Consider the following 58,110-nt stretch of genomic DNA (forward strand, 5'->3'; position numbering starts at 1 on the left):
GTCAGTAGTAGTTAGTAGAGGACATTGACAGAAAGCGGCACAGGTGGAAATCCATCATGGTCCAAGTGACAGTCCCACCCATAGAGTCTTCACAAGCAACTCCCCTAGGGAACGGTCCCCAGTTGGGTTTTAATTCACTCAGGTACTGGTTCCCGCCGTCTCCCAGTGGAGCTGTTGGGCCAGAGGTGGCTAGTCCAGAGTTGTGGAGGGGATCACCTTAGACCCCTGACGAGGAAACCTCACTTGGGAGTCTTAGGCTTCGTGGCTTAGGTGGCTGTCCCGTGCCCTACGCAGACAACGTTGTCTAAGGACAGGAGTGAAGACAGGACATCAAGTTTCTGGATCTCATTACCATCCCGGCCAGGGCTGCCCTTGCAGCCAAAGGGCAGGCGCTCTCCTCCCCACAGAGTGGCCGGGGCTAGAGGGTGGCAGCCTGCTCAATCGACAGGAGAGTGTTCCAGTAAGACCACACTCCCCGAAAAGCCCCTGAAATGAGAGTGAAGGAGGAAAAGAGAAAAGTAGAAGCTTGCAGGATGATTGCCAGCTTCTATCTTGGGGGACTTGAGAGAAAGGAAGCAGACTTCCTCGAAGGAAGGATCCTCGAGGATCCTCGAGGTTGGGATCATGTGAAGCTAAGGTTCTCTTTTGTCCCCCACCAAAATGTCATCCTCGGGGCAGCTGAGCTCCCACAGGGAGGCCACTCTGCCTGTTTCAAGGACTTGTCAACAGGCTGTAGGCAGTAAGGGGATTTATTTTCCACTGGCCTTACTTTCCACACATCACCATGGCAAGCACTTAAACCCCTTTCCTTTCTTCTTGGGTAGCCAGGACTGTCTGGGGTTATCAAACATATTCCAACCAGGGGGGCGGGAGGGGTGCAGTACCGGCCTGTATTTTGCCCTCAGCCTACCTTATGCTCCCTCATCACAGGGCACACCATCATGGTAAGGCCCTCCCGTTTTGCCGACTCCCACAGCCACAGTCCTTCCCCAAACCAGGAGGTACAACAGGTCAGTGGCAGGACAAAAGACTGCCGGCGAGCCCGCTATACCTGCCGAACTCTTCAAAGAGAAGCCGAGGCCCGAAGGGCACCAGGAGACAGAGCACAAGGAAAAAATGCCAGACAGTCTCCCAGCCAGCCTAGAGTCCAGGATCCCCAAAGGGAGCCCAGCCCCCTAGCGGAGCCCTGGAGCCTTCTCCTCCAGCTCCAGTTCAGCCCCGCCCCGCCCCCCCCCCCCCCCCTCCACTGGAGCTCGGGCACATCATCCGGCAGCAACATCCCCAGCACTAAGCTGAGCCCCAGAGGGAACCGACGGGGCCCAGCCTCTGTCATGGGAACAAGGTCCACCGCCAGTAGTGAATACTGTGAGCCATGGACAATGACCCCAGGATCCCGATTTGGCAACACGAGCCAAAAGGGACCGGTACGAAGGTTATTCAGATTCTTAGTAACAGCGTTTTGCTATGTGACACCTAAAAAAGGGAATAAAATCATACCCCTTTGACCTTAATAAATATCATCAAATAACACCATTTGAAACCTACACTGAAGGAAGACAGGAAGCTGCACCGAAGGAAGCAGCTGAGCCACAGTCCGTGTCTTTATTTTGTTCTTTCACTTTACCTGGGTTTTATTGTATTTGATTATTCTTTTTATCTGTTTATATTGGTTTAATCCATGCCCATTGTAGTTTACAAAGTGAAAAGACAAGTACCTTTGTATACAATATACAGACACAGCGTCGCACAGTGGGGCCCAGGGGGGGCAGAGGAGACCACTTCCCTGGGAACAGAAGTTCTAATGCCAGGAATGGATCTGGGTAGAAGGTTGGGCAGCCAGCCATGCCAGCCCCTGCTTAGGTCAATTCCCATTTCCTGGGTCTCCCCTCTCCCCCCAACTCCTAAAAAGAGCCCCAGAGATAACACCAAGGATGGGATCCTGTCCCATTGGGCGAGTGCCCGCGTCAAGAGAAGAAATATACACCCCTGAACACATAGCACGTGGGAAGGGATACCGTTTCAAAAAACTTAAATGAATATGTACTTAGAGAGGGACAGTGTGAGTGGGGGAGGGACAGAGGGAGAATCCCAAGTCTACTCTGTGCTATCAGCTCGGAGCCCGACGCGGGGCTCCAGCTCACAAAACTGTGAGATGGCGACCTGAGCAAGACCAAGAGTGGGACGCTTGAGCCACTGAGGCCCACCCAGGAGCCCCGTCCCTCGTTTTAAGTGCAGGGAACGATGCTGAGCTCCAGGAGGCCCGGGGACATGGCACAGGAGATTGGCCAGGGCGACGGGTGGGACCAGATCCAGAACAGCTTCACAGGCTGGAGGAGTGTCGGTGGGATAGTGACCTGCTGGATTTGGAGTTGTAGGAAGCACAAGGTGGAGGGCCACACCATCATGGTGAGGCCCTTCCTTTTTGTTGACTCCAGGAGCCACAGCCCTTCCCCAATCCAAGTTCCAGCCATCTGGGGCGGGGGGGTCTTCTGGGAGGCGCCAGGACAAATACCGAGCGGGGAATGCAACTATGTTCTAGTATTTGCGACCCTCAAATGAGAAACCCTTTGGAGGAAATTGATGAGCGTCCACCCAAGCAAGAGAGCAGAGTTCAAAGCCGTTATGAAGGACCGATGGGAAAATATAGGGCAGGAGGAAGGACTCAGTCCTTATGTGGAGCCAGGCCATGACACCGAGGACCCCCCGGCTGCCTCAGGTAATGACAGAGCAGAAGGCAAAACGTCCAGGCAGTCTCCCACCAGCCTAGAGCCCAGCCCTCTCCTGGAGCCTCATTCCAGCCTTCTGCAGCTCCAGCATATTCTCAAAGCGGAGCCTTTTGACTTCTGTAGGAACCAGCATCATGAGAACCATTAGCCCGGCCAGGTGTGACCCATTCACCACAGACGCAGACACGCACGGCGAACGCTGGGAGCCAGGGAGCACGTCCCTAGAGCCAGAAAACCGCTGTGTAGAAACTGCATACGATTGAAAAAAAAGAGTTTTCAAAACAATAAAATAAAACCCAAATGAGAGAGCCAAGGCTTCGTGCCTCCATTTTATTTTGTTTTGTTTTGTTTCATTTTCGAAGTTTAAAGCAACTTCAATAAATACTTGTTTGAAAGAGAGGGACAGTGCGAGTGCTGGAGGGGCAGAGAGAGAACCCAAGCAGCCTCTGTGCTATCAGCTCAGAGCCCGATGTGGGGCTCCAACTCACAAAACTGTGAGATCACGACCTGAGCAAAACCACGTGTGGGATGCTGAGGGATGGAGGCCCACCCAGGTTCCCCGTCCCTGCATTTTAAGTGCAGCGAAAGATGCTGAGCTCCAGGAAGCCCCGGGACAGGTGCGGGACACTGGCCAGGAGTCGGACCCAAACCCACGCGGGTGTGTGTGATGCAACGTGGGTGCACCGTGTGGACACGGTGGCCCGGGCAAGCAGATACGGTCCCGCGGACAACGGGAATGTGCACACCCCTCAGAGTTCTCTGCAGTGGATTCCCATCAAGAGGGTATCTCGTGTCCGCGGCCTACAAGAGGAGAGGCCACCCGAGCTGCGGGTCTGTCCTGTCGCCAGCTGGGTGAAGCTTTAGAGACTGGCTGCTTTTCCTGAGGCATCTCTCTCCTCCCCTGCTCTTGTGTTTTTTGTATGGGGAGGAGGGAGGCCGTTATTCCAAATCTTGTAATGAAGTCGATGCCGCAGGAAGGTGTATCACAGATACTCTGTTTGCATCCTCACCGCACAGAATTGGGGCCCTGCATGTCCCGGTCGGAGGAGTGTGGAGTGATGTAGTCCTAGGGAATTCACCAGAACAACTAAATGGAAAACTCACCTAAGGGACTTGTCGTGGGAGTATTGCAGGGCAGAAATGCAGACTGTGGAGGCGCCTGGGTGGCTCAGTCGGTGAGTGGGCGACTTCGGCTCACGTCACGATCTTGCAGTTCCTGGGTCCGAGTTCCTCGTCGGGCCCTGCGCTGATGGCTCGGAGCCCGGAGCCTGCTTCAGATCCTGTGTCTCCCTCTCTCTCTGCCCCTCCCCAGCTCTCACTCTGTCTCTGTCTCTCTCAAAAATAAAGAAATGTTAAAACAAATTTTTTTTACAGAAATGTAGAGATTGTGGGGCGCCTGGGTGGCTCAGTTGTTTAAGTGTCCCAATTTAGCTCAGGTCGTGACCTTGCAGTTTGTGGGTTCGAGCCCCGCGTCGGGCTCTGTGCTGACAGCTCGGACCCTGGAGCCTGCTTCGGATTCTGTCTCTCCCCCTCTCTCTGCCCCTCCCATGCTCATGCTCTGTCTCTCTCTGTCTCTCAAAAATAAATAAACATTAAAAAAATTAAAAAAAAAAAAAAGAAAGCAATGTAGAGATTGTATCCTACCTTCCTACACTAACATTGCCCCACATTTTCAGAAGGGCCAAGGGGAACATTTAGGTCCCGTGGCCTATGTTGCTTATGACCAAGACTTCACAACAGGGTAACAAAGTCCTGAGAACCAGCCTGTGTGGGAGTGGAAATGGTGTGGGGGTGGGCCCCCAAAGTAGCTTAGGGGTCCCAAACGTTGCAGCTGAGTCTCCACTGTAATGCAGGAATCTAGCTTTTCCATATCCCGCATGGGGAGGGATCCCCCCCCCCCACAGGAACCTGGAGGGTTTTCACACCAAAGGAAGCTGTACACATACACGACAGAGGTGGGGGGAGGCAGGCAGGGGTGGGCGTTTGGAGCAGCACCCCTTATTTCCAGGACCACGCCCACTAGTGCATTTTGCTCTGCATCCCCAAACTTGAATGTCCCCTAGCTCAGGGCCTGGGAAGCAGTCTACTGGGAGCACGGGATGCTCCACCAATGAGACTTTCTCCTGTGAGCTCAGGGCCCCTGGCTGCCTCTGGTCTCCTTAGTCCAAGCGGGTTCTCGGGGACAGTCTTCATGTTCTAAAGAGTGGGGACCAACGTGACGACTTCCGCAACACAAGACACCTTTGGCTGCAGGTGCACAGTGGGCTCTGGGTGGGGAGCTTCAGAGACAGTCATCGCGTCCCTCAGCGATTTGACACCCCTGGTGGGTTCTCACCTGCTTCCTGAATTATGAAATTACTTCATGCAGCTTGTGTGATGAACAGTCTCTCGTAAAACATGAACTCAGGGTAGAGAGCGGTCAGTGCCGAGAGAGGACATTAAAGGGGATGTGGCAGACGTGTCCGTGTGGCTCCCGGTGGCATTATCTACTACTCGGAGTAACCAGACACCGGACTTTGGTCTGGCCGCCCAAGACCCTAGGGTTCCTGGCATCCTCTGCGGCAGGGCCGGTTGAGTGACCAGACTCTCCCCCCTGGATGGGACGGGAAGCGATTTGTCCTTCTGGGGTGTCTCCTAGCAGAGAACCAGGCCCTTTGTGCTTCTCTCCCTGTCCTGCTGCTGGGAACGCAAACTCCCACCCTGGCCCCAGGGCGGCTCCTCTGGGATGACAGGGCTTTGGGGAGAGGAGCTTCCTGGGGCAGCCCTGCCAGGCCAGCCCTGGACCATCTGCCTGTAGACCGAGCCGGAGAGAGATGCAAACTCATGCGGGGCACCTCCGTGACAGCAGCTGAACCTTGTCGTAACCAGGACAGCAGTCTTGGGGCAGACTTTTCCGTGTGCTTCCTTTGGGCCAGGCTGCTCCCAGAACCGCAGCGCTCCGAAATTCTCAGCCCTTCCTTCCGTGGGGTGAACAGCCAAGCTCGGCTCTAGCCCTCCCCTCTCCAGGGGCTTCCCTGGAAATGCAAGAGGCTCCACGCTCCCAACGTAAGGAGTCTACCTCGTATCTTCAGGGACTTCATCCTCTTCCCTCCCACACCGTGCATTCCCACCCTCCGCCAGAGAGGTAGCTGGCTTTGAAATAGGCTGTGCTGACTCTCGCCCCGCTAATAGCTGCGGATTCTAATTAAATAACTCCGGGAACGGGCCGTCTCGCGCACGGTGTAACTTGATTATTGCTCGAAAGATGAGTTTGGAGCTGACAAGTTCCCTGCGAAGCTGACAAGCTTAAAAGCTGAATTTGACAAACCGACCAAACAGCAAGCACGGTAGGAAGGTGGAGCCTGGGACTTGGGGACGACTGGGCCTGAGCTCTCAGTCTGGGGAGACAGATACCGAGGACTTCGCAGGTGCCTGGTCTGCTCAGGGTCATTTCCTATACACCCTCCGCTCTTACAGAACCTGCCATTTTATGGGGGGAAGGACTTCTAATAACATTAACTTTGCTGTAGATGTCATGACAACGTATACAGTCCATTTGTTTGTTACTCTTAATTGTCTGCAAAGGGTCTGGTAGTGCTGCTTTAAAATAAAGTGTATCTAGAGAAAATCTGAGGTTCAGTAAGGCCTACAGATCAGGAGACGATGCCTTTGAGAAGAGTTTGTTACTCACGGTTCCCAGGAGAAAGGGGCACGCCACACCGTGCAGGGCCACGTGAAGAAACCCCAGGAGGAGGGACAATTGTGACAGGCGCCTTACTTGTGGTTTCTGCAGGAGGGAACAAGCAAGGCAGGTGACACGCTTAGGATTGGCTAGTGTGGATAATTTCAGGACCCTGGGGCCTGGGTGGGGGCTGTCCCAAATGATCTGGTACCTGGCCCGGGGGTGATTACTCCAGGTAGACAGTGGCCCGGAGTCGGAGAGTCTGACAGCCTGAAAGGAGGTGGGGGGGTGTGGGCTCTGCGTTGGTCGTTTCTATTTGGCGAGTGGGCCCCTAGAAGGAGGATTCTTCCTGGGGGCGGGAGGGGGTGGTGACAAGCCAGAGAGGTCAAGTCAAAGTGACTCGGCACGCGACCTGTCAGGCAGACAGACGCATGCACACCGGCCTCATCTTACATGTCACCTTCTCAGAGGAACCATCCCCGCCTACCCAACCCCCAGTCACAGCGTCCCCCACCCCTAGTCTCCCTTGCCATTACCAACTTCATCCCTTCGGGGCATTCAGGGCTCCACCCCTGCTCAAGCACCCAGGCACGGCTCCCCCATCCGGAGGAAGAGTCCTCATGCACAAGGGCACCAGGTCCTGTGCAATCTCTCCTCCCATGATTGTTCCCCCACGCCCCAGCCGTGGCTGGCCCCCAGCCTCCTCCAGCCCCACCCTGGCACTTCTGAGCCTCCTGACTCCTGCCTTTCCTCTGCCGCGCATGCCCCTTCTAACACAGTGTGCTCACTGTCTGCCCTCCACAGTGTCTTTGCCTCAGGAGCAGGGCACAGAGGTATCTGGGGGTTGTTGTTTGTTTGTTTGTTTGTTTGTTTGTTTGTTTTGTCTCATTCATTGCTGGGTCTACGCCTAGGTCGGTGCCAGGCACACGTAGGGGGTCAATAAAGGGTGAATAAACAGCCCTCAGCACTACCCAGGACATTCTGGTTTGTGGTCTACAACATTCACTCACCCGGGGCACATTCACTGAGGCCCTCTTATGCCAGGCTGGTTCCAGACACCAGGGCACAGCGGTGGCTCAAGCCAGCAGGGGTCTCCATTCTCATGTAGCCAACGGTCTAGTGGGAGAGACGAAAAAAAAAAGAAGTGACGTGTACGCCAAGTCAGGTGGCTGCGTATAGAGTGGAGAAAAATAAAATCAGGAAGGATGTTGGACACAGTTCCTAAAGGTGTTTCGGGAGCAAGTGATGCACTGGGCAGAGTTCCAGGTTGCGAGAAGAGCAAGTGCAAAGGCCCTGAGGCGCAGCGGGACGCCCGTGTCTTAATTATTAGTGTGGAATCTTAGCTTTGTCTCGAGTCTGTATTTTGTGCCTTCGGTACTCCTTGGTTTCACCTTTCTAGCTAATTAGCCCGAGTCTGCGTTATCACTCTGTTGAACTCAGCCAGCCCCCAGGGGGCAGGTACAAGTACACGTGGGGATACTGAGGCCACCCTGGGGGATGTTGCTAGGAATGATGAGCAGTGTCCGGGAGCAGAGGACAGAGCAGGGCTCCCATGCAGCCGGCTCAGGCTAGGTGTGGCAGCGAGAGGGCCATAAGGACAGGTGTGTGGCAGTTATCACACTACAGCCCTCCCACTCAGGGTGCCTCGCGTTTCCACCCGGGCCTGGGCTGGCTGCTCCTCCTTGCTCTCTGTTGGATGGGCACCCATTTGTTCATTCGTTCATTCGTTCATTCACTTACTCATCATCATGTATTCCCATTGCTTCCCTGTGGCCAGATGATGGCTCATCCTGGGAGACCCTCCTCCTCGAAGCCCTTCTTGATTCCCACCGCCTTCCACAGCCCCCTCTGGCCTCACCGAGACCCCCTCCGGCACAGGGCTGTGATCACCCTGGTTCCTCTCCAGTCCGTGAGCTCTCTAAGGGCTCTGGGCCAGATGCAGAAACGGGCTGAGAAAAATGTGACGATAGATAGAATACTGAATAGACACAGGCCACCTGTGGGTCAAGCCCACCTCCTCCCTCTCTCTAGGACCAGAAGGGCTCCATCATTAATAGGAGCCGAGGGACCTTCTCTTACTTCCGTGCTCATTTACACCATTAACAGTCTGGATTTTTTTTTTCCAGACTGTTTAATTTATTTTGAACTTTGAGGACATGTCAGGATGGTACCTCTCGGTAATGAGAAACTAATTATCACTTCAAGGGCGGGAATCCATCTGTTGTGTCTGAGCCAAGACAGGACAGTGTGGAAGCTCAGGACGCTGAGGAGACGGCTAGGGGGCCGGGCCTCGGGGCAGGAGACAGATGGAGCCGTGGAGACAGGGCTGCCAGGATGTGGGTGGAGCCGGGAGGAGGGGGGAATCTGGGAGCTTCCACACATGGGGGCGAGTGCACCCAGCGTCACCTTCTGTCCCACCCCGCTGCTCCTGCCTTAGCATGCGAGCCCTGTCGCCCCCATTGCATCCCACCCCTGGGCCTTTGCACAAGCTGAATCCTCAGCACCTAGCAAAGCCCCTCCCCCTTCAGGACTCTGCTCTTCCGACCCTGCCTGCCCACTGCCCACCCCCCACCCTGACACACTCACCCAATCTATACTCAAATCACCTGATTGTAACTGCCTGATGACCAGTCTCCTGGGGACATGGTCTGCTCTTTGAGAGGCAGCTTTATAGACTGGCAGACTGAGGTTCTAACCCCTATTAATGTGCATGACCTCGGGCAAGCCCCTTGTCTCCCTGCAAGTGGGCCTGGCCACAGCCACCTCACAGGATGCTGTGCTATACATGAGCACATGTGCCATACATGAGCTATACATGCCAGAACTGGAGTGTTGGGCCGGGCGTCTGCTGCTGTGTGCCCTCAGTGTTGACCTTGGGACCACAGACACCCGCTGGCTGGGGTCTGCAAATGCCTGATGGAGGGCCATATGAGGGACTGTTAGGGTGGATCTTGGGAAGTCAGAAGCCGTGGCATACCTTGGGGACACTTCCCAGAGCCCTTGTTCCCAACTCCTGGCCCACCTCCTCCCCTTCTCAGCTGCCTCTGCAGGGCCGGCCTTGAGGGCTACCTTCTCAGCCCATTGACACCCCTGGCCAGGGACTGGGGCAGGCTGACATGGCTGTGGCTCATGCCCAGATGAGGAAGTGAAGCTCCATGAGGCAGCAGGGAGGAGAGCAAACTCAGATGACTCCAGGGGCCAAGTCTGGAGAGGCAGGGGGAGCTTAGGGAGCAGTGGGGACTGTGGAGGTCTGGGGACACAATCTCTGTCCACAGGATGGCTCCAGCTCAGCCCCAGAAGAGAGCGGCCCGGAGGGAATGTCCCCCAAGCGTCTGGATCTTCTTTTTTTGTTTATATTTATTTTCTTGACTTTATATGCAAGTTAGTTAGCATATAGTGCAACAATATCGATTCCTTAATGCCCCTTACACATTTAGCCCATCCCCCCTCCCACAACCCCTCCAGTAACCCTCTGTTTGTTCTCCAGGTGTAAGAGTCTCTTATGTTTTGTCTCTCTCCCTGTATTTATATTATTTTTGCTTCCCTTCCCTCTGTTTTGTATCTGAAAGTCCTCATAGGAGTGAAGTTAAAGGAATTTGGCTTTCTCTGACTAACTTCACTTAGCATAATACCCTCTAGTTCCATCCACGTAGTTGCAAAGGTCAAGATTGCATTCTTTTTGATTGCTGAGTAATACTCCATTGTATGTATATACCACATCTTTATCCATTCATCCAAAGATGGACATTTGGGCTCTTTCTGTACATTGGCTATTGTCGACGGTGCTGCTGTAAACATTGGCGTGCATGTGTCCCTTCAGAACAGCATACCTGTATCCCTTGGATAAATATCTAGTAGTGCAATGGCTGGGTCGTAGGGTAGTTCTATTTTTAATTTTTTGAGGAACCTCCATACTGTTTTCCAGAGTGGCTGCACCAACTTGCATTGCCACCAACAATGCAAAAGAGATCCTCTTTCTCCGCATCCTCGCCAACATCTGTCGTTGCCTGAGTTGTTAAGGTTAGCCGTTCTGACAGGTATGAGGTGTTCTCTCATTGTGGTTTTGATTTGTATTCCCCTGATGATGAGTGACGTTGAGCATTTTTTCATGTGTCGGTTGGCCATCTGGATGTCTTCTTTGGAGAAGTGTCTATTCATGTCTTTTGCCCATTTCTTCACTGGATTGTTTGATTTTTGGGTGTTGAGTTGGATAAGTTCTTTATAGGTTTTGGATACTAACCCTTTATCTGATATGTCATTTGTAAATATCTTCTCGCATTCTGTTGGTTACCTTTAAGTCTTGCCGATTGTTTCCTTCGCTGTGCAGAATTTTCCTTTTGATGAGGCCTCAGTAGTTCATTTTTGCTTTTTGTTTCCTTGCCTCCAGAGACGTGCTGAGTACGAAGCTGCTGTGGCCAAGATCAAAGAGATTTTTGCCTGGTTGCTCCTGGAGGATTTTGATGGCTTCCTGTCTTATGTTTAGGTCTTTCATCCATTTTGAGTTTAGTTTTGTGTATGGTGTAAGAAAGTGGTCCAGGTTCATTTTTCTGCATGTCACTGTCCAGTTTTCCCAGCACCACTTGCTGGAGAGACTGTTTTTGTTCCATTGAGTATTCTTTCCTGCTTTGTCAAAGATTAGTTGGCCATACATTTGTGGGTCCATTTCTGGGTTCTCTATTGTGTTCCATTGATCTGAGTGTCTGTTTTTGTGCCAGTTCCATACTGTCTTGATGATTACAGCTTTGTAATACAGTTTGAAGTCTGGGATTGTGATGCCTCCCGCTTTGGTTTTCTTTTTCAAGATTGCTTTGGCTCTTCAGGGTCTTTTGTGGTTCCATACAAATTTTAAGGTTCTTTGTTCTAGCTCTAGGAAGAATGCTGGTGTTATTTTGATAGAGATTGCATTGACTATGTAGATTGCTTTGGATAGCATTGACATTTTAGCAATATTTGTTCTTCCTATCCAGAACCATGGAATATTTTTCCATTTCTTTGTGCCTTCTTCAAATTCTTTCATAAGCTTTCTATAGTTTTCAGTGTATAGATTTTTCACCTCTTTGGTTAGATTTATCCCTAGGTGTTTCATGGTCTTTGGTGCAGTTGTAAATGGGATCGATTCCTTGATTTCTCTTTCTGTTGCTTCATTGTTGGTGTATAGGAATGCAACTGATTTCTGTGCATTCATTTTATACCCTGTGACTTTGCTGAACTCATGGGTCAGTTCTAGCAGTTTTTTGATGGAATCTTTTGGGTTTTCCATATAGAGTATCACGTCATCTGCAAAGAGTGAAAGTTTGACCTCCTCCTGGCTGATTTGGATACCTTTTATTTCTTTGTGTGGTCTGATTGCTGAGACTAAGACTCTCAATACTATGTGGAACAACAATGGTGAGAGTGCACATCCCTGCCGTGATCCTGACCTTAGGGGGAAAGCTCTCAGTGTTTCCCCATTGAGGATGATATTAGCATTGGGTCTTTCATATATGGCTTTTATGATCTCAAGGTGTGATCCTTCTATCCCTACCCTCTTGATGGTTTTTATCAAGAAAGGATGCTGTCAAATGCTTTCTCTGCATCTATTGAGAGGATCATGTGGTTCTTGCCCTTTCTTTTATTGATGTGATGAATCCTATCTATTGTTTGCAGATATTGAACCAGCCCTGCATCCCAGGTATAAATCCCACTTGGTCGTGGCAAATAATTTTTTTAATGTATTGTTGGGTCCTGTTGGCTAATACCTTGTTGAGGACTTTTGCATCCATGTTCAGCAGGGAAATTGGTCTATAGTTCTCCTTTTTAGTGGGGTCTCTGTCTGGTTTTGGAATCCAGGTAATGCTGGCTTCCTAGAAAGGGTTTGGAAGTTTTCCTTCCACTCCCCTATTTTTTTGTAACAGCTTCAAGAGAATAAGTGTTAACTCTTCCTTAATTGTTTGGTAGAATTCCTCTGGAAAGCCATCTGGCCCTGGACTCTTGTTTTGGGGGAGATTTTTGATTACTATTTAGATTTCTTTACTGGTTATGGGTCTGTTCAAATTTTCTATTTCTTCCTGTTTCAGATTTGGTATTTATATGTTTCTAGGAATTTGTCCATTTCTTCAAGAGTGCCCATTTTATTGGCGTATAATTGTTCATAATAATCTCTTATTGTTTTTATTTCTGTTGTGTTGGTTATGATCTCTCCTGCTTCATTCCTGATTTTATTTATTTGGGTCCTTTCCTTTTTATTTTTGGTCAAACTGGCTAGTGGTTTATCAATTGTGTTAATGCTTTCAAAGAACCAGCTTCTGGTTTCATTGATCTGTTCTACTGGGTTTTTGTTTTGTTTTGTTTTGTTTTGTTTTTTGGTTTCGATAGCATCGATTTCTGCTCTAATCTTTATTATTTCCTGTCTTCTGCTGGTGTTGGGTTTTCCTTGCTGTCCTTTTTCCAGCTCTTCAAGGTGTAAGGTTAGGTTGTGTATCTGAGACCTTTCCTCCTTCTGTCAGAGGCCTGGATTGCTATATCCTTCCCTCTTATGACCGCCTTTGCTGTGTCCCAGAGGTTTTGGGCTGTGGTGTTATTTTCATTGGCCTCCATGTACTTTTAAATTTCCTCTTCAACTTCTTGGTTAGCCCAATCATTCTTTAGTAGGATGTTCTTTAGTCTCCAAGTATTTGTTATCTTTCCACATTTTTTTCGTGTGGTTGATTTTGAGTTTCCCAGCATTGTGGTCTGAAACTATCCATGTTATGATCTCGATATTTTTGTGTTTGTTGAGGATTTATTTGTGTCCCGGTACATGATCTATTCTGGAGCAAATTCTGAGCGCACTGGAGAGGAATGTATATTCCGTTGCTTTAGGATTTAAATTTTTTTTAACGTTTCTTTATTTTTGAGACAGAGAGAGACAGAGCATGAATGGGGGAGGATTAGAGAGAGAGGGAGACACAGAATCTGAAGCAGGCTCCAGGCTCTGAGCTGTCAGCACAGAGCCCGACGTGGGGCTTGAACTCACGGACCACGAGATCATGACCTGAGCCGAAGTCGGACGCATAACTGACTGAGCCACCCAGGCACCCCGTGTTGCTTTAGGATTTAATTTTCTGAATATATCTGTGAAGTCCATCTGGTCCAGTGTGTCATTCAAAGCCATTGTTTACTTCTTGATTTTCTGTTTAGATGATCTGTCCATTGTTGTAAGTGGGGTGTTGAAGTCCCCTACTATGATGGTATTATTATCAATGAGTTTCTTTATGTTTGTGATTAATTGACTTATATATTTGGGTCCTCCTACATTTGGAGCATAAATCTTTACAATTGTTAGGTCTTCTTGGTGGATAGACCTTGTGGATAGGTCTTCCTTGCCTTGGAGGGCCCCAGGGCATAACGGATGGATGACACGTTTATGGGGTCACATGTGTGCCCCTCTGCATGGGTGAGCATGGCACAGAGCAGAGCCCTCCTCCCTCCCCTCCCCATGTCCTTTCCCTTCCCATCCTCTGCACCCCCCTGGTGGAGCGCTGGAGTGAGCAGGAGTTCTGAGCCCCCCTTTGGTTTGGTTAGCCAATAAGCAAACTTCCTGAAGTCCTGAAGTCATACATAGCACGGTGGATGGGGAAAGGCAGAGGCTCTGGGGTCACACCCTACCCCACACCTCACAGCAAGCCCCCACTCACTTCCAGCCTCTGCTGTCTTTTCTGGAGAGTGGGACACAGTCAGCCCCACCCTCGAGCTGGGGGCATCCCGTGTACATGACAACACCAGGCACCGAGTCATTTCAGGCCCGCTGGGGCCTCCGGCTGGAAGCCAGGCTGAGGGCGGGTGGGACTGGTGGGGGCCCCAGGGTTGCAGATGTGACACAGTAGCTGTCTAAAGGACCAGGCTGAGGGTGTGCGTTCTAATATCCAGAAACAGGTAGCTGCCACTACCAAATGCACGAGTTAAGGTTGTGTTTGCTCTCTCTTGTCAATTATAATCATCCGTTTGAATAGAGGCCACCAGAGTTTTATTAGCGACATTATTGGCTGTCACAGAATGGCTCTACTCTGTTCCTAAAGTGCCCGTACAAAACTGCAATTTCCCCTCTGCTCCCGCACTCACTCTCATGCTCAGCATCTCCTAGGAGCTCCCCATAGCCTAAGGCCTGCCCCACTCCAGGCCTAAACTGGAAAATGAGGGCCTGCCCACCTTTCCCACCTGTGCTGTGTTCCCATGGTAATGAACCAGCAGTAATCCTGAGCACCCAAGCTGTCCCCACAGCTCTGCACCTCTGTGCCATTCCTTCTGCTCTCCATCCCCTGTGCTTTGAGCCCTCAGCTCCCTTATCCACTTGTCCCTTAGAGCTGGATGGTGTCAGATGCTCACATAGTAACCTTTGTCCAGCCCGCCCTGCCTTCTTCCTGTGGATGCTCCACTTGGAGGAATCAGGGTTGGTCCAAGCCAGTCACGGCAACCACTTTTCCTGCAGCTGGTGACTGGCTGGGGAAGGGGCTTGGGACCCAGTTCTGGCCAATGAGGTATTAGAGGAAGTCTTTGGGGGCTTCTGTGAGAGATTCTCCTTCCTGAGAAGAGGTGGGCAGGGTTCATGAAGGTACCCCCTTGCTTCCCACTTGAGTGCTAACTGTGCAGATGTGATGGTCGGAGTGGAGACAGCCACACGGCAACCGTGAACCAGTGACACCAATATTCTGTTAACGGTAGAACGGAGAGGCAGGCGGCACCTGGGTCACTGATGACATTGTGAGCCACCAGACCACCTCTGGACCTCCCATCTCTCACATCGTCATTAAACATTCAATGTTAGATGCCTTCATAGTTTAAGCCACTCTTGGTAGGGTTTTCTGTCGCTTCAGCCAAACACATCCAACTGATACAGCCTTCTAGTGTCGGTTAAAATTTCTCTGTTCTTAACTAGTTCCCCAGCAGACTTGGATCTCTGCCCCTGTCCCTGTACTCTACACCCATGAGCTATGGTGCTCTGTCTGTCTGGTTGGCCCATTCATGTTTGGTCTGTGAACACCTCTGGGACAAGCCTCTGCCTTTTCCTCTCTGGCCAACCTGAGCCTGCATGCCGTGGGCCTTCGGGTCACCCCAAGGACCTCACCACACCCTCTCCTCCCCCATCATGGCCAGAGCCTCCAGCCATCATGAAGCCTTCCAGTTCACTTTGGCCCAAGCACTGCTTCCGGACCCCGAGGGCTTCGACAGCCTCTTCAGTGTAAAGCGTGAGGTCTTCTCTAAATAGAGCTTTCCAGCTGTCAGCTCTTGCCTCGTGTGTCCCTTCAAGTGCTAAGCTGTTGATTTCTTGTCAGCTTGGCCTCTCCTATGGCAGGCACGGGAGGCCACAGTGCACAGAAAGGAGTGCACGAGTGAGACATGGAAAGTGCAGTGATGGATACATCCCATTCCAAACCGAGTGAGACTCTTGGCATGTTCTGGAAAAGACCTCGGGTGTGCAAGTCGGGCGTCAGGTTCCCCAAGTCTCCAAGGAAAGAGATGTCCCAGGCATGGTGGAGAGGTGAAGGCTCTTGGCCTCCCTTGTAGTGTAGCAGCTCCCAATGCCGGCTGTGAATGAGGGACTGCCCTGTTGTCACATGAGCAGGACTCTGCCAAGGAAAGCAAGGGACAGAGAGGGATTCTAGTCCTCGGGGAACTGGGAAGGTGTGTTAGTGCTGGGGAAAGAAGGTCCCATTGCTTTTTTGAGTCTTGTAACAGGCACATGACAGTTACCAAGTCTCAGGCACCCACAGAATGCCAGGCGTGGGGCCGGGTGCCCTGACACACGGACAGGCCATACCATGAGGCTTCTCAGGCTGCACACAGCAGAATCCGGGTGTGCAATCTGGGCTCCACACTTCCAAGCTATAGCCCTGTCACCTCCTTTTCCTGAGCCTCCGCCATGTCCTCTAAAATGGGGTCATCAGTTGCTACCTTAACAGGGTCGGTCCTATGAGGATTAATTTGGGTAATGTGACTGGCCCAGCCTATGGCAGGCCGCCAACAGATACGGTTTGAATCCATTTGGATCTCCAGGTTAGACTGTGGAGTTTTGCACTGTTATGTCAAAGTCCCCCTTGAACCTAGCCTAAATCCATACTGTCACAATTCCAGGATGCTCCATTTAGACAACTTCAAGGAGCAATTGGAGTTGTTGTTGTTGTTGTTGTTGTTGTTGTTGTTGTTGTTGTTTTTTGATAGCCACTGAGTGACAGAAAAACCAAAGCGGCCTAAACAAGCAATCAAATGAGGCAGGAGAGAATGATTTATGTACCTAAGAAGGCTAAGGGCAGACAGTTCTAGGCAAGGCCGTACCTGGGTGCTTGATGACATCAGTAGCAATCATCTTTCCCGACCTCGTGGCCTTGCTTACTTTCCTCTGTGCTGGTGTCATTCTCAGCTGGGCTTTTCTGTTAGGAAAGCAAGATGGCCCCCAACAGTCACCTTCAGCCTCCCAACAGAAAAAGAACCCCTCATTCCCTATGATTCCAGCCCTAAGGTCAGGACCCACTGGGACCTAACTGGCACATACCCAGTGCTGAGCCAATCACTGTGGCCAGGGAGGATGGCCAGATTGAGGTCCTGTGACCACCCTCCCTAAGGAAACTCCTGAGCTGTTCAACCTGTTTTCCTGTGTGGGAGTGAACCTGAGAGAACAGAGGTTAGTGTCCAGTTGCTGCCCTCCTCTGTGCTTAATGTCCTGGGTTGCACCTGCTCTTATCCTCTTCCCGCCACCCCACTGTCTTCGTGGCAGCACTTCTTCCCTTCCCCCACTGCTTTCTTCCGTACCATTTCACCCATACCAAAAAGGAACACGACTTCCTGTTTGAATTCAGGATCCGGGGCCCACGCCCAGCTTCAAATTTGTTTTTTTGCATCCCAGTATACTCGTTTATTCAGTCAACCAGTGTCCACTGAGTACCTACTATGTCCTCCCGTGAGTTTTCAGGGTCTAATTATTTCTGGGTTTCTGGGGGCAAATCCCAGGAGCCTTCCAAGGAAATGAGTTTTGTCTGAGCAAGCATCTAGAGGCTAGCTTCCAGTCCCTCGGTGCCACCCACTGTGTGGCCCTGAGGGAAGTCTTTCCCCTCTCTGGACTTGTGCTTTCTTATCTGCAAAATGAGGCACTGGGAAAGTTGAAATCCTGGAGCCCTCTCAGCTCTGACATCCTGTGTGGCTGGGTCTTAGAACAAGCCTCTCCAGCTGAGTCAGCCTGTAAGCACCATGGACAGTGACCACAACACTCCCTCTGCTGCCACTGGGAGCATCGTGGTTGCTGTCCCTGTGGGTGCGCTGAACTGAGTCCAAACCATACAGTTCTGTGTCTGAACCTTCCACTTCTTGGCTAATGAGAACACCCAGGGCAGAGGAGACCTCGCGGCTTTCTGTGCCTGTGTGGACCCCAAGGCTCTATTTTCCTGTAAGGTGGCCTAATGCTGCTGCTACAGAAATTCTCTTTTGAGGTGTTTGTGAATCCCAAGCCCTCCCACCACTGAAAGTCAAGTCTGGAACTCTAAAAAGGAAGCATAGGGAGGGAGGCCACATGGAGGAGAGGAAGGGTTCTATACAGGTTGCTATATGTCCATGGAGCCCATCCTTCCTCTGCCTCCCTGTCCCTCCCTTCTTCTTCTCTCACCCACTCCCCTTTCTCTGTTATAGCTGAAATTGGTCATAGCCCCGTGGAAGAAGAAAGATGCCTGATGTGTCAGTAGGGAGGCGAGGGATCCTTTTGAGGCATGCCCAGTGGGAGGACTTTCTTTTTCTTCCGGTTGAGTCTAGTTTCTCTTCACTCTTTGAACACTTGGAGACAGGAATTAATTCCCCTGGTCACTGTGTCACTCATTTGTCAGCTCACTCGGCTGCTCACCACATCCATGTGTTCCCATCTTTATTTAGCTCAGCCTTTTTTTTTTCAAGCAAGAAGGGAGATTTCTTAGGAGAACATAGACAGCCCAAGGACAAGCAGAGAATAGAGTAGCTGGTCCTCCCCAAAGATGGGAGCCAGCAACTGTTTAAGACATGAGAAGCCAAGCCTGCTGTATCTTTTGGCCATTCTGGCGTCACACATTCACTCACCTCTGCTCCTCTTTGTACATCACTAGACCCTTCCATCTTTTAAATCTCTTGGCTTCTCTCCGTTTCCACTGCCATGACCCTAGTGTAAAGTACTTTTCTTTTTTTTTTTGCCTGGGAAACTGAGGCAGCCTCCTGAATTTTCTCCCGAATCCCACCCTTGCCCATTTCCAATCTGTGTCTCTCACTACAGCCAGAGGGATTTTTAGAAATGAACAGTTTATTCAACAGATTTCACTGATCCTAGGAAAGACGTCAAACTCATAAGCACGGTGTGGAACTGGATTACCACTCCCCCCCATTCGGTGCCCTGTATGGAAGTGCCCTGCTCGGTTGGAGGATTATACAGCACGGCCCATGTTGTCCTCAGGCATGGCAGAGGGGCTGCTGAACAGTGAAAACAGATGTGAGCACACGCGTTAAGAACCAGTGAGTAATTTACCACTTTTCTTTTCCTTTTTCCACCACAATGGCAATATTCCAGATAGAGACAGACTGCTCTGTCAACCTGAGTGCAGAGGGGAGAGGAGACGAAGGAGAGCCACATGTGCATGTAGTCTGAGACATAAAGAAACTTTATTGTAGGCCACTGAGATTTAGAGAATTGTGTGTCATGCAGCGTAACCCATCCTAACCTAACCGATACGCAGAATCCATGAACTCTTGCCCATCGCCCCATTGCTTTGCTGAGGCACCACTGGCCTTTCGGTCCTTACACAAGTTGCTCCCTCCCTCCTTACAACATTTGTCTGTGTCTCTCTCTCTCCTGGGAAAGTTCTTCACACCCACTGTTGGGCAGTTAACAGTTACTCACCAGTGAGGTCTTGGCTTCGCTGTGAAGTACTCAGGAAAGGATGGCCTGGTCCCTGTTCAGAATTCCTAGAATTTACCTTCTTTGTCATTAGAGCTCTTTGACTACACTCTAAGTTGGAGGAAAACAGAGCCCAGGGATTTAGATCATGCTTCTTTGAGGCCCTACTCCACCCCCACCAATGTGCCCGGGCCCATGCTGAGGGGCTGGAGGTAAGGGGGTACATCAGCCCTGCGCCCTGCTCCCACAACCTGCCCCGTGACGGGGGAGATGGGTGTGCAAGCAGCAGCATTTGAACCCATTATGATCGTTCTAGCAGGAAATTAGTGTAAAGGGGCCAGCGAGAAGGCAAGGAAGAGGGGGAGCCAGAGATGGCTTTGAGGAGGATTTGGAGGTGTCCAGGTGGGGGGAGCTTCCTGGGAGAGTGGGCGATGGGGGATCTGATGGAGGGATTGTAGGGCAAGAAGTGGTGCCCAGAGTTTCCAGGACTTGCAAGAGGATGAACCCAGGAGACGTTGGAACCAGAAGTAAATATCTGGCGTCTGTGTGTATTCCTGGGAACACAAGTGAGCATTCCTGTCGGAGTGCCTTTGCAAGCTCATGGTGTTTGCTTCCTGGGGTCGAGGGATGGTGATAACGATGACAGTGGGTTCCAAGCCCTTGCACACCGTGGATATCAGTGGCAGGCTCTGATCCGAGGGTGTGGTGGGCGTGTGTGGGCAGCTGTGTTCCCGGACACAGCAGCGGGAGAGACATCTTTGTCTCCACTCTGCTCATTGGACACGTCTGGATGCCTTAAATTCCTGACTTTGTCTTCTAAGAAAACCCGCCACGGTCCTTTCTAGTGAATCAAGGCTTCCTGTGTACACAGCCCAGTAGTCATTTAAAACGTGTATCAGGTGAACAAAATGAAAGAGAGACGAATCGCCGAAGCATCACGTCCCTGGGTATGATGTCTCTCCACGTGATCTTGTTGTTAAAAGAATCCGCAGGGACCAAGATGAAACCAGATGCTCCATGATTAGGGGCTGTGGTCACTCAGCAGGCCCCTGCTCTGGGGAAGTGAGGTGTTTCCTGGGGTTTGAGGGCCCTGATGGGACATGACAGAAAAGCTTCTCAGCCTCCCAAAGGTTGGGGGGGGGGCAGTGATGCTGGAAAAGTCACCCCCCTCTGTGGCCCTTGAGTTTCTCGCTGTTGGAATAGGGAGGGAGGTACCATTCCCCGACTGCCAACCTCCCTGGCTGTGCGGCTTAGGCAGTAGGTGGACAGTTCTCGGAGAAGCCCATTGATTCCAAGGAATTGTGGCTGTTTGATGGTATTATCTTCATGCGGGTGTGAGGTGGACCCTGCTGGGCTCCCCATACTGGAGGGGACAGACACCCACAGAAACTGGACCAGACCCAGCACACAAGCTCTCCTCGGGAAAGCTGACCTCTGTGTGGTGGTTGTCCAGAGGAAGGGACGTCAGCGCTCACTGGGGTGGTGGGGGGTGGGAGGTAGATGGAATAGCACAACCAAGGAGGAGTCTTGTGAGCTGGGACCATAAGGGGAGGAAGAGGGGATGGGTGGGGGCAGGGGGGCAGGTATGGAGGGGAGCAGAGGAGCAAAGGCCTGCAGGCCCAGGCAGGCCTAGGCGGTGGTGAAAGGAATGCCACCGTCCTGCCTCAGAGAGCTGGTTGAATCTGGCACAACGGGGCCGCTTCCATGGCTCTCTGGGCTAGAGGGTGAAGCTGAGCTCCTGCCTGGCCCTCCGCCCGTCTTGCCGTTTTCAGGTCCAGCAGAGCTCACCCGCAGAGCGTAGACATGAGCCTGCCCACCGGACGGATGGGAGCACGGGCCCTGGTCAGATGATGGGGGGGCCAGGGGCCTCCCCGCGGCGGACCGGAGGCCACAGGCGTGGGCAGTGTAGATGCTGAGGCTGCACGCTGCCAGGGTCCGGCTAGGGTCAGTTCCAAAGCCAGTCGGCTCCTCCCTAGGGCCCCTGCCTCTCAGACTAGCTAGTGCCTGCTGGTGAGGCTTCAGAACCTTCCAGGCCACAGCTGGAGGGATCTGGACCTCTCCAGATCAGCACGTAGGTATCACTTAGTGTGCCCTCTCAGACTGGCATCCCCGGCAGGCTGCAGGGCCCAGCTGCGGAGCCCAACGCTGCGTGTCTGTGCTCCATGTGAAACAGTGCTGCAATCCATGAGTAGTGTCCGCAGCGGGTGAGGAAGGGGAGACCTGGGTTACGCACGCCAGCCATTTGCCACTCCTGGTACACCCCCTCGTTTTGCATATGGAGAAACTGAGGCCCAGAGGGAAGAATGCCCTCGCCCAATGGCCTGTCCTTTCACTTCCCGCTCTGGCCTCTCGACGGAACTCTTGGTACCCCCCGTGACACCACGTGAAAACAGTCAACTATGTGTGTGACAAGGAAATCATACTGGATGTGTCTGGACCCACACCATGTTTCTCTTCTTGTTTTTCTCCCTTGCCTCTGTTCTGTTTTAATACTTAGTGTGTTTCGTGCATTATGAAGGATGGTGGGACAATGAACATCCGTGGGCCCGCAGCTCAACTCCAGAACTAGAACATTCCCAGTCACTTCCATCTTCTCCTTGCCTGGAGGTCACCCCTCTCTGCAATTTGGTGTTTGTTTGTTTGCCATTCTCTTGCTCACAGGCCGACTGAATAAGCCTAAACATTAGATTGCTTCTTTGTTCTCAAGCTCTAAACACTTGCTGTCTGTATGTAGATCTCTAAAATTTGCATTTTTGTACTCAACGTTTCCCTCTCTCTGAGCTTGAGCTGTGCTGCTGTGTAGCTGGAGTTTGCTGTCACCAGTGTGGAAAGAAATTGTGTGACTGTGCTACAATTTCTTTTTGCATTGCTCTGTCAATGAGTATCTGGGTCATTTCCTTTCTCCCCCTCCTCTTGCTAACAGTGCTGCGACGAACTCTTCTTGGGTGTGCCTTGTGTGACTCCTGGGAGTGGATTTGCAGGGTGCTAAAGTATGGGACTGGTCAACCTAACAAGAAAAGGCCAAAGCGGTTTTCAGTGTGGCCAGACCAGGTTTCACACTCATCAACCGTGGGTGCCAGCTGATCTACATCGTCTCAGACCCTCGGTGCTGTCAGATGTCACATGTCTTCCTCACTGTGAGCCTGATGGATGTGAAATCTCTCACGGGACCTTACCTTGCACTTCCCTGCATCCTCGTGACATCGGGCAGCTTTTCCCGTGTTCATCTGTGCACTCCGTCTCCTCCTCTACGACACACCTGCTGTGGTCTTTTTGCTCATTGCCTCTCTTCTTCCTGTGGATTTATAGGACTTCTTTATGTATTCTGGATACTGACCCTTTGCTAGTTGTACATATACTTTTAGTGATTTGTCTTTTCACCCGTCATTTGGTGAAAGGAAATTTACATTTTACTGCAGTCAAACCTATCGATTTTTTTTATGCTTACTGAGCTTTTAACACCTTGGTAAAGAAATTGTTCCCAACCCAAGTTTGGAAAGATATTCCCCCAGAGTATCCCTGTCTTCAACTTCTCTCTTTCAAATATAGATTTTTAATGTGTCTGGAATTGGTTCCGATGTCCCAGCACCGTTTACTAACTGGGCCGCCTTTCTCCAGTCACATGTCAAGAAGCCTTTTTAAAAGTCCGAAGTATTGAGCTCTTCAGATCTCTGATCATTTGTAGCACACCTGCAGTCATTCCTGCCTGCTGTCCGCGTGTTCTCCCCTCTCCCTCTTTTTACCATGCGATCCCTGGTACGTGCAGGTGCCCCAGGAGGCCCTGTGTAGCCATGTATGGGTTTTTTTTCTATGTTTCTTTATTTATCGTTTTTTGAGAAGGAGAGAGAGAGAGAGTGAGGAGGGGGCAGAGACAGAGAAAATCCTAAGCAGGCTCCATGCTGTCGGTGCAGAGCCCGATGTGGGGCTGGGTCCCCTGACTGTGAGATCGTGACCTGGGCTGACAGCAAGAGTCAGACGCTTAACCGACGGAGTCACCCAGGCGCCCCATCCATGGATGTTTTTGTGAGGATGAGGAAACAGGAGCACAGAGGAGGGTTGAGTTTGTAATGGCCACACAACGACCGTGTTGGGTGGCCCCAACGTGGAGTCTGTCTCCGATTCTCTGAAGGCGAGTTCTGTGTTCCTTCCTCTTGGTGTCTGGCTGTGCACAGTAGGGCTGGTGGGTTGGGACCCAGGACCCTGGGGCTGTCAGTGGAGGGATCGGACATGACAGCCTGCCTTTCCGTTTCCGTCCCATGGGCTCCCCTGAGCTGGTGTGAAAGCCATTTGGGCCCATTGTTCCTGGGGGCCTGAAAACCTCCTGCCACCTCTGCTTCTCACCCCTGCCTCATCCCTCCTGCTGTCCTTTTGATGATGAAACAGCTGAGGTTTCACTCCTTCCTCTCACTCCCAAACCAGCTCCTTGCCCGGTAAGGGGAGGGAGAGCCCTGGGAGCAGTACCCCAGCACCCTCAAACCTGGAACAGAGTCGAATCCTTGCCGGGAAGGCTCCACCCATGATGCAGAGTCATGGCCTCTGATGATGTGGATGACAACTCACTTCTGCAGCATTTGTGATGTTTCGGGGCCCGGTCTGAGCATTCCGTGGGGTCCTCGCCACCCCGTGAGGAGACACTGTTTTTACACTCATCTTATAGATGCGTAAGCTGAGGCTCAGAGCCGTTATGAGGCTCCAGACTCCACGCTCCTTACAACGAGACTGCATGGTCCCTTTGGACCCCGACCAGGCCCTAGCTCTCCCTCGTGGTGACTGGCCCAGGACCCGGGGATGGGTCTGCCATGGGGCCCCTCACGGAGTGCAGAAGAGCTTTGTCCCTGAACCCTGGATCCATGGTGGGTCTGGGCCTACCCTGGGCCTCCTTGGCCCTGGAGGATGCCCTCCCCGGCTTCTGAGGCTGAGCCAGGCCAGCCGGTGTTGCTCCTGTTTGCGGCCGGGGAGTCCCAGCTCCAGTTAGAGACTTCCCTCTTTTGTAGGCTCTAGAAACTCTGAGAAGGGCCCTTAATGGTGGGCCCTCGATTAAGGGGTTTCAGAAGGCAGGAGCCCCAGGGACGCCTTGCTTTGCGAAGCCTCTTGTGTTCCAGGGAACTGCTCTCTGTGGCCACCTCAAGACGAGGTGTTTTTGACAAACGTGTGTCACCTGCATGACACTGGTAAGCAGTTATGCCATGGCCATAAATCTGGGCTTGTGCTGCTGAGTGCGATACCGGCTCCTACATGTGGCTGAAGCACTGCCAACAGTGTCTCTGCTGGTTTGTCTGGCAGTGGGGGGTGCCAGGCTGCTTCAGGACACATCGGCTCCCAGTCAGTGGCTGTGTGCTATGAAGGTCCCAACGCCGACGTCTTTCTCAGCATCCCACCCCCCCTTCCTAACCTTCGCTGGCTCCCGCTGGATGTCTCACAATGTGGACACTTTTGCACCCAGTCATACTAATCGCTCTGAAAAGAAATAAAGCGGGAGGAGTGTGCAGGGAGTGACGCAGGCCATTTGTAAGAATGATCTGTGATCTACGGTTTGTTTACCAAACCTACTGGGTCAGAGCCTGAAGGAAATGGGGGGGAGCCGTGCGGGTATCCGGGAAGAGCACGCTAGTCAGGAGAGCTGCACATGCAAAGGCCCGGAGGTCAGGTTGGGTCTTATGGGTTGGAGGCAGGTGTGTCTGGAGTGCAGTGAGAGGCGCAAAGCTGGGAGTAGGGTGGGAGTAGGGAGCATCGTGTGGGATGGTGAGGCATTTGGGTTTCACCTGGAGTGTCATGGAAAGCGGCTGGAAGGCCCTGGGTAGGTCCAGGAAACCGTAGAGGAGGCCAGATGGCTTAGGCGCAGCCACTCCCGGGCCAACTATACCTTGGTCGTAACTGTGCTGACTGTAGATCCTAGCTGTAGAGCAGAACCCAGGTAACAGCAAACATGAGGGCCTGGTGACGGTCCCGAGGCCAGCCAGTCCATCTGTCTGCAGCCAGGCCTCTGCCTATAAATCCTGCCGCCTGTGCATCCTGCCCAGAATGCTGGGATGCCGGGATCAGTTAGTTTCTGCTGCCGAATTACCACCCCGAAATGTAGCGGCTTGCGCCAACTGTTGACTTAGCTGAGCAGCTAGCTGGTCGGGCAGGTCTTCTGGGCTCCCTCAAGCATGTGTGGTCAATGGCAGGGGTCGGCCGATTGCTGGCTGGCTGTTGGCCGGGGCGACTAGGGGCCGTGGTGAGTAGGCTACATGTGTCCCATTCTTCCAGGAGGCCGTCTGGGCTTCTGCACATGGTGGTGCCAGGGTCCCGAGAGGGTGGGCACGCAAGGCCACGAGGCTCTTTGAGGCCTATGCCTGAAATTGGCACGGCATCATTTCCACCACATTCTGTCGGCCAGAGCAAGTCACGGAGCCAGCGCAGATTCCAAGCGGGGGGATCTAGACCCCACCCCTGATGGGAAGAGCTGCCCCATCATAGTGCAAAGGGTACGGAGACAGGGGGGTGGAGGAACAGAGCTGTTAAGGGGTCAACCGCAGTGTCCCGTGTTCTGGAGAGAGGAGCCAGGCAGGAGCCAGGGCCCCGGAACAGTCAGCCATGGCTGTGTCTCTGTCGCCCTGAAGAAACCAGACCCCCAACAATCCAGGACTAGGCAGAGGAAGCTGGGACCATCTGTTCCTTTGTCACCAAATGCCACCTAGCCAGTAGCGATAGACTCAACAGTCCCCATGGAGGTGTCTTTCTGTGGGATGCTTACACCCAAGGACTGCGGAGATCATATGGAACATCGCACACCTTTGGCACCACCTCTTCCAGGAAGCCCTCCAGGCTTCTTCTGGGCTCTCCCAGGCTCACCCCCCTCCCCCCGTCACAGAAGACAGTGTACTTGTGTCCCTCATTGGTGCATGTGTGTGTCAGCCTCCTGAGTCAGAAAGGCCAAGGCCTGAGGCCGGGGCTGTGTCTCACTCACCCCGAATCCCTACCCCTAGCTGGGAGTGTGCACTGAGGATGAGGCTGGCAAGGTATGGGTGTACTGGGGACCTGCATTCAGTGCTGACTCACAGTTGATGTCTGCAAGGGAAGGGGAGGGTCACTGCACCTGGTAGCAGGCCCCAGATGAGCTCGGCCTCGAGCCGGGACGGGGGGTGCTGGGAACGGATGCTGGATGCAGGCGGCAGCCAGAGCTCAGCAGAGCAAGGGCAGAGACCACAGTCCTCTTGCAGACAGAAATGGGTCTCAAGCTCTGGGCGCCAGCACCAAGGCAGGAAGGCAGCCCACAGGAGAGCATGCAGAGAAGCCACTCTGGGTGTTCAAGGCCAGCACTGGACAGATGGAAAGGCAGGCAGGGCCTGCCAACCCCGAGGAAAAAAGAAACATCAGCCACGTTTGGCTATAGTCAGCTTTCGTTTACTGGAGTTTCCCTTGCCTGAGATCCACTGTACCCAAAATCAATATTATTAGCATTAAAAAAGAGAAACAAGCCAACTAGGATGTAGCACCCCCGAATGCACTGTGGTTTCGGTGCCATCACAGCGCAGGAGAAAAATCTTCATCACCTTCTCATGCATACCAGAGACAAGGGAGGGAAGAATGGCGGCGGGGGGGGGGGGGGGGGGGGGGGGGGCGGTCTTCACGAGGCCTGCAGGAGTGCCTCCCTGGGGCTCATAGTGAGTTAAGCCAGCCAGACCTGCGAGTGTGCCAGCTCGTCCTGCCCACCTGGCGTCAGCACCATTGCCCCGGGCTGCGCCGGGCTGTCTCCCTTGGGGAGAGAGCTTGAAGCTTTTGCAGTTTGTAGTGGTCTGTTGTATTTAAAAACCCGAGCATCCCAGAGTCATAAATTACCTTGAACTAGTTTGCTAACCCTGGCGACTCGGTACAGCGCCTTCTCAGAAGCGGCCAGTTATGGAACGGACTGAGTGAGGCATGGCCCGGTCCCCGCAGTGAGGCAGTGTGTGCCAGGCCTGGCGTGGATGGTAGCCACCCAGGACCACGGGGACAATGCAGGGAGGTGCCGCAGGCCTGTGCACGGCATTTCTGTGGAAACGCGCTCCAGAAGGGAGAAGGGTCTGTGAGTCCGTGAAGTGGGATTCTCACTCCAGCACGTGGTCGTGACATCTGTACCACATGGAAGAGGCAGAGCGCACCGTGTAGTTCAGCATCTCCTGTTACATCCCTGCTAGAGGATCAGCTCCTGCTTGCACCTTTCCAGGGATGGGGGCTCCTCACTGCCTGAGACTTTTCACACTGACAGGAAGTTAGCTTCCCGCAAATTCCAGCTCCATCATCTGGGTCCATGTTCTGAATCCATGCTTGCAACAGCCTGGACAGAGTGGGAGGCCGTTGCAAGGCTGCTGGCCAGCTAGGACGGCTCTCCCAGCCTTTCCTCCATTGCCACAGCCCTCTGGTCACCACAGGTGCTAAAGGGCCCATCTGGTTAGACATTCCGAGTGTTACCCCTGCACTGCAAGTTCATTGGCCACGGCAATGTTGACATCAAGAGAAACACGTGTCATTTCCTTATCTCTAAAAGAGCTCCAACCCCCTCCCCGTTTTTGTATTCAGAAAGCAGAGGGGTGACCCACACTTTCTGGGGTCATGGGGAGGAGATTCAGGTGTGAAGGGAGCATCTGCTTGTAATGTGGGATCCAGTTCCAGGATCCCCTGGCGTTCCTTGAAATTTTCTGGCGAAACAGAACCCATTTGATGTTCAAAACCAGGCTTCCAACAGAATGGGACAGCTGAAACACCCCAAAAATGGACAAACCACATGAAACAGGTTTTGAAGACACTAAATGAACATCAGGCAAGAATGGACACTGATCCCTGAGAGGAGGGAAGTGATCTCTGTGGTGCTCTGAGCATCTTCCTGGGGAAGAGGTCATGACCCAACTTGGCAGGTGGTGTGTGTGTCCGTGTGTGTGTGTGTGTGTGTGTGTGTGTGTGTGTGTGCGTGTGCATGTGTAGTAAGGGAGTGGAGGACAGAGCCTGGAGTCCTCCCTGAGTTAAAGAGGTGGAGCTGAGTGTCTGGAAAAACCAAAGCAGCTAGAGCTCACCACAAGTATCAAAGAGGACTGCACGGCATGAAGGGAGTACTCAGGACATCTGCAGAGTTTCCCTTGGGTATTCAGTGGAGTGCTGGCTAGAACATGTGTGAGAGAAACTGGGAAATCAACTATCCAAAAGAAGTCGGAGGTAGCAAGTGTCTGCTCTTACCAGCCAGACTAGAAAACCTCATGATGCCTGGGACATTGGCTAAAGTATTCTGAACAGACTTGCCCCAGTAGTAGGAAAGGATTAGCCCTAAGCCAAGCACTGCTGAATTTGACAACCTTAAAAACAAGACACTAAAGGATCAAGTTATTTCCACATAACTTACCATGTCCCAGAACAAAGCTCAAGGTGGTTTAGAGGAATACAAAAATATCCAGCAGGGCGAAATTCACAAAGTCTGACATCCAGTGAAAAGTTTTATGGCATGGAAACAGGCAAGAAAATATGACCCATATGAGAAGAAAAATTAATCAGACTGGCCCAAAATAAACACTGATGCTAGAATTAGCAGAAAAGGCCATTAAAATAGTTATTATAACTGCATTCCATATATTCAACAGGTTGTGTATAAACATGCAAGATTTTTTTTTAACTTGTAAAGATTAAACTCTAATGCAGTCACAAAAAATATTCAAATAATTTAAAAAAAAGTGTTAGGAAAAGAAGAAAAAGAGAACAAGGAACCAATGAGATAGAAAGAAAACAAACAGATATGTCTAATCATTTCAGTATTCATATTAAATGTAAATGGCCTAAATACACTAATTAAAAGGCAGTGATTGTCAGATATGGTGGGTTTTTTTTTTTTTAATGTTTATTTTTGAGAGAGAGAGAGAGAAAGCAAGCAGGAGAGGGGTAGAAAGAGGGAGACACAGAATCCAAAGCAGGCTCCAGGCTCTGAGCTGTCAGCACAGAGCCCAACACAGGGCTGGAACCCACAAACTGTGAGATCATGACTTGAGCTGAAGTCCGGCGCTTAATTGACCAAGCCACCCAGGCACCCCAGATTAGATGTTTTTAGAAAGCAAGAACTATGTACTACCTACAAGAAATACCTTAAATATAAAGATGAAAATATGTTAAAAGTAAAAGGATGGAAAACAGATGTAATAAACCAGGGGCCACCAGAAGGAAGCAGGGCTCATGACTGAGCCAGAGAAGCCTAGGGGAGCCAGGAGCTCCCATGGGAGGTGCACCTGAGAGATCCTCTGCTCATGAGTCAGGGGTGGGGTCACTGCCCATGACATTTGCCAGTTATGCCACCAATGGCAGTCCTACCGGTGCCCTTTCTTGAGTTCTGTGTGTGAGCCCTGTCTACCTCTTCACAGTCTGGGCATCTCCGGTTTGCACAATTGCAATCCACTGTGGCTGTGAGGGGAGGGAGGATGGGAGGTGCCACTAATAGCCCCACTTTCCAGAGGAGCCACTGCTCACCACCTGTCAGAGTCCTGTGGGTCTTTATTGAGATCCATAGACTATTCTGGCAGAGCAGGGCCTCAGAAATCATTGAATATGAGCCCCCCTTATAGGCAGACAAACTGAGGTTCAGGAGTTGAGCACAACTTCCAATGGTTAACATTCTGGAGTCCTAGACTTCCCCGCTTTAGGGGCGCAGTTTGGTGAGCTCATCAAGACCCCTAGAAGCTGCCCTCCCCCAGCAGTCACAGCTTACTAAAGCAACCAGGATGACCTGATCTATAAATGGGGTCCTGACGATCCGCTATCACCACCCTCCCCCTACCCCCACAAGCTGCTCACCCTCACAGCCTTGCAAAGGGGCCATGCACCCTAATGTGAGCCTCCTCAGGGCACAAAAGGGTTGCCAGACTGAGGATTGGAGGGAACCCACACTAAACAGCTGGATTGGCCTGAGTGGGCAGCATCTCTTGGGCTGCTCTTGTCCAAAAGCTGCCATACCCCGATACAGACAGAAGTGAGCATGCCTGTGTTCCAGCAAAACTTGACTTACAAAAGCAGGCAGCAAGCCACATTTGGCTCAAGACCCATAGTTGGTCAGCCTTTGTTCTACATATAGCAAGTCCCATGATAATCCAGATTGATCAGCCTGACTCCAGGCCAAGCGGCAGACCTGCTACGGGCCCAGGGCAGAGTAGGGTACTGGGGGGCGCAGAACTGGGCCTGGGTTCCATGTTCCGTCACACACTATAATCCTAGCAACTTGCTTGACGTCTCCGGGTCTCACTGTCCACACCTGGAGGCTGGATCCGGGGTGCAAACTCAGAGCTGCTGGGGTCACATTACCACATAACAGAGAAAGGCTGGCTGGTGCGGAGACTTGGGCCCATCTAAGGACTCAGCTGGCTTCTCCATTGCCGTCAATCATCGCTGATAGGGACACTGGCCCCCAACATTTCAGAAGTCACAGGCCACATTTAGATGTGAACCCTCGTGGTTGTATGCTGGCCACTGACGCAGGCCAGCCTGACTTGCGTGGGGCCGACCACACCCACAAGCCGTGTCCCTTTGCTACCCCTCAGCTCAGGGCTTGTCTGCTTTTACTAGGGGACAGAGAAGACTGGCTTTCCCAACAGACGCTGTCTTCAGGTTTGAAACGAGTTGCGGCGGTGGGGGGGGGGGGCGCAAACATTACAAATAGACTCCCTTGCCTCACCCGTGCGCCTGTGTTCATTTCCACCTGGTAATAACCTTCCAAGGCCTTCCATGTTGAGCTCACATATCTCAGACTTCGCCTGTGCAAAACCTTCTTGGCTGGGTTTTTCTTAATCATTTGCTCAGTGGGTGTATTATTTGACATGTAATTGTCTTCCTGGGAGATTAACTTTCAGGGCCCTGAATGGTCTTTATTAAAATAAAGAGAGCGGTAAATTCCAGCCCTGTCCCATGGGGCATGCAGGAGACCCAGCACACCTCATACTGGGCGCGCGCATGAAGACGTTCCTCTCGGTGGGAAAGGGTCACCAGCCTGCACGTTCTCCAAGCCCTCCTCCTTCATTAGACTGACGCTGAAGGAGTGAAGGAGCTCGTGGTGGATCCGAGGAGTTGGGATGCTGCTGCCCCCTGGAGGGCCCAGAGCCTGGTGTCGTGGTGAGGAGGATGTGGATTCGCGTCCTAACCTATCCAGTAACGAGGCCATGTGACCTCGGCAAGGTCCAGCACTCTCTGAGCTCCAGGGTCCTGGGCAGCAAAGTGAAGCCGCTGGTGGGGACCTAGTGGAAATACTCTTCCTGGGAGTCTGTGCTGAGCTCCAGCTTTGAGAGCACTGGTTATCCTGCAGGGCACAGTTAGCGGTCTGCGACCCACATGCTGCCTTACCCCTGTGTGTCTCCTGAGTGTGCAGCTCTGTTCAGCTCCTGGTTCCCCTCCCCAGCCCCTCTATGCATTCATTCATTGTCTCTTTCCTTCCTTCCTTCTCACACTCAGTCCATTCTCCACTGGACAGCCAGAGGGATCCCGATAAAAGCTAGGTCAGTGCCAGCCCCTCAGCCCCCTACCATGGGCTCCCACCTCACGCACAGTGAGAAACAGCGTCCTCCCCATAACCCTCATGGTCCTGATCATCTGCCCCATCATCCTTCTGCCCTCATCTCTTCCTGCGGTCACTGGCTGGGTTCCAGGCACACTCCTGCCCCAGGGCCTTTGCACTGGCAATGCCTTCTGCCTGGCTCACTCTTCCCCCCGGACACCTGCGTGGCTCCCTCACCATCAAGTCTTTACATAGTTTCATCTCCTGGGGGCCTTCCCTGACCAGCCTGTTTGTACTTGCAACATTAACCCCTTCCCCTGAGAGGGTATTTCTATCCACAGTGCCTGTCACCTTGTGCCAGATTTGGTTTACTGTCATCCCCCTCACTGGAAAGTGGACATCCTGCAGGCAGGCCTGACCCAGGGCAGGTGCTAGGAGCTCTTGCCTGCCTCTGGCAGACCTGGATTATTTCCACCCAGCCTTGAGGGATGTGGTCTTTAGTTTGGATGGAGGGCCCATTTCAGTCTCCAGCTGCCTTAGCAGTGCCCTGAGCCCGGGGTAAGTTCTGGAGGGCTGCACAACGCCCAGCTCACCCGGCAGCCCCTGGTCTCTTCCCTCCATTGTCAGAGCCAGGAATTCCGCAGCCTGGCCCAGTGCCCAGCCCCCGCGATGCTCCGCTGATTCAGCGGAGGGGAGCACCTACTTCCTGTGGGCCAGGGACTCTTAGCCCCGTTCTTTCCCTTTTGCTCTTTGTAGATCGCACAGCCCCAAAGCAGGCCCCAAGCCTATCATCCTCCAGAGACAAAAACAGCCGGTTTGTGCCTCCCTGGCCACCCCTGCTTGTCCACTCAGGACTGGCCTTGGCCCTGTTGTGCCCTGGCTGCCCAGGACCTTGACAGGTGGCATCTCAGAGCACGTCAGCTTATGGGTGCACAGCTCTGCGTAGGGCCTTGGTCCCTGGGGCAGCAAGCACCTTATCCCTACAGGTGCCAGGAGGGTCCGTGCAGAGTAGGGTGGTTCATTCAAGTCGTGTCATGCGTCCATATGTCTGTCTATCCTTTCAGTAAATAGTCACCAAGCAGCTGTTCTCTGCCTGGCCCTGCTGTGTATGCTGGGAACAGGATGAAGCCCTGTCCCGATGGGGCCAGCCTCCCCTCTCCAAGCCTTAGGGCCCTCCTGTGTCAAATGAGAATAATAACATTGGCTTCCCAGGAGGCTGTGAGGAGTACATGAGACAGATATAGAACAGAATCAACAAATGTTTTCTGTCAAGGGCCAGACAGGAAATACTTTAGGCTCTGTGGGCCATACAGTCTGTCATCACCACTCAATTCTGCAGATGCCCCAGCCATTGACGACATGTCAACGGTGGGTGTATGGCTGCATTCCAGTGAGACCTTAGGAAAACAGCCGGTGGGCCAGATGTGGCCTGGGGGCCGTGGCCTGCTGGCCTCTGGTGCAGAGTGTCTGGGATGGGCGCAGAAGGGACAGCTGCTGCTCTAATCATGGCCGATGATGATGGTGGTGATGCTGTCCTCCTCTGGGACCCAGGACTACAGGAAAGTTGCGGTCTGGGGTTGCAGAGTGCTGGGGGCAAAGCAGGCACGAGGTGAGCGAGATTTCAACAGCACCGCGTTCTGCTTCCATCTGTTTAAGCCTCATTTAGTCTGTCTGGGTTTCCCTGGAGCCGCGTTTAATCCCTAACAGGGCAGGGTAAGTTCTGGGAGAAGGGAGAGCTAGCACTTAACTCACGGCCGAGGTCGGCCAGGAGGCCCCACAGAGGCGGCTGATCTCACCCTGCCTGGTGCCACCACTTTGAAGCAAGCCTGGGCTGTGCCCTCGGGGGCAGCTGAGTGCAGGCAGGGGCCCGGCAGTTCTCATGCGTCCTGCTTTATTGCCCGAGAGACTCCTCCGCTGGCACTGTCTTTTTCCCTGGTGCTCCGAGATCCCTCTGCTCATTGCTCTATGCAACCCTGTCTCAGATTGTGTTCTAAATTCTTCTTAATTAAATGTTTGCCTCCTCCCTCTAGACTATGAGCAGCTCCTCCTTCGGGAAGGGAAGAGGAAGAATTAACATTAATTGAATGTGTGCCACGTGGAGGCCTTGGGGACGAGGAGTTCAAGGAGACCAGAGAGGTCACATGCCTGCCCAAGGGCACACAGATTAAGAGCCACGGAGCTGGGATCTGGAGTTGGGACCCTCCCTCGCTCCGTCGCCCTGCATGCGCTCTGTCTCATCCTGACAGGAGAGGCCAGGCATGAGGAACACAAGTTGAAGTCAGAGAGGCTGGGGCTGAGAATGCCTGCTCCCACCAAGCGTCAGGTTGCTCATCTGTAAATGGGACACAGCGACGGTCACCACCTCTCAGAGTGATCCTAAGGATCCAGTGAGGTCTGGAGGGAGGGAGGAAGAGGGACAGAGAGTCCTCACCCTGTCTCTTGGGGCCCGAAGGTCACTACCGCTGGAGACTGCCCAGTCAGCCCCATGCACACCCTTCTCCCTGAGCTGGAGTGTTAGCGGCAGGCCCTTGTGCGTTATGTCCTCACACTGTCCCTGTGCCAAAGGAGTGCCTTCCAAAGAGCATGCCCCCGTGGCCAAAAAGAGTTCTGAAAGCCTTCCTAGGAAAGTGGGGAGCAGGAAGGGGTCTGCTCTTTGCCCCTACCCGAGTCATTGACCGGTTCCCAGGTGGGCCCACAGAGAACCCAGGAAATGGTACTTAGCTACAAGGTGGGGTGTGATGGCCTTTTGTGCTGACAGAGAGGCCAACAGAAATGCTGTGCTGTGCTGTGCTGTGCTGTGCTGGGAAAAGCAAAGCCCACGCCACGTTGGAAAATCAGGGTTCCAACCCACTCTTTTTTTTTTTTTTTTAATGTTTACTCAGTTTTTGAGAGACAGACAGTGAGTGGGGAGGGACAGAGAGAGAGGGGGAGACACGGAATCCAAAGCAGGCTCCAGGCTCCCAGCCGTCAGCACAGAGCCCGACACGGGGCTCGAACCCACAGACCGCAAGATCGTGACCTGAGCCGAAGTCGGACGCAAACAGACTGAGCCACCCGGGCGCCCCCCAACCCACCCTTAATCCTGGCACCCCATAATCAGCCTCATCGTCGTCCAGCGTGATCAGTATCCCTACCACCGCCCTCGTCCTGTGCCCGTCGGAAGCCAGACTGCCCCACGTGCACTGTGTGAGGGTCCAGTTCTCTGGGTCCCTTTCGAAGGATGGGGTTGGAGGGACCAAACAATGTGCTCACGTGAGGAGGTGCTTTTTATTTTCCATTTCCTTTTTAAAATCTACATAACATAATATTTGCCATTTTAACCATTGGTGTGAGGTGGAGAGGCATAAGTAACCGTCCCCACCATCCACCTCCGGAACTTTTCCATCTCCCCAAACTGAAACCCTGTCCACATTAAACACGATCTCCCCAGGCTTCTCCCCCGCCGCCCCCCGCCACCGCGGCGCCTGCAGCCACCATTCTGCTTTCCGTCTCTGAGTTTGATGACTCTAGGGACCTCATGCGAGTGAAGTCATGCAGTGTGTGTCCTTTTGTGACGGGTTCATTTCACTTCGCATAATGTCCTCAACGTTCATCCACGTCGCAGCGTGTGTTGGAACTTCCTTCTTTTTTAGGGCTGCGTGATACTCTATCGTATGGCTCGGTCACGTTTTGTTCTCCCCGTGCATCCATCGTTGGACACTTGACTCGTTTCTGCCTTTCAGCCACTGTGAATCACGGTGCTCTGAGCGTGGTGTAGAGATGTCTCTTTGAGACGCTGCTTTCCATTCTTCCGGGTACCTGCCCGCAAGAGGAGTGGCTGGATTGTAATGATAATTCTATAGTAAGTTTTTCGAGGAACCGCCCTGCCGTTTCCCACAGCTGCTGCACCAGGTTACGTTCCACCAGCAGTGCACGCATTTCCCCCGCATCTTGCCCAGTGCTGTTCTGGGTTTTGGTAACCGCCATCGATTGGGTGCGAAGTGGTATCTCATTGTGGTTTTGGTTTGCATTTGCCCAAGTTGAGCATCTTTTCATGTGCATTCCGGTCGTGTGTATCCGTTCAAGCCCTTCATACGTTTTTTTCATTGGGTTGGGTTTTTTTCTTGTTGAGTTTTAACAGCTCTTTATTCTGGATCTCAATCCCTTACCAAATTCATGATTTACCAATATTACCTCTCATTCCGTGGATTTTCTTCTCACTCTGTCGACATGTCCCCTTATATACAGAAGTTTGTACTTTTGATGATTTCCGGTGTAGCTGTTTTTTTTCCCTTGGGTCCTGTGTATGTTTTGTCTCTGACTGCTTTAGTATTATATCCAAAAAAATAATAATTGCCACACCCTGGTGTCATAAAGTGTCATAAAGCTTTCTGTATGTTTCTTTCTAAGATTTTTATAGTTTCAGTTCTAATGTTTAGGTCTTTGATCTGTTTGAATTAATTTTTTTTATGGTGTGAAGTTTGGATCTGACTTTATTCTTCTGCATGTGGAATCCAGTTTCCATGACACCATTCGTTGAACACTGACCTTTCACCCTGGAGTGGTCTTGGCTCCCTTGTCTCAGACCATTTGACCGTGTATGTGAGGGTTTATTTCTGGGATCTCTGTTCTATGCTGCTTTTGTAAAGTTTTATTGGAACATGGCCACACCATTCACTTATGTATTGTCTACAGCTGCTTTGGAGAGAAAACAGAGTCAGAGTAGCTGTGACAGAGAAAGTCAGGCTCTGGGGGCAGCTGGGTGGCTCAGTCGGTTAAGCATATGACTCTTGATTTTGGCTCGGGTCGTGATCTCTTAGTTTCGTGGGTTCAGACCCAGCATTGGCTCTGTGCAGAACCAGCTTGGGATTTTCTCTGCCCCTCCCCTACTCATGCTGTCTCTCTCTCTCTCTCTCTCTCTCTCTCTCTCTCTCTACTCAAAATAAATAAATAGAGAAAAAAAAAGAAAGAAAGAAAGAAAGGAAAGAAAGAACATTAGACTGCCAAAGGCAATATTACCATCTGACAATATGGTCCAGTCTCCTCTGCCTGCATGGCTCTGGGACGTGAGCTCCCTGGATGGCTTCTTCCATGTTCCCCTGGCAGGCAGTGCAAGGTTCACCACCTAGTAGGTGCTCTGCCAGTGGTGTGGGTTTGTTGCCTTCTGTTGACCGGGAGGATTTTCAATGGCCTCTGCCTTGGTACACTTCCAGACACATAGTGGCAAAGACGTTAAAGTACTACAGGACCTCTCATTCATTCCCTAGGGGCCCTTCGTTTTTTCCCTGGTGGCCCCTCCTTCACGCCTCAGGACTTCTCCTTCCCTATTGATTTGGCTAGAGGAGAAACTGAGATGCATAGTTGAACTATTTCACAGCATCCTGGAGGCTCCCTGCTGCACCAGATGTTAGCCTTTTAGTTGCTGAATTTGGGGAAAGTGGGGAGCAGTTCCAGGCGGGCAGCCAGGCAGTGGGAGGGGCTCAAGGCAACTTACCAACCAGACAAGGGTGTTTTACTGGTTAACAGTACCGTGAATAGCACTGAGGCAAAGGCCTAGAGCAGGCCATGGTCCATGGGCAGTGCCCACGCCAGGCGCCTGGCCCCGGCCACTTGTTGGGGCCACAGATGCAGTCACAGGGGCCAATGTGTTCTGACAGCCTCCAGTCCAGGTGCTGGAGTGTTCCACTCCCCAGCGCCTCTGCTGGCGAGACAATGCATTACCGCCCCTGCTTTACAGATGAGGAAATATGTTCAGAGATTTATCTGCGGTCACAGAGGGAATGGGGACACCCCCCCGGGGACATCTTGGGGGTCCAGACCCCTGAGGGACACTGTGACTCAACCCCATTTCTTGCAAGACTCCCATCCTGAAATAGGGCCCCGCCGAGCACCCGGACAGGTAGAATGTCCTGGAGCAAGAAGGGAGAGGACTTGGCCACAGGAACAGGAGAGGGAGTGCAGCGGGGATGGGGGAGGGGAACAAGCTAAGCCAGGCCAGGCCCACATAGGCAGCAACCGGACGGTCGGAGGATTTCATTGCCCACTCAACCATGGCACACCCCAGCTCAGAGATCATCTCTTCTGGCTCCCTTTAAACAATAGAAAGAAATCCAAACCTCCTGGCCTTCAAAGGCCTCACCGAGCTGTCCAGCGCCTTCAGCCCACCTGCCCAGCACCCTCAGGGCTCGCCCCCGCCCCCACCCTGCCCCCCTACCCCACTAGCTGAAATACCACCTTCTCTCCAAATCTCCCCGGTGCTTGGCCCTCCTCTTTGGCACTCCACCATCTCTTCCGGGTCACACGTTCTGAAATTTTTTATTTTCAAAATGTCAAACCCATGGAAAAACTGGAACAACAACATGATAAGTCCTCCTATAGAACTTTGCCTGGGTTCCCCAACTGTCAGCATCTCCTGTGAGTGGCCACTGCATCCCTCCCTGGGAATACACACCAGTCTATACCTTTTGCCAACCGGCAGGCTGTAGATGCTGTGACAGCCCCCCCCCCCCAACACCCGAGCACAGGGCTGCCGTCCTGGGGAACCTCACCTAGGAAAAACGACACTAACTCAGTAACTTCATCCGCAGCATTCAGGTTCAAAAAACAACACAGGAAGTCATCCTCTAGATGACCAATTAAGGCTGTAACGGGGCTGACGTGCCTTTTGGCCAGTGTTCCCAGCCCAACGGGCGCCTGCTGACTCTGTTTGAGGTGTATCCTGGCAGAACTGTTTTGTGCATCGTCAGGTACACACGAGCATGCAGCTGGTGGCGCTCTGCATACATCTTCCTCTCTCATAAATAGAATTACACTGCGTGCGTAATGTTTTGCAACTGCCTTTGTACTCCCGGAACTTTTCCACATGTCATCCTGTGTCCCTCAGCATATCTTTGCCAGTCCCCCACGGAAGCTCACGTCCAGCTTGCTTTCCTTTTATTTGACCAGCCCTCGCCACATCGGCAGCGTGGCCGGCTCCCCAGGGAGTCCCCTTGCTGCCAGCAGCCACCCCCCCCCCATCCTGCAGGAGACCCTAAAACTCCCAGAGTGTTGAGGTCTCGTGCCCTCGCCGCCACAGCCCCCAGGCCGAGGACAGCGTCCAGCTCCGTAAACAACACCAAAAGGCAACGTTTGAAGGATCCTCGTTCTGCACCGTGCTCTCCTCTGGGTGCTGCGCCTGCTGGTATTTCTGTAATCCTCCCACACCCTCCGAGGTGGGCAAGCATTACATTCACTTTACAGATGCACACGCCAAAGCCCAAAGAGGTCACCGAGGTGGTCAGTGTCACAAGGCAGTAAGTGAGGTTGGCTCTAGGGTCTGTGCATTTAACTACTGCCCCTTCGATGTGAAACCAGCTCAACTGAATTGAACCCACCCACCCCAGCAACCAGCTTCAGTGTTTGTCCTGTCGCTACTAGCCCCTGCCTTCTTGCCTCACCCCCAGACCCAGGCAAAGGGGCAGCCCACCGGGATACGTGTCTGCCTCCATCGCCTCCTCCAAGCTGTGTGACCAAAGCTGGCTACCCGCCGTCTCTGAGCCTCGGTTTTCTCACCGTGAGTGGGGCTGGCAGTGGGAGACCCTGTTGTGGAGGCTGACCTTGGGCAGCACCCCACCGCTCCAGGTGAACAGTCAGGAGCCTGATAAGAGGGCGTTCCCTCCCCCAGAGAGCCCTGTGGGGCCCAGCTGCCTGCCACCCAGTGACTGATGTTCAGCTGCTGCAGCCCGAAGCCAGAGCAAGTTTATGATGCTCTAGCTGGTTTTTAATCACAGCAAGATGAGAATTTGGCAGATTCAGACACCGATTCGTGCGACAAACATTGTCTGGTGTCTCATTTGTCTTTCTCTGGCTTCAGTGGTGATGCCGGGGGGGGGGCTTCCACTCTGGGGAGCACCCCCCCCCCGAAGTCCCTCAGGCCTCTTCCATCTGCCCATGCCTACTGAGCACCAGCCCCAGCCTTGAGGGAGAGGGACGCAGGGACTGGCCTGGAAGGGATCTCGGAAGCCCCTGCCAGGAGGCTCCCTCCGTCTGAGCGTCACTGCATGCCTGGCACAGCCCACCTTCTGCTGGGTTGACTGTCTGGCCCACCCCCCAGGGGTGTCACCGCCTAAGAGGCTCTGTATCTGCAACGGCAGATGCTCAGAGGTGTCCAGATCTCCTCCACTCAAGCGTCGCCTCCTCAGGAAAGTCCTCCCTGACCACCGTAGACAGACTGTTGCCTTCATGGCTCTCAGGGCTGGGGCAGAGTTTTCCCCACTCTGTCTGTCGGTTGTCTGTCTGACCACTGACAGTGGTCACCATCACCTGCATGGCACTTGACCCATGCTGGGGACCCTGATAGGACATTTACGAGTGTAAACAGTCCCAACAGCCTCACTCTTCGGACGGGACACAGAGAAATTCAGGAGTTGCCCCAGGCTACACAGCTCAGAAAGAGCCAGACCAGCTGGTAACGTGTGGGCATTCCTGGTCTGTGCCACACTCCTCAGGGGGCGAGGACCCTGGTGGGCACTCCATCGGCATTTGTGAACTGTTTCCCTGGCAAATGCTGGTCCACGTGCTGGGGGCCTGGGAGGAAGCTGTTAACTCTGTGCATCATGGACACAAGAAAGAGACGGGGGCGGGGGGACAGCAGAAGAGGGATGGCATGTCAGCTTTGCCACAGAGGCTGAGTAAAAGTCCATCTGGCAGATGGGCAGAAGGAAGGGCAGCCCAGGCAGGGGGAACAACATTTGCAAAGCATGGCAAGTGCAGGAAGCCGCGATGAGAGTGGAGGGCCACCCATGTGTAAAGCACAAAGGTTGGGGAACATGGCAAAAACAAAATCACTCAGTGTACTAGACAGCTCAGGCTGATATGACAAACCACCACAAGCTGGGGGCGTAAGCAACACACATTTATTTCTCACAGTTCTGGAGGCTTGGGAGTCCAAGGTGAGGGGGGTCAGTGAGGTCAGTTTCCGGTGAGTTCTCTTTCTGGCTTGCACGTAGCCGCTTCTTGCTGTGCCCTCACGTGCCTGAGAGAGGAGTGGGGTCGTCGGTCTCTCTTTCTCTTCTTGTAAAGACTCTAATCCCATGGGGGCTCCACCCACATGGCTTCATCTAAGCCTGTTTACCTCCAAATACCATCATATTGGGGTTAGGGTTTCAACATATGAATTGTGGGGGACACAAACCTCCAGTCCATAACACGCGGCTGTATTAAGCAGAAAGAGTTGTAATACAGGGGGTCAGGAGCCTGCCGACATCACCAGAAAGTCTGGAGGTACAGTCCCTCAGGAACCAGCCCAGAGCAGCACTGCAGAACTGGCCCGGATCAGCCTCTGCCACAGTCACGAAGGTGGGGGGTCAAGAGGCTGGCGCTGGGCCCCCAGATGCTGCTGGAGGAAAAGCCAGACCCTCCTCCCAGACACAGGAGATGAGGCATAAGAGCAGGGAAGGGCCTGGGCTGGGGAAGCGGGGCGAGCAGCGGGGCATATTGACCCATGACTATGCGAGGTCCCTGAAAAGCCCAGGGAAGGACATCCCAAGCCCTCGCTGCAGGGAATGAGCTCTCTAGCCTCTGCAAGGCAGGCAGGAAGTTGGTGTGGATGCTCTCCCTCTCCAGCACACCTCCCTGGGTGGTGGGGGCCCCAGATTGCTTTTTCCTTCCGTGCTTCCTGGGCTCTCCAGTCCCCTCTGACACTTCTCTGCTCAGGGATGACAGCTGAGCGGGTAATTCCCCCCAGCCATCCTCATTGTTCACTGCAGGGCCTGCTGGCTGTTCCCTGAGGAAGCTCTTTAAGACGATTCATTTGCATCTCCCTTTATCCGGTGCCCTGCCCCACCCAGTGTAAATCTCCAAACCCACTGCTGTAGAAGCAGAGCATAAATCTGTCAGGCCTCTGCAGCTGCGGCGGTGACCGTGGCTCTGCGTGTCCCAGACGCTCGGCAGTCCAGGAAGTGCCTATGGCTGGGCTGTCAGGCAGCTTTTCGGGTTCAAGAGACAGGAAGAACTTTGGCCAAAATCATCCCAAGAGGATTAGATGTGGGGTGAGGGTCAGGGCGGCCTAGTGCAAGCGGGAGCCAGGCCAGCACGACGGGGGCTCAGGAGAGGAAATGGCAAACAGGCATGTTGCCTCTGTTGGAATAACTCAGCCACAGGTGTAGGCGTTTTCCAGGTGACAAAATATTTCAAACCTCGGGAAAATAAAAAGAGCCTAGGGGCACCTCTGTGGCTCAGTCAGTTAAGTGTCCGACTCTTGATTTCGGCTCAGGTCATGATTTCGTGGTTGGTGAGATTGAGCCCCACATCGGGCTCTGTGCTGCCAGCACGGAGCCTGCTTGGGATTCCCTCTCTCCCTCTCTCGCTACCCCTCCCCAGCTCACACACACACACACACACACACACACACACACACTCTCTCTCTCTCTCTTTTTCTCTCTCTCTCAAAAATAAATAACCATTAAAAAAAAACTAAAAGACAAGAGCTTATACTTACATGGCACTGCCCGTGTGCCCAGAATCATTCTAAGACACTGAATGAACCCACCCACCATCCAGATTAGCTGGCATTTATTTTATTTTATTTAAAAAAATTTTTTTAATGTTTATTTTTGAGAGAGAGAGACAGAGACAGAGACAGAGACAGAGCATGAGTGGGAGAGGGGAAGAGAGAGAGGGAGACACGGAATCTGAAACAGGCTCCAGGCTCTGAGCTGTCAGCGCAGAGCGTGATGCGGGGCTTGAACCCACGAACCACAAAATCATGACCTGAGCTGAAGTCTCACACTCAACCAACTGAGCCACCCAGGCGCCCCAGAATAGCTGGCATTTATATTGTGCCATAAAAGGGGGGCAGGGAGAGGAAGCTAGTACTCTGGGGCTGCCCCGGCCCCTGCCAGGGTGGACGGTCCCTCACACATGTATGTGCATTGGCCATAGAGTCCCATGCATTGGAGGACCGTGGCAGACTGTGTCAGTACCCTACGCCCCTGCAACCCACGCTCTGGACATGCCCTTCCACAGTTGCTGTCGAGAGGTCTATATCCATGATCAGAGAGCCCCAGAGGGACATGTTAGCCCTGTGACCCCTGAACTTGGAGGAGGCCACTCCCTCCCGACCTGCATCCTGTCCATTGTCACTCACATTGACCTTCAAGACGTTTCCCAACTCGGGGGCTATCACCTGCCGGCTCCTCTGCCTCAACCCCAGCAGAGGGGCTGTGTGGTCCAGAAGTTACCGTTTCATTTGTGGGCTTTGCACAAATTCTATCAGACGGCACTTACCTATTTAGCACCGTGCCCTGTTTGGATCCCTGTGGTGTTTTCAATCTTTGGCCGCGCTAAGAACGCCTGGAGAGCCTACACGCACATGCAAAGGTGTGTCCCATGGCTTCTCGACCTTGCAGCCATTCGGCTCAGGATTCTAAACTCAAGAGGGCTATGTGTCCACCCTGAGCTGGTAAGGGAAGCTCCCACCGAAGGCTGAGTCAGCAGAGGAGTGAGGACATTCCCTCAGAAGGGGAGTGTTTGCAGGAGGGGAGATGGCTGTGCGTGGCTGCCTGGTAACACAGGGAACACGCTCACCGCAGCCTGGGGACTGCAGACCGGAGGGCGGTGTGGGCATTTGTAACGAAGGGGCCCCCGAAGTGTCCACAATTCTGACCCATAATTCTGCCTCTTGCAATGCTCCTGAAGGATCTCCTCGTAGACGGAAACGAGGAAACGGCTGACAACATAGCTCTCGCACCCCCAAGTGTCAGCAAGAACACTGCTCTCTGAAAATAGAGGTTTCCGTTCATGATTTACATCCCAGCCACATACTGGTGTGGAAGGGAGTGGTTAAAAAGGAGAACGCCTGGGTGGCTCAGTCGGTTGAGCATTGACTCTTGGTTCTATGTCAGGTCGTGATCCCAGCATCGCAAGATCGAAGCCCCACACTGGGGCTCCACGCTAAATGTGGAGCCTGCTTAAGAGTCTCTCCGTCTCTTCCTGTGCCCCTCCCTGGCTCCTGCTGTCTCTGTCTCTCTCTCTCTCTTTCTCTCTCTCTCTGTCTCTCTCTCAAAAAACAAAAGTAGAGTTTTTAAAACATGAGGCAGAAGGATGCTCATGAAACAGTGGTCACGAAAAAGCTAACACAAAATGCCTTGAAAAAACGACCAGTAGAAAATTCACAAAAAGACAGAGTGGTTCATTCCAGGTGGTGAGATTATGGGTGACTTTCGTTTCGTTTGTACTGTGCTGTGATTTTCTAGGTTTTTAGAATTTAAAGGCTGTAAGGTATCAGTGGCAGCATGAGGGGCTGGTCCCCTGGGCTCACTGGGTGAAGGACCCGGGAGCTTGGCTGCAGGCTGTGACAGGCCAGGCTGGCACACGGCGTGGGGAGGGACGGGTCCCTCGCGTGTCTTGCTGAGCCACATTCTGAGGCCAGCTGGCAGCGAGCCAAGGGCTCCATCATCTCGTCCGTGGCCACGGGGGCTTACCTGGAGTGACAGACCCAGCGGCTCAAAGTTCTGGGAGATCAGGCAGTCAGAGGCAGAGTCCTAGACCTTGAGTGGAGGTCCTGGCAAAACCATACTGTTAAGAAAGCACTGACCACCCTGAGGCCATATTTGGGGTTCCCTCTTGATGTTGGGCAATGCTTCCTCTTGGAACGTGAGTAATGGAACCCGCTTTGGTCCTAATCCTGTGATATCTGTCACCTACCCGCTGTGTGGCCTTTGGTGAGGCACTTGACCTCTCGGAGCCTGTTTAGTTCCTTCGTGCATAAAACGGAGACAGTAAGTCTCACGTGAACTGATTCCTGGGAAGATTAAACAAGTAGGAAGCATCTAACTGCCCGCTGCCTTTACTTCTCTGAGTGATTCCTAGAGGGCCTGGACTTTGCCATTAGAGTGGGAAATGGTGTTGCTTTTCTCTAGCCACTGCCCTGATCAGCCCTGGCTCATCTTTCTTCTGGCTCCTGGATGCCCTCTGGGGTCACACGGAGGCCCCGAGGCCTCTGTTCCCTGGTGGCCACACCTTCTTCACATCAAAAATGGCAAAAGCAGCGAGGAGTGGCCAGGCATCTGCCAGCTTTGTGGCATCTCACATGTTCACCGTTGCTTTGGGCTGGCATTTCATTAAGATGTAAGCCTTCCCATAAAACCACCCGACTCTTCAACTATTTTCATCATTTCCGCTAACTCCGCACGGCTGGTTAGCTTTAATGGGCCACGGAGCTGGCATTGGACATCTCTTCTCAAGCAGATCTGAGATGATGTATTTGGGAGAGGTGGATGCACCCGTAGGATTGTGAGGGTGTGAACTCCAAGGCCTCGAACTTCCATAATGGCTGTTCCCCCCACCCCCAGACGTCTGTTCGGCCACTGGTTTTATGAATGTGTTTGGAGTGTGTACTCGGGGCCCAGCCACGCTCCACGGGAGTGGGAAGGGGACTTCATCTGATGCGGATGAATCGGGGGCCCATGGGCCGCAGCCCCCTGTAGGAGGCACCAGGCAGTGCAGATCCGTGGATTCTCCCCCCACACCCACTCATGTGCTCACATGTTAGCCCGCTGTGCCACAGGGAAGCAGCGTTGCCCCAGGGTTAAGGGCATGGCGTGGTGAAGGCTGAATCCCCTGCCCAACTCCTGCTGCTGTGTGACTTTGGGCACATTACTTGGCCTCATTCCCCGGCACAATTTCGTGGAGCTGTGCTCAGGATTAAATGCGTAAAGAGCTCAGAACCATACTTGCATATAGCAAATGCTAAAAAAAAAAAAATGGAGACTGATTACCCCAGGCCAGATGCTGGGTTCCAAAATAAGAAGGGTCCTGTGCCCCAGGAGGTGGCATGGGGGTGGGGAGGCAGACACACGATGCAGAGTCACAGTGGAGGTAGGGTAGTGGGGGGAGGTGACAGGGTGGGTCACAATGGGGTGTGGGCAGCGGGGGCGCCGGGGGTGGGTCACAATGGCATGTGGGCAATGGGAGTCCCGGGTCCCCTTCCAGGGACTGCCCACCTGGTGGGGAAGGAATGAGCTGGGTGGAAACACTCTGGATATCACCCTCTCTTTCCTGTGCACCCACTGGGGACCAGACCTCAGCCAGTGGATGTCCCAGCTCTCCCTACCCCACCCTCCCCCCTCCTGTCCCCCTCCTCCCTTCTGCCCTGGCTCCGGACTCACCTGCTCTCACTGGCCACAGGTGCAGGCTCCATCATGGCCCCCTTCCCTTCATGTCTCACTTTGGCCACCTCCAGAAGCGGACTTGATACTGAAAAGATCAAGTATGAAAAGCTGAAAAGATACTTTGTATGATATCTATCTTGTAAAATCTACTGAGACTTAACTCGTGACCTAACGCAAAGACTGTCTCAGAGAAGGTCCCGCGTGCCGTTATTGTTGGGTGGGGTCCCGTGCCCGTCTGTTAGATCTGGCTGGGCTACCGTGTTCTTCAAATCTTCTGTGTCCTTACTTACCTTCTGTCTGGTTGTTCTGTCCATTATTGACAGTGGGATATTGAAGGCTCCAGCGATTATTATAGAACTATTTTTCCCTTCAGTTCTGTCGATAATGGCCTCTCATTATGTGTGTAAATGTTTATCATTTTTTCTTCTTGCTGTACTGAACCTCTTAATTCATATAAAATGTCCTTCTTTGTCTCTTGTAACATTTTCTCAAATTTTCTGCATGACTATCTTCTTTTGCATTTAGTTGATTTTTTTTTGTAGTGAAACATTTTAATTCCCTTCTCATTTCCTTTTGTGTATGTTCTGTGGCGTGTGTGTGTGTGTGTGTGTGTGTGGTTGTGTGTGGTTACCATGGGATTGCTTTTAACATCCTAAAGTTACAACATTGTAGTGTCAGTTTATACCAGCTTAACCTCAATAACACATGAAAACTCAGCTACTTTACAGCCCTGACCCCGCCTTCTGTCAGTTGTTAATGTCACAAAATTACATCTTTATGCATCTTGTGTCCAAAAGCATAGATGAATAATTAGGTTTTTAAATATATCAGTCTCTTAACATAGAGACCAAAAAGTAGAGCTACAGACCAAAGTCATAACAGTACTAGCGTTCATAATTGTCTGTCTGTTTACTTTTACCGGAGATTATTTCTTCAGAAGGCTTCGAGTTACTTGTTCAGTGCCCTTTCATTTCAACCTGAAGGACCCCCTTCACTGCAGGGCCGGTCTAGTCATCGGGGCAAGGCTTTCAGCTCTGGTTGATCTGGGAATGTCTTCATTTCTTCCTCATTTTTGAAGGACAGTTTTCCCAAATGTAGGATTCTTGGTTGACAGCTTTTTTCCTTCAATGCTTTAAACACATCAACCCATGCCTTCTAGCCTCCAAGGTTTCTGATGAGAAATCTCCTCCCAACCTTATCAGTGAAAATATGATGAAAAGCAATCTTCCTCTGAGCTTTAGAGATGTTAATAATGAGCCTTATCGTGTTTTACACAACACAACATTTCCTTATATGTTGTAGCACCATTTTGAGACCAGGAACTGGGTATTTTAAGTGTAGACATTACGAGCCAAGTGTAGACTATACAAGCCAAAATTACAGTTTTCTAAACTTGAAGTGAAAAGGCCACTGAACCATCTTATAGATTTTGATTTCTAACAAAGTAAATATCAATCTTGAAAAGCCCACACAAACAAACAAAAAGCCCATTGGGGGGTCTTTTTTTTTATTGAGTAAAGGGGTTTTGGGAATAAAAAGTGAGGAAACCACTGTGGTCTCAGACATCCCCAGCCATGATTGCATAATTGGCCCACTTCTTGCTCTGCCCTCACAAAGCCCCATTGTGAAGTCATGGCAAGACCTGTCTATATAAGACCCTGGCTCGGCTGGCTGTTTGGTCTTTACAGCCCAGGAAGCTTTGGTGACCTGTCGGCCTTTGACCCTAGCTAGTTTGATTTCGACTTCTCTTTTTTTCATTTTGTTTATTTATATTTTTATTTTCACTTTTCTTTTTTCTCTACTCCTTTTCTCTCCCAATTTTTTTTTTTGCCTTTTTCTGTTTTTACTTTTTTCTTTTTTTCTCCTTTTTTAGTTTTTCTTTTTCTCAATTTTTCTTCGTTTCCTCCCTTCATTTTCTTTGTGTGTGTGTGTGTGTGTGTGTGTGTGTGTGAGTGTGTGCACGTGTGTGTTTTTCATTTGTTTTTTTTGTGTTAGCATTTTAGTACAGTTAGTATAGTTCATATTGTTAGTATAGTTCATATTGTTAGTATAGTTCATATTGTTAGTTTAGTTCATAAGCATAGTATTGTTAGTATTGGCAAATTTTGTAGGTTGGTATTGTTGGTTAGCATAGTCCGTGTAGTTAGCATTATTTAGCGTTAGTATAGTTAGTAGGTCACCATGCTTCAGGGGCGTAAGGCCATTACCTCTGGTGAGGAGGACATCTGTATTTACGAGCTCCCCGAGACCACCAGTGACGGCAGCGTCCCCACGATGAAGCTGGCCCCGCACATCCTAACCGGGAAGCAGTCTGATGTGAAGTTCATCAGGAAAACCCAGAAGGACCCCGCTGGCCTCCAGGGACTTTGTCGTGAAGCCCAGAATATGAAGACCTCAAGTCACCCAAGTATTGTCAAGTCACTCGAGGTGATCAACACCAAGGAAACGTTAGTCCTCCTTTCAAAATATGTACGCAGAGACAACCTGTGTGAGGATTTTCCGCACCGTGGCCAAGTGACGGAGGAGGTTCCAGACAAATTCTGCCAGCTGTTATCGGTTGTGGAGTACTGCCACCAACAAGGTATGATCGGCGGGTATCAGAAGCTGGAGACACTGCTTTTTGGGAAGAAGCTGAAGGTAAAACACACGGGGGTTGGACTGAGCATCCAGTTTGCTGGCTACAAACTCCACACTTTCTGGGACAGCCCCCCTTATTCTGCCCCGCGACTCTTCCTGCAGCAAAGGGAGGACACCCCTTCCGCAAACGCTTGGAGCCTGGGGGTGGTTTGGTACTGCTTGGCCACCGGGTTTGAGCCGTTTGAGGGGGAAGTCTTCTGGGAAGCGGAACGAAATCTCGACAACAGGGAACACAGTGCTTTGATTTTCATGTCCCTGGAGAGTGAAAACATGTGGTACACGTTGACCACTATCCAGCCCACGATCTGCACACCAACCGCAGTCCGCTGCTGGAGCTCCATCGCGACCTGTTCCAGCACAGGCCTGTCCTCAGAGCGGAGTAGTCTGACCTCCGAAGGGACCAGCATAGGGACCACGATTAGCGGGCCCAGATGCAACTCACCAGCCACAAACTCCGACACCAGCAGTGAATACAGGCAGCCAGGGAGGATGTCCCTAGAGCCAAAAAATCAGGTTCTCAAACCTCTGGATAAATTCAAAACTTTGTTCAAAAAGAACAACAAAGTAGAACCCAAAGAAAATGCAAATAAATGAGAGCCATAAGAGAGCCACATGTCCGTGCCTTTATTTTATTTTGTTTTTTAACTTTAAAGGGACTTAAATGTTTGTTTTGAAACAGAAGGGACAGTGCGAGTGGGGGAGGGACAGAGAGAGAATCCCAAGTCTACTCTGTGCTATCAGCTCGGAGTGCTACTCTGTGCTATCACAGAGCTACTCTGTGCTATCAGCTCGGCTCACAAAACAGATGGTGACCTGAGCAAGACCAAGAGTGGGACGCTTGAGCCACTGAGGCCCACCCAGGAGCCCCGTCCCTCGTTTTAAGTGCAGGGAACGATGCTGAGCTCCAGGAGGCCCGGGGACATGGCACAGGAGATTGGCCAGGGCGACGGGTGGGACCAGATCCAGAACAGCTTCACAGGCTGGAGGAGTGTCGGTGGGATGGTGACCTGCTGGATTTGGAGTTGTAGGAAGCACAAGGTGGAGGTGGTGAAGTTTTGGAGTGATGGGGGGTTCGTGGGTCTGGAGCCGATGACCAAGGAAGAATTCGTGAAGAAGTCTTTGGTGCAAAAAGGTGATTTTATTAAAGCACGGGGACAGGTCCCATGGGCAGGGAGAGCTGCACTGGCGTCATGACGGGTAGCTCGTTATATACCCTCGGGTTGGGAGGGGGTTAGGGAGAGAGCCAGAATTCCTTGGAGACCCCATTGGTCACAATGGGGTATGGGCAGCGGGAGTCCGGGGGGTGGGTCACAATGGCGTACGGGCAACGGGAGCCTGGGGGGTGGGTCACAATGGGGTGTGGGCAGCGGGAGCCCCGGGGTGGGTCACAATGGGGTATGGGCAGCAGCGGGAGCCCGGGGGGTGGGTCACAATGGCGTGTGGGCAGTGGGAGCCCCGGGTCCCCTTCCAGGGACTGCCCACCTGGTGGGGAAGGAATGAGCTGGGTGGAAACACTCTGGATATCACCCTCTCTTTCCTGTGCACCCACTGGGGACCAGACCTCAGCCGGTGGATGTCCCAGCTCTCCCTACCCCACCCTCCCCCCTCCTGTCCCCCTCCTCCCTTCTGCCCTGGCTCCGGACTCACCTGCTCTCACTGGCCACAGGTGCAGGGTCCATCATGGCCCCCTTCCCTTCATGTCTCACTTTGGCCACCTCCAGAAGCTGACTTGGGTGACCACGCATAGCAGGCTCTTTTTGCCCAGATGTTGGCTCAACAGTAATCCACTTGTCTCACTGGAAAGTCTTAAGACACCACATAAAACCAAATCATGGCTCTGTGCCCTCTGTATACATGACAGAGAACCCCAATATAACAGACTGGTGAGGAAGGAGGTGGGGTGAGATCAGAGGGTCCCTAGTAATGGCCCCCGAGTTGTAACTACTGAGAGGCTTGTCACCTCTGGGTCCCCCAGGAGATTCACTCCTCTCTCCCCTTCATCCCCGACCAGAAACACTCCAGATTTGTGCCAGCAGACTGGTTGACTGTACTGTGTTTTAAAGGACAAGGAGTGCATAATTCACTCATTTCTTCACTCAACAAACACGTTTACATGATGGTATATGTGGTGGAGGTTCCATGGGGCACAGGACCCAGGTCCTGCCCTTCAGAGCTGAGGCCACCGCGAATAGGTAAGGGAGCGTGGAGTGCAGTTCCAGAGTCAGGTTCGGATCGCAGCTCTACCGCTGAGTCGCCGTGTGACCTTGGGGAAGTCACTTAACCTCTCGGGGCCTCAGTCTTCCCACCTATAAAATGCATACACTAGTGATGCCTGCCTCGAGGACAGCTGTGAAATTGAAATAAGGTCATTTAGAGAAGCTCTGGGAACGCTGCCCAGGGCAAAGTGCGGCAAGTATTTCCTGCTCATTTAGCGGCCATTACTGAGCACCTACTATGTGCCAGGCACCAGGGATGCAGCAGTGATGGAGACACTGATGGGGTGCTAGGCCCCGGAGGGGTAGACAGGTGAGCAGTGCGGAATACCCAGGAGACCCCAGGTGTGGGAAAGCAGAGGCTCCTGGGGATCACACTCCCTCCGCCTTTCCTGCCCTGAACCTACAGCTGCTGGCCCCTCCTGCTCACCTGCCAGCCAGACCCCATTGTGCTGCGGCATCTGGGGAGCGCTTTGCCAATTGCCTGCCTCAAAGGTGCACTTGTCCTAGCTCTTGCCAGCTGGGGGACCTCAGGACACTGCCTTGGCCTCTCATCACCTGCTTTCTTTCTGTGAGGGAGGACCCAGCCCCTTCCACGGGGGTTCAGCGAGGAGCAGGGGACAGAGTGGGTGGCATCCAGCCAGCAGGGTCAGCTCCTGCGGTGACCGGGAAGCAGCTGGTCAGCTTTAAACACACCTGCAGCTCCCCTGTGGCTCGCGGAGCCTCGTGGTCTGTGGTCTGCAGAGGCGGCCCAGGGCGGGTGATCTATCTGTGCCCCAGGTGTGGTGGAGGGGGGTTAATTAAAAAGGTGGCTGGGAGATGAATTTCTGGAAACACAAATTGGAAACCAGTGGAAGCTACTGATCTGCCTAATGGGAAGCCGATGGTTTCTGAGCGTGCAGACAGCTCTGGCTCAGGCGGGTGGCAGGAATCGATGTGGCCCCTTCCCCGAGCTGATCGGCCCCAGGTGCACTGGGAACATGGGTCGGGGAGGGGCCGAGGAGGTGCCATAGAGTTCTGTGTCTGAACCTTCCACTTCTTGGCTAATGAGAACATCCAGGGCAGAGGAGACCCCGCGGCTTTCTGTGCCTGTGTGGACCCCAAGGCTCTAAGTTCCTGTAAGGTGGCCTAATGCTGCTGCTACAGAAATTCTCTTTTGAGGTGTTTGTGAATCCCAAGCCCTCCCACCACTGAAAGTCAAGTCTGGAACTCTAAAAAGGAAGCATAGGGAGGGAGGCCACATGGAGGAGAGGAAGGGTTCTATACAGGTTGCTATATGTCCATGGAGCCCATCCTTTCTCTGCCTCCAAGTCCCTCCCTTCTTCTTCTCTCACCCACTCCCCTTTCTCTGTTATAGCCGAAATTGGTCATAGCCCCGTGGAAGAAGAAAGATGCCTGATGTGTCAGTAGGGAGGCGAGGGATCCTTTTGAGGCATGCCCAGTGGGAGGACTTTCTTTTTCTTCCGGTTGAGTCTAGTTTGTCTTCACTCTTTGAACACTTGGAGACAGGAATTAATTCCCCTGGTCACTGTGTCACTCATTTGTCAGCTCACTCGGCTGCTCACCACATCCATGTGTTCCCATCTTTATTTAGCTCAGCCTTTTTTTTTTCAAGCAAGAAGGGAGATTTCTTAGGAGAACATAGACAGCCCAAGGACAAGCAGAGAATAGAGTAGCTGGTCCTCCCCAAAGATGGGAGCCAGCAACTGTTTAAGACATGAGAAGCCAAGCCTGCTGTATCTTTTGGCCATTCTGGCGTCACACATTCACTCACCTCTGCTCCTCTTTGTACATCACTAGACCCTTCCATCTTTTAAATCTCTTGGCTTCTCTCCGTTTCCACTGCCATGACCCTAGTGTAAAGTACTTTTCTTTTTTTTTTGCCTGGGAAACTGAGGCAGCCTCCTGAATTTTCTCCCGAATCCCACCCTTGCCCATTTCCAATCTGTGTCTCTCACTACAGCCAGAGGGATTTTTAGAAATGAACAGTTTATTCAACAGATTTCACTGATCCTAGGAAAGACGTCAAACTCATAAGCACGGTGTGGAACTGGATTACCACTCCCCCCCATTCGGTGCCCTGTATGGAAGTGCCCTGCTCGGTTGGAGGATTATACAGCACGGCCCATGTTGTCCTCAGGCATGGCAGAGGGGCTGCTGAACAGTGAAAACAGATGTGAGCACACGCGTTAAGAACCAGTGAGTAATTTACCACTTTTCTTTTCCTTTTTCCACCACAATGGCAATATTCCAGATAGAGACAGACTGCTCTGTCAACCTGAGTGCAGAGGGGAGAGGAGACGAAGGAGAGCCACATGTGCATGTAGTCTGAGACATAAAGAAACTTTATTGTAGGCCACTGAGATTTAGAGAATTGTGTGTCATGCAGCGTAACCCATCCTAACCTAACCAATACGCAGAATCGTATCGCCCCATGAACTCTTGCCCATCGCCCCATTGCTTTGCTGAGGCACCACTGGCCTTTCGGTCCTTACACAAGTTGCTCCCTCCCTCCTTACAACATTTGTCTGTGACTCCCTCTCTCCTGGGAAAGTTCTTCACTCCCACTGTTGGGCAGTTGACAGTTACTCACCAGTGAGGTCTTGGCTTCGCTGTGAAGTACTCAGGAAAGGATGGCCTGGTCCCTGTTCAGAATTCCTAGAATTTACCTTCTTTGTCATTAGAGCTCTTTGACTACACTCTAAGTTGGAGGAAAACAGAGCCCAGGGATTTAGTTCATGCTTCTTTGAGGCCCTACTCCACCCCCACCAATGTGCCCGGGCCCATGCTGAGGGGCTGGAGGTAAGGGGGTACATCAGCCCTGCGCCCTGCTCCCACAACCTGCCCCGTGACGGGGGAGATGGGTGTGCAAGCAGCAGCATTTGAACCCATTATGATCGTTCTAGCAGGAAATTAGTGTAAAGGGGCCAGCGAGAAGGCAAGGAAGAGGGGGAGCCAGAGATGGCTTTGAGGAGGATTTGGAGGTGTCCAGGTGGGGGGAGCTTCCTGGGAGAGTGGGCGATGGGGGGATCTGATGGAGGGATTGTAGGGCAAGAAGTGGTGCCCAGAGTTTCCAGGACTTGCAAGAGGATGAACCCAGGAGACGTTGGAACCAGAAGTAAATATCTGGCGTCTGTGTGTATTCCTGGGAACACAAGTGAGCATTCCTGTCGGAGTGCCTTTGCAAGCTCATGGTGTTTGCTTCTTGGGGTCGAGGGATGGTGATAACGATGACAGTGGGTTCCAAGCCCTTGCACACCGTGGATATCAGTGGCAGGCTCTGATCCGAGGGTGTGGTGGGCGTGTGTGGGCAGCTGTGTTCCCGGACACAGCAGCGGGAGAGACATCTTTGTCTCCACACTGCTCATTGGACACGTCTGGATGCCTTAAATTCCTGACTTTGTCTTCTAAGAAAACCCGCCACGGTCTTTCTAGTGAATCAAGGCTTCCTGTGTACACAGCCCAGTAGTCATTTAAAACGTGTATCAGGTGAACAAAATGAAAGAGAGACGAATCGCCGAAGCATCACGTCCCTGGGTATGATGTCTCTCCACGTGATCTTGTTGTTAAAAGAATCCGCAGGGACCAAGATGAAACCAGATGCTCCATGATTAGGGGCTGTGGTCACTCAGCAGGCCCCTGCTCTGGGGAAGTGAGGTGTTTCCTGGGGTTTGAGGGCCCTGATGGGACATGACAGAAAAGCTTCTCAGCCTCCCAAAGGTTGGAGGGTGGGCAGTGATGCTGGAAAAGTCACCCCCCTCTGTGGCCCTTGAGTTTCTCGCTGTTGGAATAGGGAGGGAGGTACCATTCCCCGACTGCCAACCTCCCTGGCTGTGCGGCTTAGGCAGTGGTGGACAGTTCTCTCAGGAGAAGCCCATTGATTCCAAGGAATTGTGGCTGTTTGATGGTATTATCTTCATGCGGGTGTGAGGTGGACCCTGCTGGGCTCCCCATACTGGAGGGGACAGACACCCACAGAAACTGGACCAGACCCAGCACACAAGCTCTCCTCGGGAAAGCTGACCTCTGTGTGGTGGTTGTCTAGAGGAAGGGACGTCAGCGCTCACTGGGGGGGTGGGGGGGTGGGAGGTAGATGGAATAGCACAACCAAGGAGGAGTCTTGTGAGCTGGGACCATAAGGGGAGGAAGAGGGGACGGGTGGGGGCAGGGGGGCAGGTATGGAGGGGAGCAGAGGAGCAAAGGCCTGCAGGCCCAGGCAGGCCTAGGCGGTGATGAAAGGAATGCCATCGTCCTGCCTCAGAGAGCTGGTTGAATCTGGCACAACGGGGCCGCTTCCACGGCTCTCTGGGCTAGAGGGTGAAGCTGAGCTCCTGCCTGGCCCTCCGCCCGTCTTGCCGTTTTCAGGTCCAGCAGAGCTCACCCGCAGAGCGTAGACATGAGCCTGCCCACCCGACGGATGGGAGCACGGGCTCTGGTCAGATGATGGGGGGGGGCCAGGGGCCCCCCCGCGGCGGACCGGAGGCCACAGGCGTGGGCAGTGTAGACGCTGAGGCTGCACGCTGCCAGGGTCCGGCTAGGGTCATTTCCAAAGCCAGTCGGCTCCTCCCTAGGGCCCCTGCCTCTCAGACTAGCTAGTGCCTGCTGGTGAGGCTTCAGAACCTTCCAGGCCACAGCTGGAGGGATCTGGACCTCTCCAGATCAGCACGTAGGTATCACTTAGTGTGCCCTCTCAGACTGGCATCCCCGGCAGGGTGCAGGGCCCAGCTGCGGAGCCCAACGCTGCGTGTCTGTGCTCCATGTGAAACAGTGCTGCAATCCATGAGTAGTGTCCGCAGCGGGTGAGGAAGGGGAGACCTGGGTTACGCACGCCAGCCATTTGCCACTCCTGGTACACCCCCTCGTTTTGCATATGGAGAAACTGAGGCCCAGAGGGAAGAATGCCCTCGTCCAATGGCCTGTCCTTTCACTTCCCGCTCTGGCCTCTCGACGGAACTCTTGGTACCCCCCGTGACACCACGTGAAAACAGTCAACTATGTGTGTGACAAGGAAATCATACTGGATGTGTCTGGACCCACACCATGTTTCTCTTCTTGTTTTTCTCCTATGCCTCTGTTCAGTTTTAATACTTCGTGTGTTTCGTGCATTATGAAGGATGGTGGGACAATGAACATCCGTGGGCCCGCAGCTCAACTCCAGAACTAGAACATTCCCAGTCACTTCCATCTTCTCCTTGCCTGGGGGTCACCCCTGTCTGCAATTTGGTGTTTGTTTGTTTGCCATTCTCTTGCTCACAGGCGGACTGAATAAGCCTAAACATTAGATTGCTTCTTTGTTCTCAAGCTCTAAAAACTTGCTGTCTGTATGTAGATCTCTAAAATTTGCATTTTTGTACTCAACATTTCCCTCTCTCTGAGCTTGAGCTGTGCTGCTGTGTAGCTGGAGTTTGCTGTCACCAGTGTGGAAAGAAATTGTGTGACTGTGCTACAATTTCTTTTTGCATTGCTCTGTCAATGAGTATCTGGGTCATTTCCTTTCTCCCCCTCCTCTTGCTAACAGTGCTGCGACGAACTCTTCTTGGGTGTGCCTTGTGTGACTCCTGGGAGTGGATTTGCAGGGTGCTAAGGTATGGGACTGGTCAACCTAACAAGAAAAGGCCAAAGCGGTTTTTCAGCGTGGCCAGACCAGGTTTCACACTCATCAACCGTGGGTGCCAGCTGATCTACATCGTCTCAGACCCTCGGTGCTGTCAGATGTCACATATCTTCCTCACTGTGAGCCTGATGGATGTGAAATCTCTCACGGGGACCTTACCTTGCACTTCCCTGCATCCTCGTGACAGCGGGCAGCTTTTCCCGTGTTCATCTGTGCACTCCGTCCCCTCCTCTACGACACGCCTGCTGTGGTCTTTTTGCTCATTGCCTCTCTTCTTCCTGTGGATTTATAGGACTTCTTTATGTATTCTGGATACTGACCCTTTGCTAGTTGTACATATACTTTTAGTGATTTGTCTTTTCACCCGTCATTTGGTGAAAGGAAATTTACATTTTACTGCAGTCAAACCTATCGATTTTTTTTATGCTTACTGAGCTTTTAACACCTTGGTAAAGAAATTGTTCCCAACCCAAGTTTGGAAAGATATTCCCCCAGAGTATCCCTGTCTTCAACTTCTCTCTTTCAAATATAGATTTTTAATGTGTCTGGAATTGGTTCCGATGTCCCAGCACCGTTTACTAACTGGGCCGCCTTTCTCCAGTCACATGTCAAGAAGCCTTTTTAAAAGTCCGAAGTATTGAGCTCTTCAGATCTCTGATCATTTGTAGCACACCTGCAGTCATTCCTGCCTGCTGTCCGCGTGTTCTCCCCTCTCCCTCTTTTTACCATGCGATCCCTGGTACGTGCAGGTGCCCCAGGAGGCCCTGTGTAGCCATGTATGGGTTTTTTTTTCTATGTTTCTTTATTTATCGCTTTTTGAGAAGGAGAGAGAGAGAGAGAGTGAGGAGGGGGCAGAGACAGAGAAAATCCTAAGCAGGCTCCATGCTGTCGGTGCAGAGCCCGATGTGGGGCTGGGTCCCCTGACTGTGAGATCGTGACCTGGGCTGACAGCAAGAGTCAGACGCTTAACCGACGGAGTCACCCAGGCGCCCCATCCATGGATGTTTTTGTGAGGATGAGGAAACAGGAGCACAGAGGAGGGTTGAGTTTGTAATGGCCACACAACGACCGTGTTGGGTGGCCCCAACGTGGAGTCTGTCTCCGATTCTCTGAAGGCGGGTTCTGTGTTCCTTCCTCTTGGTGTCTGGCTGTGCACAGTAGGGCTGGTGGGTTGGGACCCACACCCTGGGGCTGTCAGTGGAGGGATCGGACATGACAGCCTGCCTTTCCGTTTCCGTCCCATGGGCTCCCCTGAGCTGGTGGGAAAGCCATTTGGGCCCATTGTTCCTGGGGGCCTGAAAACCTCCTGCCACCTCTGCTTCTCACCCCTGCCTCATCCCTCCTGCTGTCCTTTTGATGATGAAGCAGCTGAGGCTTCACTCCTTCCTCTCACTCCCAAACCGGCTCCTTGCCCGGTAAGGGGAGGGAGAGCCCTGGGAGCAGTACCCCAGCACCCTCAAACCTGGAACAGAGTCGAATCCTTGCCGGGAAGGCTCCACCCATGATGCAGAGTCATGGCCTCTGATGATGTGGATGACAACTCACTTCTGCAGCATTTGTGATGTGCCGGAGACCGGTCTGAGCATTCCATGGGGTCCTCGCCACCCCCTGAGGAGACACTGTTTTTACACTCATCTTATAGATGCGTAAGCTGAGGCTCAGAGCCGTTATGAGGCTCCAGACTCCACGCTCCTTACAACGAGACTGCATGGTCCCTTTGGACCCCGACCAGGCCCTAGCTCTCCCTCGTGGTGACTGGCCCAGGACCCGGGGATGGGTCTGCCATGGGGCCCCTC

General features: G+C 52.5%; 4 long non-coding RNA genes across 5 annotated transcripts; 2 read left to right on the forward strand and 2 right to left on the reverse strand.

Moving 5' to 3' along the window:
• Positions 1–7: 7 nt before the first annotated feature.
• On the reverse strand, positions 8–16,805 carry LOC123595640. Of its 2 annotated transcripts, none has more exons than XR_006711285.1 (4): positions 16,678–16,805; positions 7,398–7,503; positions 6,397–6,492; positions 8–486 (listed from the first exon to the last, which is right to left on the reverse strand). It is a non-coding gene; the product is annotated as an uncharacterized LOC123595640 (long non-coding RNA). The 2 variants fall into 2 exon arrangements; XR_006711286.1 differs by lacking the exon at positions 8–486 and adding an exon at positions 3,756–3,792.
• A 29-nt stretch (positions 16,806–16,834) lies between these two features.
• Positions 16,835–19,024, forward strand: LOC123595641. Its single transcript, XR_006711287.1, has 2 exons — positions 16,835–17,023; positions 18,683–19,024. It is a non-coding gene; the product is annotated as an uncharacterized LOC123595641 (long non-coding RNA).
• A 15,992-nt stretch (positions 19,025–35,016) lies between these two features.
• On the reverse strand, positions 35,017–36,827 carry LOC123595643. The gene is made up of 2 exons (XR_006711289.1): positions 36,720–36,827; positions 35,017–35,519 (listed from the first exon to the last, which is right to left on the reverse strand). It is a non-coding gene; the product is annotated as an uncharacterized LOC123595643 (long non-coding RNA).
• A 15,327-nt stretch (positions 36,828–52,154) lies between these two features.
• On the forward strand, positions 52,155–53,059 carry LOC123595642. The gene is made up of 2 exons (XR_006711288.1): positions 52,155–52,742; positions 52,841–53,059. It is a non-coding gene; the product is annotated as an uncharacterized LOC123595642 (long non-coding RNA).
• The last annotated feature ends 5,051 nt before the right edge of the window (positions 53,060–58,110 follow it).

The sequence above is a fragment of the Leopardus geoffroyi genome (genome assembly GCF_018350155.1).
Source record: "Leopardus geoffroyi isolate Oge1 chromosome A2 unlocalized genomic scaffold, O.geoffroyi_Oge1_pat1.0 chrA2_random_Un_scaffold_71, whole genome shotgun sequence".
NCBI classification, from domain to species: Eukaryota; Metazoa; Chordata; class Mammalia; order Carnivora; family Felidae; genus Leopardus; species Leopardus geoffroyi.